Source organism: Leucoraja erinacea, chromosome 4, assembly GCF_028641065.1.
Source record: "Leucoraja erinacea ecotype New England chromosome 4, Leri_hhj_1, whole genome shotgun sequence".
Taxonomy (NCBI): domain Eukaryota; kingdom Metazoa; phylum Chordata; class Chondrichthyes; order Rajiformes; family Rajidae; genus Leucoraja; species Leucoraja erinaceus.
Genome location: NC_073380.1, coordinates 74307144 through 74379232, shown reverse-complemented (window position 1 = coordinate 74379232; position 72089 = coordinate 74307144). Strand labels below are relative to the sequence as shown.

The 72089-nt window shown below is 42.0% G+C and overlaps 1 protein-coding gene across 1 annotated transcript; it reads left to right on the top strand.

The window, feature by feature from the left end:
• The first annotated feature begins 38439 nt into the window (after positions 1–38439).
• Positions 38440–70216, top strand: LOC129696550 (CUB and sushi domain-containing protein 3-like). Its single transcript, XM_055634574.1, has 5 exons — positions 38440–38511; positions 47747–47860; positions 51215–51403; positions 68085–68231; positions 69516–70216. The coding sequence occupies exons 1-5, from the start codon at positions 38466–38468 to the stop codon at positions 69746–69748; spliced, it is 729 nt and encodes a 242-aa protein (XP_055490549.1). The 5' UTR covers positions 38440–38465; the 3' UTR covers positions 69749–70216.
• Positions 70217–72089: the final 1873 nt, after the last annotated feature.

Genomic DNA, 72089 nt, shown 5'->3' with positions numbered 1-72089 from the left:
CTCAGCACACAGCCCTGTGGAATGCCGGTGTTCAGGGTGAGGGTTGAAGAGGTGTGCTTGTCTAACCTCACAGACTGTTTACCCGAACATTTGAAAGATAATGGGTTATTTAGGGGAGTCAGCATGGCATTTTACATGACAGGCCATGCATTACCAACTTGATCAAGTTTATGCGGAGGTGACAAATGTGTTTGATGAGGGTAACGTAGTGGATGTTGTCTACATTATGTTTAGTATGGCATTTGATAAAATCCCTCATGGTAGGCTGATCCAGAAGATTTTGATACACAGGATTGAACATTGACTTGCTGGCATGGATTCAGAACTGGCTTACTGATAGAAAACAGTGTTGTTGTGGAAGGACGATATTCAATCTGAAGGTCCGTGACCTGTGGAGTACTGGGGACCTCTGTTGTATGTGATATATGTATATAAATGACTTTGATGAAAATTGAGAGAATCTTTTCCTAATGTCATTCTACTAGTTGCTACATGCACACAGCCTCTCTGTAAAGAATTGACAGTTTTGTTAAAGTATTTACCTGGGAGACCATTCCTCCTTCTTTACTCGCAGAGTTCTTGGCTAGAATTGTCTCTTCTACATTTCATATGAAGTCTGTATTTTCACATCACATGATTTTTTTTCATCTTCACCACCAATGTGTAATGTGCCTGTCTGAATTTTAATTCTGTCGAAAAGTAATGGCTGGAGTCAAATGATTCATTAAGAGATTCAAGGGTCAGCTAACACATATGCAACTTGTTTATTTCATAGAACAGTACAGTACAAGAACAGGGGCTTCAACCCACAATATCTGTGCCAAACTTGATGCCAAGACCAGCTGTTATCTGCCTTCACATAACGTATATTCCCCCATTCCCTGCATACCCATATGCCTGTCCAGAAGTCACTTAAATGTATTGTATCTGCCTCAATCACCATCCCCAGCAGCGCGTTCCAGGAAGTCTCTACGACCTCTGTAAAAAATAAACTTGCGCCGCACATGTCCTTTAAACTTTGCCCTCCGAGCATTTGATTTTCCCATTCCGGGAAAAAGGTTCTGACTGTCTACCCGATCTATGCCTCTCATAGTTTTATGGACTTCTATCCCGCAATCTCCAGCATTCCAGAAAAAAAACAATTCAGTTCTGTCCAGACTCCCCTGTAACTAATACCCCCAAATCCAGGCATCATTCCAGTAAACCTCCTCTGCACCCTTTCCAAAACTTTCACATCCTTCCTGAAAAATCTCATTCAAGTTAGTAAGACCATCATCTCTCCCCATGTATGTATTCATCATATGTATTCATCATATGTTTACATCACATTGTCTTACACATTTTTTTTAAAGCAATATGCTTGGGTGGCACGGAGGTACAGCGGTAGCGTTACTGCCTTACCTCACCAGGGACCTGGGTTCGATCCTGACTACTGGTGCTGTCTGCACAGTTTGTACGTTCTTCTTGTGACCTGCATGGGTTTTCTCCGAGATGTTCAGTTTCCTCCCACACTCTAAAGAGGTTAATTGGCGTAAAAGTAAAACAATTGTCCCTTGTATGTGTAGAATAGTGTTAATGTGTGGTGATCCTGAGTCCATGCGGACTCAGTGAATCGAAGGGCCTGTTTCCATGCTGTATCTCTAAATTAAACTGAACTAGACTAAACCAAATTAATCCAGGAAATAATTTGTAAAAATCAGTGATCCATGATCTCTCAGTGTTTATTCTGTTCTTCAAATGTAATAACGTCCTATTTAAAGCTGTTATTGAGCGCTCAGCTTTTTGGCTACTGAAACATGATCAATTATACATGAAATCACATAAATGATAGAATATCTCAATACTGTATCATGCTGCTTCAGTCTGTGGACATCTTTCATGTACTTCCTTCTCAGCACATCTACAGATGGTTATTCATCATGTGAGCTTTTTGATGTCCGGGCAAAGTGGTTCATGAGTCTCTTAAGCAGCATAAGATGATACTATTATAAGTGTACTGTCATTAGTTGGTATTTTTGTTTCATAAGAAACAATGACATTCATAGGACCTATATTTCAAAATAGCTCTTGCCTTTGTTTCACATAAATTACAAGGCATAGATCATCCCTCCTAAAATTTGAACAGTATGAGATATTGCGTGGTCACGGTGGCGCAGCGGTAGAGTTTCTGCCTTACAGCGAATACAGAGCTGGAGACCCGGGTTCGATCCTGACTACCGGGGGCTATCTGTACGGAGTTTGTATGTTCTCCCCGTGACCTGCGTGGGTTTTCTCCGAGATCTACGGTTTCCTCCCACACTCCAAAGACGTACATGTTTGTAGGTTAATTGGCTTGGTAAATGTAAAAATTGTCCCTAGTGGGTGTAGGATAGTGTTAATGTGCAGGGATCACTGGTCGGCGGGGACCCGGTGGGCCGAAGGACCTGTTTCCGCGCAGTATCTCTAAAATAAACTAAAATATAACCCTCAATCAAATGCCCTGTACGTGCAGTAAGGAAAAGTCTCAGATATGCTGGACATCATGTTCACCAGTGAATATGTTTAAGTACTGCTGAGGATACTCAGAATAACATATTGTGGTAATGATACATATATTTTTGAGGATGCAGTTTTGTCTCTTATTGAAGGAAATGTAAACCATGTTGCTATCTTTTTTGGGGAAAAGTGTTAAAACAGATCATTTAATTTGAAATTTGTATGGTTGAAATTCTGGTAGTAGTTTTAGTAAGGCAGTGCTCCACCTAAATCCAAGATCCAGGGGAGAAGGTTATTAATAGGCCTGTGGCACTTTGGCGATTTTTTAGGCAACTACAAGACTAGTTTGTCGCCACCTGTTTGCCGGTGGTCGCCGGGAGTAGTCTCCTCAGTCGCGCAAAAAGTCGTAGCGTCTTTCTGGTCGCCGCTAGATTTTCAACATGTTGAAAAATTTTCGGTGACAGTGGGCTTGACGCCAATGAGCGTAGCCTGACTTCTCCTGACGCAGGCGCTGTCGTACTTTATCGCCAGGATGACGTAGTTCGTCACCGGTTTTTCACTGACCTGCAAAGACTACGACTGTCGCCGGCAGTTGCCTAAAAAAATTGCTAGTGGGACTGGCTCATAATGAGGCCGGAGTTGAGACTCCTCATGTTGAGAGTTATATGTTGTCAAAACCCTCCCCCCCCCCAGATTTTAGAGTCCTCTGTAAGAAGACACACAGGCTGCTCTGGTTGAGGATGTCACTGATTCTCATGAAACCTATAGATACACATCTGCTCGGAGCTCCATATGTGAAGAGCAATTAGTAGCTGATTTCCCCATAATGTAGACTGTGATTACATGTGTGCCTGATGCTGCATTTAGCTGTATTTCTGGAGAAGCTCCAGCGAGTCCTCCTCCGGTTCTAAAATGTCCCCAAAAACTAATGTTTTTAGACAAAAAGAGATTAAAAACAAATATTCGGCTGCTGTCTCTTTGCCAAGAAAATATGCCGGTTGATATTTTAGTAAATACAGTAAAAATAGGCTGTACTTGTATTTTTAGAATAATGTTTCTTTAATTCTGGAGTAGTTCCAGATTGGTGAAACTTCAAGAAGGGAGGGAGAGAGAAAATGTTGACCTTTTTAACATCTGTCTGAACTGGGATAGCAGCACATTTTTTGCAGCTCAGTGTGGTGGTAAAATCATTTGACTGATTTTTCGTGGAGTAACTAGTCTTAGTCCTGGGTTTCCTGGAAACTACCCTAGCAGCTTGGATTGCATGTGGTCAATAACGCTACCAATCGGCTTTGGTAAGTTAAGATAAAAGTTATAATTTACTCGTGCTTTTGCTTTCTTCACCAACTTCAGCCCTTATTTTATGGAGTCTGCTTCTGTTCATCTGTGTAACATAGTGAATAGTTTTCTTAAAGCCCTGTCCCAGCGGTACGGGTGTCATGGTCACCAAGAGCTAGGCATGCAGGTGCAGCAGGCAGTAAAGAAAGCGAATGTTTGTTAGCTGATTCGGAACTCGTATAGGAAAGAGGTTTACAGTTGTACAGGGTCTTGGCCACTCGTTTGCGTACAAAATCTTCATAGAGTATCCGGTTCACCAGACTGATTATGTCAGGCTGTCTTTGAAGAAAGACTGGATAGAGGTTTACTCTCTAGTTTAGTTCTTGAGAGGGGGGATCTTATAGAAACTTACAAAATTCTTAAGGGGTTGGACAGGCTAGATGCAGGAAGATCCGACGTTGGGGAAATCCCAAGGGGTCACAGCTACGGATAAAAGGGGAAATCCTTTAAAACCGAGATTTTCCGTGCTTGGAACCACAGAGGGTTTGATTTATTTTTAGATGTGGCCCTTGTGGCTAACTCAGGGGGTAGAGAAGGCTACTTGAGAATGAACCATGGTCATGCACTCGAAGGGCCGAATGGCCTTTCCTGACATTATTTTCTATTTTCTGAGAAACGTCAGCTAGATACGAATTTTCCGTGCTTACCACATTGTCTTTTAAAAACTGCCCGGGCCTTAATTTACTAGAAGTCTTTTCTGCCCCACCTTATTTATGAAGATCTGATGTAAAATACATTTGGGCAGGTACAAGGATAGGAAAGGTTTAGAAGGATATTGTCCAAACATGGGCATGTTTGACTAGTGTAGATTGAGCATCTTGGTCGGTATGTGTAAGTTTGGTCGACAGACCTGTTTCCATGCTGTATGACTGTCATCAGGAATGGATATATGTTCTAACGTCCCTTTTATGAATTAAATTAATTCCCTATCATTTCATTTATGATCTGTAGGTGTGCACTTGCGATTTGTCAATTTTTCCACGGAGACAATCCATGACTACATGGAAGTGAAGAGCGGCTCTGCGATAACTGGAACAGTGATTGGTAGATTTAGTGGTCCTCAGGTTCCTGCGCCTCTGTTCAGTACAACCCATGAAACGACCATATACTTTCACAGTGATTACTCCCAAAACAAGCAAGGCTTTTGTAGCATGTATCAAGGTTAGTATTGGCAAATGGAAAAGATAAATATGTCACTGGAAATTTAATATATCATTTCTGTTCCAAGGAGGTTTGCTGTGCATAATGTGTACTTTGTGTCAATGCAGTTGGTATTACCTGTTGCCATTTGGAGAAGGAGATGGATCAAATTAGAAATAGACAATAGGTGCAGGAGTAGGCCATTCAGCCCTTCGAGCCAGCACTGCCATTTAATGTGATCATGGCTGATCATCCACAATCAGTACCCCGTTCCCGCCTTCCCCCCCATATCCCCTGACTCCGCTATCTTTAAGAGATCTATCTAACTCTATCTTGAAAGTATCCAGAGAACCGGCCTCCACCGCACTCTGAGGCTGAGAATTTCACAGGATAATGGATCAAAATGGTGTGGATAGTAAAATGAGAGAACATCCATCTGCTTTAGTCCGAAGTCTACAAATGATGTATGTAGGAAGGAACTGCAGATGCTGGTTTAAAAAGAAGATAGACACAAAATGCTGGAGAACTCAGTGGCACAGGCAGCATCTCTGGAGGGAAGGAATAGATGACGGGGTCTTGACCCGAAATGTCCCCTATGGACATGCATTTCTTAATATGAATCACTTAATAGATTTTTGCGGAAGCTTTCTATTTTGGTATTGTTTTCGATGGACACAAAATTAGTTGACAACCATTTAAAACAACGTAAAAACCTAAACAAAAATTAGGTTCAAAATAAATATGCACAGCATATCTGATCCAACACATGGACATTAAAAATGACGTGGACAGAGAAATATATTGAGTCAGCATGAGGATGATGAATTAAAATACAAAATTAAAATTACATGTCACTGAAGCTTTCTGATATCTAACACATTCCTTTCAGCTGAGTGCTCTGATTATGTTATCAGTACTGCAGTTTGATCTGTTTTTATTTTTAGTTTAGTTTAGAGATAAAGCACAGAAACAGACTCTTCAGCCCACCGAGTATGTGTCGGCAAGCGATCCCTGTAAACTAGCACTATCCTACACACATGGGACAATTTACATTTTCTCAAGGCAATTAGCCTACAAATCTGTATGTCGTAGGAATGTGAAAGGAAACCTGAACCCCCAGAGAAAACCCTTGCAGGTCACAGGGAGAACGTACAAATGCCGCACAGATAGCACCCATAGTCAGGATTGAATCTGGGTCTCTGGTGCTGTAATGCAGCAACTCTATTGCAGTGCCACTGAGCCACCCTTATATTTTAGATTGAAATACAAAAAAATGTAAATTAATGACATAAATGGGTGGAACAGTGGCGCAGAGGTAACTGCTGCTTTACAACGCTTGCAGAGACTCAGGTTCGATCCAGCCTACAGGTGCTGTCTGTGCAGAGTTTGTGCGTTCTCCCCATGACCGCGTGGGTTTTCTTAGAGATCTTCGGTTTCTTACCACACATCAAAGACGTTTAGAAAATGTGATTTATCCCAAATGTGTTTGTTGGATAGTTTTAATATACGGGGATCACTGGTCAGCACGGACTCGGTGTGCCGAAGGGCCTGTTTCCACGCTGTATCTCTAAACTAAATTGAATTAGACGACATTTCAAATCATTCTGTAAGATGGTTGTTGACTGTAATAATTGTGGAGCTGCAACGTCTGTGATAATCTATCTATCTATATACTTTTAAAACTGTGCACGTGTGTGTGTGCATGTGCGTGCGTGTGTGTGTGTGTGTCATTTTGTCTTTGAAACGTATCTCCTCGAAAACCAGACGCAAAAACGCGGAGATTTTTACAATTTCGGTAGGGATTTATCTTATGAGTTCATAAATGCACCCCTCTCTGAATTTGGTCAATTATTTCCCCAGATTTTGAATAAAGATGTTCACAAAACTCACTTTCTGAAAAATAACCGCCGCTTGCCCCGCAGCCACCTGACTTCACAATGCCCAACTGCCCCACCGAATCGAGGCCGAACTGCCTCCTGCCCCCCACCTCCCCCCCCCCCCCCCACTCCCCCCCCCGGCCTTTGTTGATTAATGCAGCTGCTGTCAACGCGCATGCGCAGTTTTAATACGAGTCACATTACACCCCGACCCCAGCACCCTCGCTTATTTAAAACGTGCAGCAGCCACCGAAAGTACGAGCGCCCCCTCCCTCCAGCCACAAACCGAACGCGCTGCCAGTCGTGCACTCACAAGTCCTTTGAAGAAAACCTTGCGAGCGGGCTAGTGAGCTTTGAAACAAATCTTGTGGAACCCCCCCTCCCCTCTATCTCTCTCTCTCTCCCCCTCTCTCTCTCCCCCTCCGCTCTCTCTCCATATCTCGCTCTCTCTCCTCCAACCTCTCTCTCCTCTCTCTCCACCCATCTCTCTCTCACAGGGGGCCAGTTAGTGTGGGGTATTAGTGTGTGTGACGCCGCATGCCGCCCCGCACCCCTTCGCCCCTCCCTCCTTCTAAAACTCTGATCTTGGATGTGTATGTATTTGTGTATTTGTGTGTGTGTTTGTTTGTCTGTGATTCACATCTCCTCGAAAACACGACACACTAACGGTAGAGATTTACCTCATGATTTCAACAATGGCCTCATCTGAAAATGTTATTGATTATTTCTTGAGTTTTTTAATTAAAATTGTTCACAAATCAGAAATATTTTATGAAGTTAACGAGCTGGTGACGTCACAATGCGGCCCGATGCACAGTTTTCAACACACAGCATGCTGGGCACTATTTTCCAGGAGGCACGAGTTGTCACCCCCAACACCCACCCCCCCCCCCCCCCCCCTCCCCGACTCGAAAGTAGACTTGCACTTGGCAGGCTGTCCACCCCCGCCCGCAGCCCATCCGCCCTCTCCCCCACCAGTGCTATGGATTGAAGCTGCTGAACACGTAGTAATTTGGTTGGGCTTCCGAGGCTCGCCGCCCGCTCGCAGTCGGCCCCCGCCCACTCAGTGTCTGCGCCACCTGCTCACCGAGTTCAAGTCCTCTCTCTCCCCCCTCTCTCCACCACCCCCTCCCCCCTTCCTCTCCCCTCCCCCATCAACTCCCCCCCGCTTTTACCCTCCTCCTAACCCCTCCTCCCCGCTTCCTCTCCCCCATTCCCCATCCTCTCCTCACAGTACTTGCCCCTATCCACCCTCCTCTCCTCCTCCTCCCTCTCTCCCCCCACTGCTGCACTACTGCTCCCTCCTCCCTCTTCCCCTCAACCCCCACTTCTCTTCCCTCCTCTTCCCCCTCCTTCTCCCCCTCCCCCCCCCTCCCCCTCTCTCCCTCCCCCTTCACCCCCATCTATCCCCCTCTCCCCCTCTCCCCCTCTCCCCTCTCATCCTCCTCTCAACTCCCTCCCACGCCCCTCCTCCCCCCTCCTCTCCCCCCTCTTCTCCCTCCCTTCCTCCTCCCTCCCCCCCCTCCTCCCCCTCCCTCCCCCCCCCCTCCCCCCCCTACCCTCCCCCCTTCCTATCCCCTCCTCCCTCCCCCTCCTCCCCTCCCCACCCCCCCCCCCCCCCCCTTCCTCTCCCCCCCCCCTCCTCCCCCTCCCCTCCCCCCTTCCCCCCCCTCTCTCCCCCCTTCCTCTCTCTCTCCCCCTCTCCTTCCCCCTCTCCCCCTCTCCTCCTCCTTGCCCCCTCTCCTCTCCCCTCCTCTCTCCTCCTCCCCCTCTCCTCTCCCCCCTCTCCTCTCCCCCCCTCTCCCAACCCCCCCCCCTCCCCCCCTCTCTCCACCCTCTCTCTTCTCTGCCCCTCTCTCTCTATCTCTGTCCCACTGTCTCTGCCCCCTCTCTCTCTGCCCCTCTCTCTCTATCTCTGTCCCACTGTCTCTGCCCCCTCTCTCTCTGCCCTCTCTCTCAACCCCCCTCCCTCTCTAGACGCACCTGCGAGGTGGGGGCTATAAGTCAGTGGATATGGCGAGGATGGGGTATAAGGAACCAATTAATAATATTAATATAATATCAACATGAGTGGTTAGTGTGTGTGTGACGCCGCAGGCACCCCCCCCCCCCCCCCCCCCCCCCCAACCCCCAACTTGTCAGTGGAATTGTTTCATAATCCAGCCTGATCTTCTGTTAAAAAAATAATATTTCTGAACGAAACTATCAGCTGAAGACTTGAAACTCCCTGGGAGACTGGGAGTCCCAGGTTTTTGCACAGCTGTTTGTAGTAAATGTCATGGCTGCACTCTACAGTTGGGCTGTCCTTGGAGTACACCAGGAAATAATAAACCTCCATGGAGCTCGCAGCAAATTCACTGGGAAACCTACAGACTGAAACGTGGTCATGTGTGATGCAGCGTGATGTTAATGAGCTTTCATATTTCAATGAAAAAGAATGGGTCTGAAGGAGTCACATAGCACAGAAACAAGCTCTTTGGCCCAACTCATGAAACCAAATTGTGTGGAATGTATAATTTACAGATACAACTTTATTATGCTAATTAAATTATTTTAAATATATTGTTATTTTAACTATGTATAGGAAGGAACTGCAGATACTGATTTGACCCAAAGATAGACCCAAAATGCTGGAGTAACTCAGCGGGCCAGGCAGCATCTCTGGAGAGAAGGAATGGGCTATGTTTTTGACCGAGACCCTTCTTCAAACTGAATCCAAATTCTTCAGTCTGAAGAAGGGTCTCGACCCACCCATTCTTTCTCTCCAGAGATGCTGCCTGCCCCGTTTAGTCACACCAGCAGTTTGGGTCAATATTTTGTTATTTTAACTGCCACCTAATATTTTGAATCTATGCAAACTTTTTTTTGAACATTTTTCAACGTTCTTCAGGGAATGTGTAATACATTCCAAATGGAAGAGTCACTGCTGATACCCCTGAGGGTGTGGTTTAGCCTGTAATTAAAGCAATTCTGTGGTAAGGCCCCAGTAAATGGATATGGCACTGAGCTAAATTGGGCCTTGGTGATCAGTTAGAAACCTCTTCCATGAATTTAAAAGTAACATTAGCAAAATTAAAAAGTAACATTAGCAAATTTGCAGATGACGCAAAGCTGGGTGGCAGTGTGAACTGTGAGGAGGTTGCTATGAGGATGCAGGGTGACTTGGACAGGTTGGGTGAGTGGGTAGATGCATGGCAGATGCAGTTTGATGTGGATAAATGTGAGGTTATCCACTTTGGTGGCAAAAACAGGAAGGCAGATTATTATCTGAATGGTGTCAAGTTGGGAAAAGGGGAAATACTACGGGATCTGGGGATACTTGTTCATCATTTACTGAAAGTAAGCATGCAAATACAGCAGGCAGTGAAGAAAGCTAATGGCATGTTGGCTCTCATAACAAGAGGAGTTGAGTATAGGAACAAAGGTGTCCTTCTGCAGTTGTACATGGTCCTGGTGAGACCATGCCTAGAGTATTGTGTGCAGTTTTGGCCTCTAAATTTGAGGAAGGACAATCTTGCTATTGAGGGAGTGCAGCGGAGGTTCACCAGGTTAATCCCTGGAATGGCAGGACTATCATATGTTGAGAGAATGGAGCAACTGGGCTTGTATACACTGGAAATTAGAAGGATGAGAGGGCATCGTGTTGAAACATATAAGATTATTAAGGGATCACACACGCTAGAGGCCGGAAACATGTTGCCAATAATGGGGTCTAGAGTTTAAGAATAAGGATAAGCCATATAGAATGCAGAGGATGAAAAACTTTTTCGCCCAGAGAGTTGTGAATCTGTGGAATTCTCTGCCTCAGAAGGCAGTGGAGACCAATTCTCTGGATGCTTTCAAGAGAGAGTTAGATAAAGCTCTCAAAGATAGTGGAATCAAGGGATGTGGGGAGAAGGCAGGAACGGGGTACTGATTGTGGATGATCAGCCATGATCACAGTGAATGGCAGTTCTGGCACGAAGGGCCGAATGGCCTACTCCTGCACCTATTGTCTATTGTCTAAAGACATTTTGCTTTAGGGGCAGTAAACCGAGTAAGGGTGGATTGAGCATGCAGGCAACTGGCAAATTTAAGTGACTTAGTGGTCAGCAGAACCTATCAAGCCAATAAATTTATTTCAGCTGAACAGAAAGCAAGATTATGAATATTGACTTCACTAATTTCAAGTAACCCTTGCATTCCCTCTCTCTCCATCTCTCCCCCACCAAAGTTGTACCAGCTTCAAAGCCTGTCTGTACTGGTTTTCACCGAGCCCACAGCTAACAATGGCCTGTATCACCATTACTTTTTGCATATCTTTCATTCATTTGTTCCATATCTCTCTACATCACCATCTAGATCTCTCATTTCCCTTTCTCCTGACTCTCAGTCTGTAAAATGGTCTCGACCCGAAACATCACCTATTCATTTTCTCCAGAGATGCTGTCTGACCCGATGAGTTACTCCAGCTTTTGTGTCTATCTTCAGAGATCGATGGTGTTGGAACAATTGGCATCAATATATGTTCATGCCATTCTTTATGCACTAGTTAGGCTAAAACCTCAACAGGTAATTTACAGTGAACTCTTTGAGGTATTTGAAATAAAATTGCTAAATTTGTGGAAACTGAATTGCTGCCTCTACACTTGTTATAAATAAATGTTTGCATGGAAAGGCTGTCACATAAAGGGGTAATGTGCCTTTTCAAATGTGTTGGCTGTCCAAAGGAGTGGATATGTTATTGTGATGGTGAATGATTAAATCCTCTGAGACAGAAAGCTGTTGCCAGGCAATGGGATGACTGATAATAAATCCTCTGGCAAGAAATTCTGTCAAGCGATAAAGAAAGAGTAGAATTAAGCTACTTTTCAATTAGCATGACAGAATAAATTCCTTTTCACTGAGCAGACAAAGAGAAAATTAATTGCTCAACCTGAATCTGAATGGGATGATGCATTGTAGCAATCACTTACTTTACCTCAATCTGAAACACTGTTCAGGATAAACTAACAAGAAGAAATGTTTTTGCTCTGATCTGCCAAAATCTGGACAGTTTTCTAAGGTTTATTGGGCTTTGATTCAAACTAAATCATTGAATTATTTACATGCTGCTACTACCAGTGGGGCTCATATTTATGCTTGTGTACAAATGTTTTGATGCAACTTGCACTGCCATCGACTTAGGGATTATGTGTGACTCTCTCCCAAGTTTACCAGCATGCTAAGCAGACAGATCATGAAGTTGATCAATGCACAGTGATAATTTGAAGCTGTTTCTGCCAAACTAGGCCTCAACAGCACAACTCACAGCAGCGGTCGAGTTTCTGTGACGGAGGCCCGGGTTTGACCCTGACTACGGGTGCAGTCTTTATGGAGTTTGCACGTTCTCCCCTTGACTGCTTGGGTTTACTCCAAAATCTTCAGTTTCCTCCCACACTCCAAAGATGTAGTTTGTAGATTAATTGCTTTCTGTAAATTATAAGTTGTCCTTAGTGTATAGGATAGTGTTAGTGTTTGGAATGATCACTGGTCGGCACGGACTCGGTGGACCGAATGGCCTGTTTCCGCACTCCATCATTAAAACAAACAAAAAAAAGCCAAGGGTTAGAGGAAGAAAGATTCAAATGCCCAATCATCTTTACCATCAAATGGTGCAATCAATTACTTGAATTTTGCTAATTAATTCGAAGGACAGTTAGCTGTGGAGAAGTTAGACACAAAAAGCTGGAGTAATTCATCAGGCCAAGCTGCATCTCTGGAGAAAAGAAATAGGTGACATTTCAGGTCAAGGCCCTTCTTTAGCCTGAGAGTCAGGGCATTGTTGTTTGTCTTTGAAGAATTTATTGCAGTTTCTGATCTCCAAGAAATGCTGTGAGTGTAAAAACACTTAGCACGCCAATAAAACACATTTGTTTGCTGACAGAACTTTAAAACGCCAATTAGGGCAAAAACACTTAGCAAGCCAACAAAACACATTTGTTTACTGAAAGCCCTTTAAAAAGCCAACTGGGCAAAAACACTTAGCAAGCCAACAAAACACATTTGCTGATAACCACATCCTGGGAACTCACCGCGGAGTAGACGTGCGTTCAGTGTTATTCGCAGCTCAGAGAGCCGTGACCCTCTCGCTTCCTCCATCTGGCAGAGACTGAGTGAGGTTTTAGAGTCCCTCCCCCTGCCGCTAGCGGGGGCAGCAGAGAGAATGATGATTTTTTTTAAAAAACATTAATATCCCTCTGCTTTTTCATCCATGGGAAAAATCATCCGGTCACAGGGGCCACAGTTTAAGAATAAAGGGAAAGCCATTTAGAACAGAGATGAGGAAACAATTTTTCACACAGAGAGTTGTGAGTCTGTGGAATTCTCTGCCTCAGAGGGCGGTGGAGGCCTGTTCTCTGGATACTTTCAAGAAAGAGCTAAATAGGGCTCATAAAGATAGTGGAGTCAGGGGATATGGGGAGAAGACAGGAATGGGGTACTGATTGGGAATGATCAGCCATGGTCACATTGAATGGCGGTGCGGGCTCGAAGGGCCGAATGGCCTATTGTCTATTGTCTAATTGCAGGCTTTCTGCTGGTGCAGATGGTCATATTTGTTTCTGTCAATGTGGAAGTCCTCACATTTTTCCCACCTCATATTCTAATTGTCATTTCCTTGTTCATTTGGGTAATTTTCACCTTTCCCCCCTGTGGTCCCTGCCTTTCGCACTGTCACATCAACAAGCCTTCCAATTGTGTTGGAAATATCACTGTGACAGCTTCAAATCTCTTTGAGCAATCTTACAGAGACCGATACTGGTGGTAATCAAAACTTACATGCGGAAGCCTGAACTTCCACTTGATAAATCAGCTCTTTAGCAGCTTTGCTGGTACTGCAGTGGAAGTTAGGACTCCATGATTCAGACTCCGCATGATGGTTGGATTTTCAGGTGGTAAAAATGAATTTTCTATGATACCTACACTGGAGTAATTGGATCCGAATACTGCACAAAGCAACGTGCAAGGTTAAACAGGAATACTGTAGTATTTCACACATATTTTCTGTATTCCTTCCAATACACCAAGAATTTCATTGTGGATTCCAATCAGTATCTTCACTGAAATCCTCTGTCATCATTGCAGTCCTCTGCGTTGGAATCCATATGCTTTATTCTGCGTATAGTTGGAATGTGGGCAACCTTTCCCTTGTCCTGATTGTAGGCCACGTGTCTCTGGTGACACAATTCAATGCAGATCCTGTCTCTAAATTGTTCACACGATTACACAAAGTTTCATTGTTTGAGCTGGTGACACAAGCTTCGTCGAGTAACAAGATGCCTTCGTCATTATGGTCTTACTGCTAGGCCGGCGATGTCTGTCTCATTGGCAGCTTCTGGAATGAGAGAAGCTCAACAAATGTGTTACTGTCAGGCACTGGAAGCAACAAAGATGTGCAACTCGCAAATCAGAAAAGATAGTGGGATTCCTTTCCTCCTTCTTCATCTCCTTAACGCCATGTTAGAAAATGTGTATGTCCTCTGCCCCTTATGTTCATTTGCGTGATTCAGCAATAACAAGCCTACGTGATTTAAATTATATTGCCAAATGCAATCATATTGCATCTCTTTTGTTGGAGATGCATGTGGATTCAATGATGGATGGCTAACTTGAGCTTAAACTAACAACACAGCGTGTTTGACTCAGTGGTAATAATGCAGTTGGTGCTGAGTGCTTGTTGACATCATATTTTTGAGGTTGCAGTACTATGTTAGTGGGTACAATGGCTGTGGGCTCATTGCACATCCTGTCCTTATACTTGCTTTCCAATGTTATCTGATTTATTCTGGTGGTTTTTCTTTTTCTCAAATATATTGAGCAGCTATGTTCAACTCCACGAACAGTCCAGCGACACAAGCCCAGAGATCATCTCTGAGATGACAATTGGGAAGTCATCTGCGGAAAGAAATATGATACAACAGTTCAGTCAGAAACAATGTGATTCTGAACTAAAGATAAAGTGTATGTTACATTTAATACATAAAAGGAAGGAATGAATAGTACAAAGGAATATTTTAAGAGTACCCCGGAAACCTAATATTACCTACCTTTACCTGCTGGGTTCACTGATATAGAACCTGGTAGACAAAAATGCTGGAGAAACTCAGCGGGTGCGGCAGCATCTATGGAGCGAAGGAAATAGGCAATGTTTCGGGCCGAACCTTTCTTCAGACTGATATAGAATTCAGATTCAGATTCAGATTCAATTTAATTGTCATTGTCAGTGTACAGTACAGAGACAACGAAATGCATTTAGCATCTCCCTTGAAGAGCGACATAGCAAACGATTTGAATTTAAAAAAAAAATAAGTGTCCGGGGGGGGGGGGGGGTGATTGGCAGTCACCGAGGTACGTTGTTTAGTAGAGTGATAGCCGCCGGAAAGAAGCTGTTCCTCGACCTGCTGGTTCGGCAACGGAGAGACCTGTAGCGCCTCCCGGATGGTAGGAGGGTAAACAGTCCATGGTTGGGGTGAGAGCAGTCCTTGGCGATGCTGAGCGCCCTCCGCAGACAGCGCTTGCTTTGGACAGACTCAATGGAGGGGAGCGTGGAACCGGTGATGCGTTGGGCAATTTTCACCACCCTCTGCAATGCCTTCCGGTCGGAGACAGAGCAGTTGCCATACCATACTGTGATGCAGTTGGTAAGGATGCTCTCGATGGTGCAACGGTAGAAGTTCACCAGGATCTGAGGAGACAGATGGACCTTCTTCAGTCTCCTCAGGAAGAAGAGACGCTGATGAGCCTTCTTGATCAGAGTAGAGGTATTGTGGGTCCAAGAGAGGTCATCGGAGATGTTGACTCCCAGGAACCTGAAGCTAGAAACACGTTCCACCTCCGTCCCGTTAATGTGGATGGGGGTATGCGTGCCGCCTCTGGACTTCCTGAAGTCTACAATGAGCTCCTTGGTCTTCTTGGAGTTAAGGGCCAGGTTGTTGTCAGCGCACCATGCTGCTAAGTGCTGGACCTCCTCCCTGTAGGCCAGCTCATCATTGTTGCTGATGAGGCCAATCACCGTTGTATCATCTGCATACTTGATGATGGTGTTAGTACCATGTACAGGTGTGCAGTCATAGGTGAAAGAGGGAGTAGAGGAGGGGGGGCTCAGCACACAGCCCTGAGGAACGCCGGTGTTCAGGGTTCAGGGTGTGGGGTTGAAGAGGTGTGCTTGTCTAACCTCACAGACTGGGGTCTGTTGGTTAGAAAGTCCAGTATCCAGTTGCAGAGGGAGGGGTCGATGCTCAGGTTACCGAGTTTGGTGATCAGTTTTGATGCAATAATGGTGTTGAATGCTGAGCTGTAATCGATGAACAGCATTCTTACATAAGTGTCTCTGTTGTCGAGGTGGGAGAGGGCGGAGTGAAGTGCCGTTGAGATGGCATCCTCCGTACTCCTGTTCTTGCGGTAGGCAAACTGATAGGGATCCAGTGTGGGGGGTAGGCAACTTTTGAGGTGTGCCAGGACCAGCCTCTCGAAGTACTTGGTGATGATGGGGGTAAGTGCAACTGGGCGGAAGTCGTTGAGGCTTGCCACAGTGGAGTGTTTTGGCACTGGCACGATGGAGGTGGCTTTAAGGCAAGTGGGGACAACTGCTTGGGCAAGTGACAGGTTGAAGATGTCAGTCCAGATGTCTGTCAGCTGCGCAGCACAGGCCCTGAGCATGCGCCCGGGGATGCCATCAGGGCCAGCAGCCTTACGTGCATTAGTCCTACTCAGTGCCACGTACACGTCGTAGGGGGTGAGTGTGAGGGGTTGGTGATCGGCAGATAGCACAGCCTTGATGGCTGTCTCTAGATTGTCCCTGTCGAAGCGGCCATAGAAGTGATTAAGCTCCTCAAGGAAGGAGGCGTCGCTGGATGTGGGGGTGATGTTGGAGGGTCCGTGATGGCCTGGATGCCTTGCCACATGCGTCGGGGGTCGGAGTTGTTGTTGAAGTGCTCCTCAATCCTGAGCTTATGGCAGTGCTTGGCCTTCCTGATGCCCCTCTTCAGGTTAGCCCTGGATGAACTGTAGGCTCGAGCATCGCCTGACCTGAAAGCGGTGTCCCGTGCTTTCAGCAGTAGCCTGACCTCGCTGTTCATCCATGGCTTCTGATTCGGGTATATGGTCACCTGTTTGAGGGAGGTGACACTATTGATGGTGGAGTTCATAAAGTCCAGAACAGAGGATGTGTAGGAATCAATGTCCGTGTGAGAGTCAAGGGTGGCCTGGGCTGCAAACGCCTTCCAGTCAGTGTTTCCAAAACACTGCTGAAGTGTGAAGTCCGCTTCCTCTGACCAGACTTTAACTGTCCTTACAGTTGGTTTAACCCGTCTGATGAGTGGGGAGTACTTAGGGAGCAGGAACAATGAGACGTGATCAGACTGACCAAGGTGGGGGAGGGGGATGGCTTTGTAAGCTTCAGCCATGTTGGTGTAGACTTTGTCCAGTGTCTTGTCTACTCTAGTGGGGAAGGATACATGTTGGTGGAATTTGGGGAGTACAGTCTTCAGGTTGGAGTGATTGAAGTCACCCGCAACAATGAAGGCTGCCTCGGGGTTGTGCGTCTGTTGTTTGCTAATGGCAGTATGCAGCTCTTTCATTGCAAGCTTGGCATTAGCATCAGGAGGGATATAGGCTGCAGTCACAACAGTGGAGGTGAACTCTCTGGGCAGATAGAACGGTCTGCATCTAACCAAGAGGAACTCAAGGTTAGCTGAGCAGTGACTCTCGATGATGGTGGAGTCCGTGCACCATGCTTTGTTTACATAAATGCACAGACCCCCCCCTCTGGTCTTACCAGAGTCTGATGTCCTGTCCGCTCGGAGTAAATGACGCCCCGATAGCTGGATGGCGCTGTCAGGAACGTCAGTGTTGAGCCAAGTTTCAGTGAAGATCAAGATGTTGCAGTCCTTGATCTGGTTGTGGGAGGTGATCCTTAGCCGGAGTTCATCCATTTTGTTTGCCAGTGAGCGCACGTTGGTGAGGAAAAGGCTAGGAATCGCTGCCCTGTGTGGGGCTAGCTCTAACCTGGCCTTTAACCCACCTCTGCGTCCCCGGCAGTGTTTTCGTACCCGTCGCCGTCTGTTGGTGCTAGAACCTGGCATTTCAGTGATAGAAATGCAGAACAGATCTGGTCAGAAAATGATGACCATGATAAAAATTGAAAACTACTCCAGCTTAAATAAGTCACTGTATCAAACCTATTTAAATGTTACAAGAGCAATTAAAGCTTTAATTTAACTTTTTGATTATTAAAGAGCATGGCGAGTCACCAAGCTAGGTTATTTAAAAGTCAATTTCCTACATTTAATATATATCTTTAAACATCCATGGTGATTTCATAAAAACATACACAGTGAGCCCCAAAAAAATAATATTGTTAATTCTCATTTGTGAATTACATCCCTATTTTTGTATTCTAGCCCACTTGAAGTAAATGCTAGCACTACATTTGCCTTCTTTACTACTGATTTGACTTGCAGATTAACTTTTTGGGGATCCTGCACCAGCACTCCCAAGTACCTTTGCACTGACTTCTAGTTTTTCTCCCCATTTAGAAAATAGTCTATGCCTTTATTCCTACTACCAAATTGCATGACTCCTCACTTTGATGCGCTGCATTCCATCTGCCACTTCTCTGCTCACTCTCCCAACCTGTCTAAATCCTTCTGCAGAGTCCATGCTTTCTCTACAATACCTGCCCCTCCACCTATTTTTTTTTATCATCTGCAAACTTGGCCACAAAGCCTTCTATCCTATCATCCGAATCATTAATATACAACGTGAAGAGTAGCGACCCCAGCACCAAGCCCTGCGGAACTCCGTTAGTCACTGGCAGCCAAATGGAAAAAATCAACCTTTATTGCCACTCTTTGCCTTCTGCCATCCAGCCAACCTGCTATCCATGCTGGTATCTGTCCTTTGACACCATGTGTCCTCACCTTCCTTAGCAGCTTCACATGTGGCACCTTATCAAAGGCTTTCTGAAAATCTAGGTAAACAACATCGAATGACTCTCCTTTTTGTCTGTCCAACTATTCACTTCTTCAAAGAATTCCAACAGGTTAGTCAGGCAAGGCCACCCCTCACAAAACCATGCTGACTTTGGCGTATTTTATCATGACTTTTTAAGTACTCCGTTACCTCATCCTTTATAATGGACTAAAATATTACCAACCACCAAAGTCAGACTAACCTACCTATATTTCTCACTATTCTGTTTTGCTCCCTTCTTATGCAGCGGGGTAATATTGGCAATTTTCCAATCGTCTGGAACCACTCCTGACTCAAGTGATTCTTGAAATATCACTATCAATGCCTCCACAATCTCCAAAGCCACCTCTTTCAGAATCCTAGGGTGCAGTCCATCTGGTCCAGGTGACCTATCCACCTTCAGCTCTTTCACTTTCCCAAGCACCTTCGCCCTAGTAACAGCCACTCCACTATCTTCCACCCCCTGACTCTCTTGAATTTCAGGCAAGTTGCTGGTGTCTTCCACTGTGAAGACTGATGCAAAAAGGTTATTCAGCTCCTCTGCCAATTCTTTATTCCCCATTATCACTTCTCCTGCATCATTTTTCAATGATCCAACGTCCACTCTATATAGGCCACACTATATGGACACACTGATCTGTTCTGTATTATTTATACCTGCAATATTCTGTTGTGCTGAAAGCAAAGCAAGAATTTCATTGTACTATCTGGGACACATGACAATAAACTCTCTTGAATCTTGAATCTTGAATCACTCTTGTGTCTTTCTTACTCTTTATCTAACTGAAACTCTTGCTATCCTCTTTTATATTATTAGCTAGATTACCTTTGTATTTCATCTTTTCCCCCCGTATTGTCTTTTTAGTTACCTTCTGTTGTTCTTTAAAAGCTTCCCAATCCTCTGGCTTCCCATCAATCTGTGCAATGTTATATATCTTCTCTTTCAGTTTTATACTGTCCTTGAGTTCTCTTGTCAGCCACTGTTGCCTCATTCTCCCCCAAGAAAATGTCTTCCTCTTTGGAATAAAAAGATCTTGCATCTTCTGAATTATTCCCAGAAATCCCTACCTTTGTTGTTCCACCATTATCCCTGTGCAGGAAAGAACTGCATATGCTGGTTTAAATCAAAGGTAGACACAAAATGCTGGAGTAACTCAGCGGGACAGGCAGCATCTCTGGATAGAAGGAATGGGTGACATTTCGTGTCTGAAGAAGTGTCTTGATCAGAAATGTCACCCATTCCTTCTCTCCAGAGATGATGCCAGAGATGATGCCTGAGTTACCCTAGCATTTGAAGTTATTCCTTCATTCCTGATAGGGTCCCTTTAATATCAAATATCATCAATATGATACCCTTTCAGACCAAAATACTAAACACTTCAAATACCAGTCAAATTTAGCCAGCTCATGCCTCTGCAGACCCCTTTGCTCAGCAGTAATACCAACACATCCGATTTCACCTTCTCTCTCTCAAATTGCAAGTTAAATCTTATCACATAGTGGTCGCTACCTCCTGGTGGTTCCTTTACCTTGAGTTCCCTTATCAAATCCGGTTCATTACACGATACTAAATCCAGAATTGCCTTTTCCCTGGTAGGTTCCACATAGAGCTGCTCTAAGAATCCATCTCGTGGGCACTCTACAAATTCCCTTTCTTTGGGTCCAGTACCAACCTGATTTTCTCAGTCTACCTACATATTGAAACCTCCTACATGCCAATTGTATCTCCTGACGAGCCTGTAAATAACTCCCATTAGGGTCTTTTTACCCTTACAATTCCTCAGCTCTACCCACAATGACTCTACATCTTCTGATCCTACATCACCCCTCACTAAGGATTGAATTCCATTCCTTACCAACAGAGCTACCCCATCCCCTATGCTCAACTGTCTGCCTTTCCGATAGGACTTATAGTCTTGAATATTCCGCTCCCAGCTTTGATACTCTTGCAGCCACATCCCTGTAATTCCCACAACATCATGCCTACCAATTGTTAGCTGTGCCACAAGCTCATCCACTGTATTTCTTATACTGTGCGCATTCAAATACAACACCTTTAATCGGTATTCACCCCTCCTCTCACACCGGTCCTGATTTTACCCGACCTTACTCTCTTATCCTTTCTTAAACATTCTGTCCTATTAACCATATAACCATATAACAATTATAGCATGGAAACAGGCCATCTCGGCCCTACAAGTCCGTGCCGAACAACTTTTTTCCCTTAGTCCCACCTGCCTGCACCCATACCATAACCCTCCATTCTCTTCTCATCCATATGCCTATCCAATTAAATTTTAAATGATACCAACGAACCTGCCGCCACACTTCCACTGGAAGCTCATTCCACACCGCTACCACTCTGAGTAAAGAAGTTCCCCCTCATGTTACCCCTAAACTTCTGTCCCTTAATTCTGAAGACTTCTGGAGACTTCTGTAACTCTTCCTGCACTATCTTTCCCTTTAACTCCTCCCTTACACTTCCAATTTGTCGACCCCCCCCCCCCCCCCCCCCCCCCACCCCACTATTAAGTTTAAAGCTGTATCTACGGCCGTGGTTGTACGGTTTGCCAGGAGTCTGGACCCAGTCGGGTTCAAGTGGAGTCCGTCCTGTCAGAACAGTTTCCCCCCTTCCACAATACTGGTGCCAATGTCCCACAAATTCAAACCCACATCTCCCACACCAGTCTTTGAGCCATGCTCAACTCTCTAGTCCTCTCAACCCCATGACAATTTGCACGCGGCTCAGGTAGAAATCCAGAAATTATTACCTTGTTGGTTCTGCTTTTCAATTTGGTGCCTCGCTGTTCAAATTCCCTCAGCAGAACCTCTTTCCTCATTCTACCTACGTCATTGGTACCCATATGGACCACGCCGACTGGATAGTTCCCCTCCCACATGAAGTTCCTCTGCAGGTCAGACGAGATGTCCTGAACCCGGGCACCAGGCAGGCAACACAGCCTTCAGGACCCGTGATCCTTGCGACAGAGAACAGTATCAATGCACTTAACTATATTATCCCCAATGACAACTACGTTTTTCTTCCCTGTCCCCTCTCAAATGGCCCCCAAACCACGGTGCCCTGGTCAGGTTCTCTTCCTTCCGACAGTCCCCTCTCTTGTCTGCACAAGGAGCAAGAATCTCTGACCTGCCCGACAATTATATCACAGTTTTTTTTTTTTTAAATCAAGCTTTGCTTTCTTATACACTAGGTTTAAAGCTTGATTGTACTGATCACCATCACTTTTCACAGCTCTACACTTTATATGACATGTTTGTAAAGAAAGATTGCAGTTGGAGCATTGTTGATGATGACAGATGAAGAAGGCAAAAGGAACTTGTCCCGACTAAAAATGATGATGATTAATGTAAGGTTGACTGTGTTGTGAGAGCACTCGGCCGAGATCTCAGTGGAAATTGAGATTTGTTGGAAGCTCAATGATTCATCTGTGTCTTTGCTGCTTTTGAAGCGCACAAAGTAAGCTTCTGAGTTGTTATATGGCTCATATTCTGAAACAACATTGACATGTCAAGACGCTTTATAATCATACAGTGCTATGTACTTGTGTTATCTATCAGAGCATTTGTCAACTTATTTTATATTGCCTATTTAGGAAAGATGTAAAAGCTTTGCAGATGCCGCAAATAAGGTTCACAAACATGATTCCAAGGACAAAAAAAATCAGCCACATATGTCTATGCTATTGGAAGTTATTCTTGAGACAGATAAGGTTTGCAGGGGATCTGGGCAGCGGTTGTGGTCAGGCTGGATGGAGAGAGGCTTTGTTGGGAACACCTGGAAGAAGGCATGCAAGAATAACAATAGAACCAAAACTAAAATGAAGCAATTTTGTGTTTGGAAGTGGTGAATGGCCTCCGACCATTCTCTAACCATTCTGTGAAGCTCTTCCAAACATGGCTTTTGTGATTGTTTAAGTGAAAAGGCCCTGTCCCACATAAGCAATTTTTTTGGCGACTTGTCAGCACCCGTCATAGTCGCAGCAGGTTGCCGAAAATTTTCAACGTTGAAAATCCAGCGGCGACCAGAAAAAGGTATGCCTTTTTGGGCGACTACTAACGACCATACAGGTCGCGGGGTGATGCCTGTATGGTCGTGAGTAGTCGCCCAAAGAGTCGTATCTTTTTCTGGTCGCCACTGGATTTTCAACATGTTGTGAACAACGTAAGCATTTACATAGCTCTCCTTAAAAACAATTGCTGCTTCTGAGCTTATCTTCTCCTTGACCCCCAGTTTCTGGGTTCATGACCCAAATCTTAGTTATTTTTCCTAGTCACTATGCTAATGTAGGAATATTAGAAATATTAGCTGAAGTAAGACTTTCACCCCCTTGTGATCTTTACCGCCATTCAATAAGACCTGATCATTTTTCTCATTGCCACTTTCCTGCATCCCCCCCTCCTCCATCTTTTGCTTAATATCTAAAACCATAAAGTCCTCCATGAACATATCTCCCCTACAGCTTCACTGCCTACTTTGACCTTGGAACATTTATTTCCTCTACAATGTCCATAAATACATGTTGTTTCAATGTCCTTGCCAATCACTCCCACAACTAAATGGTTTGAATCTCTCTCCCTCCCTCCCAAATTCTGTACTAAATCCATTTCTCATAATGATGAGAGAGAATGCAGGAAGAAGATAAAGAGATTGGTAACATTGTGTCACGACAATAACCTCTCCCTCAATGTCAGTAAGACAAAGGAGTTAATTGTTAACTTTAGGAAGTGAGGTGGTGTATTCATCCCAGAGTAGGTGGTCGAAGGCTTTACATTCTTAGGCATAAATATCACAAACAACTTGTCCTGAACCAACTGCATTGAAACTATGCGCAAGAAATCACATAACACCTCTATTTTCTCAGTAGACTGAGGAAGTTTGGCAAGCCTCCAGTGACTTACCAACTTCTACAGGTGTCCCATAGAAAACATCCTTTAGTGATGCAATGTGGTAAAGTCCCAATCTCCCAACGTCTTTGTGACTCTTGCACCTTTCTCTATAACTGTTATGCTCTAATACTTGGATGCGGCACCTCGGCGCAGTAGTGGAGTTGCCGCCACACGGCACCAGAGACCCGGGTTCGATCCTGACTACAGGTGCTGTCTGTATGGAGTTTGTACCTAATCCCTGTGATAGCCTGGGTTTTCTTGGAGTACTCCAGTTCCCTCCCATTCTCCAAAGATTTACAGGCTTGTAGGGTAATTGGTTTCTGTAAATTATAAATGGTCCTTACTGTGTAAGTAAGAACTGCAGATGCTGGCTTAAATCGAAGGCAGACAAAAAAATGCTGGAGTATTCTTCAGTCTGAAGAAGGGTCTCGACCCGAAACACCACCCATTCCTTCTCTCCAGAGATGTTGTCTGTCCCGCTGAGTTACTTCAGCATTTTGTGCCTAATTGTCCTTAGTGTGTAGGATAGTCATAAGGTCATGTGATAGGAGAGGAAAGAGGCCATTCGGCCCATCAGGTTTACTCCACTATTCAATCATGGATGATCTATCTCTCCTTCCTAACCCCATTCTCCTGCCTTCTCCCCATAACCTCTGACACCTGTACTAATCAAAAATCTATCTATCTCTGCCTTAAAAATATCTACTGATGGCCTCCACAGCCTTCTGTGTTAAAGAATTCCATAGATTCTCCTCCTCTCATTCCTAAAAGAACGTCCTTTAATTCTGAGGATATGACCTCTAGTCCTAGACTCTCCCATTAGTGGAAACATCCTCTCCACATCCACTCTATCTAAGCCTTTCACTGCTCTGTATGTTTCAATAAAACTCATTATTCTAAACTCCAGTGAGTACAGGCTTAGTGCAGACAAATGCTCATCATATGCTAACTTACTCATTCCTGGGATTCCAATGTTACAACCCCCTCTGGATCCTCTCCAGAGCCAGCACATCCTTCCTCAGATATGGTGCCCAAAATTGCTCACAATATTCAAAATACGGCCTTACCAGTGCCTTATAGAGTCTCAGCATTACATCCCTGTTTTTGAAAACAAGCCTTCTTGAAATAAATGCTAGCATTGAGTTTGCTTTCTTTACTACCGATTGGACTTGCAAATTATTTTTTTGGCCATCCTGCACCAGCACTCCCAAGTCCCTTTGCACCTCTGATTTCAGGATTCTCACCCCATTTCGAAAATAGTCTTCGCCTTTACTCCTACCGAAATGCATGACTCCACACTTTGCTATACGACATTCCATCTGCCACTTCACTGCCCACTCTCCCAACCTGTCCAAGTCCTTCTGTAGATTAACTGCTGTCTCTACACTACTGCCCCTCCACCTATTTTTGTATCATCCGCAAGCTTGACCACAAAGCCTTCAATCCCTTCGTCCAAATCATTAATATACAACGTGAAGAGTAGCGGCCCCTGCTCCGACCCCTGCAGAACTCCGCTAGTCACTGGCAGCCAACCAGAAAAATACACCTTTATTGCCACTCTTTGCCTTCTGCCTTCCAGCATTAGTGTTAATGTGTGGGGTGATCATTGGTCGGCATCGACTCGGTGTGTCGAAGGGCCTGTTTCCATGCTGCATCTCTAAAGTTTACTATAATCTGCACTTTTAATTTTTTTCTCTTTGCACCACCTGTTTTACTTGTGCATGGCTGGATTGTACTCGTGCAGTATGATTTGACTGGATAACATATAAGTTTCACAAGTTTATCTTGACACAAAAATAAACCAATAATGATACCTTTCCACTGCTTTCTAGACAGGTAGAAATATTGTATGAAGTTTCTATTGTCGTCAAGTTGATTTAGTGTGCGGCACTAACTTAGCAACTAATAAAATTGGCTAATTGATTTTGTGTTTGCATTGGTATCCAAAGTGGACCGTAGCTGAGCAAGGTTTAGTGCGTAACGTTGGCAAGTGGGGAATTTGTGTTGTGGATATCATTTTAACACTTATGGCTGAGATTTTCACAGATAGCCTGAGAAGAAAGGCTTGGTGAGCGTTGATTTCTCTCTTCCTCTCCTGCTGCTTCATTTCTGCCCCATTTCTGCCTTCTCCCCATATCCACTATCTTTAAGAGCTCTATCTAACTCTCTCTTGAAATCATCCAGATAATTGGCCTCCACAGCTTTCTGAGGCAGAGAATTCCACAGAATCACACTCTCCGGGGGGGGGGTGGGGGTGGTGGGGGGGGGGGGGGGGGGGGGGGGGGGGGGGGGGGGGGGTGGGGGGGGGGGGGGGGGAGATAATTTGTCTATCTCTGACTTAAATATATCCACTCCTTTAGCCTCTTCAGCCCTCTGTGGCAATGAGTTCCACAGATTAACTACCCTCTGAATAAAGAAGTTCCTCCTCACCTCCTTGCTAAATGAGCACCCTTTAATTCTGAGGCTATGACCTCTGGTTATAGACTCTCCCAACAATCAAGTATGGTAGCTTTGCTGCCTTACACTTTCACTCTTCCTCCCAATACTTAGGTCCTCATTCACTCAACACATTGGCCAAACTACCTTAACATTCAGAATTATCTGCTCATCCCGGAACCTTAAAGGTCTCTGGTTCCACATCTTCAATCTTCAATATGTGATAAGAGTAGAATTAGGCCATTCGGCCCATCAAGTTTACGCTGCCATTCAATCATGACTAATCTATCTCTCCCTCCTAACGCCATTCTCCTTCCTTCTCCCCATAACCTCTGACACCTGTACTAATCAAGAATCTATCTATCTCTGCCTTAGAAATATCCACTGACTTGGCCTCCACAGCCTTCTGTGGCAATGAATTCCACAGATTCACTACCCTCTGACTAAAGACATTTCTCCTCATCTCCTTCCTAAAAGTACGTCATAGCTCACTTCACTTTTCGGTGATTAATTTGTGATGATTGTGGAGAAATGGTTCTCTGGATTTATCGCTGATTTTACAATTTGTATTTACATCAAGCAAGGCAGTTCAGCCAGAACAAATACATATTCAATCTGACCTTCCTCTCTTGTCTGTGAAATTTAATAAAGTACTTTGTGACTATTATTAATACATAAGATCATATTGCAAAGTTTACAAAATGTTGAAAATAAAAGTCAAAGCCTGCTGGAAAAGGGTGATACAAGAGTGGAGATGATAATCTGTCTTCCGAGTGCCCTGAACGATTACTTGGATTGTGTATCAAATATGAGATGACTCCAAGCCACTGTAAGGCTAGATTGAAGAAATCCATCAGATGGCCGAAAAAATGTTGATATTGATTTTTAGCAGCACATTCGTGTCAGCTCTTTCCTTTCATTAAGATTTAACACACCTTTGAGTGGAACATTTCGCCATATCGGCACAAAAATGACCATGACCCACACAGGACAGGGTCATGGTTGTAATACTTATAGGAATACTGCTAAAAATTAATTCATGACGATGCACAAGGCCTATCAAATCTCCATTTGTCTATTGTAAATAAACTTGATGACATGTGGAGCATGCGTCATACCTGGTTTTGTTATTGGGAAACGTGACTAAATTTCTACATATTTTTTATTGAACCATATCATCAACCACAATTTACATGAATCTTTGAAATGTTTCCTCTTATTTCCTGCATTTGATTTGATCCACCTCATTGGAGACCTTTGAACCATCTGTAATCAGACCAATTTTATCTCTGCACTAAATGTTGTACACGTTATCCTCCATCTGTAGACTGCGTTTGTCTTGATTATAATCATGGCTATATACATTTTCTTGGACTGGATAGTGCATAAGCAAAATTATTTCACTGTACATCGATATGATGAAAATGAACTACATTAAAGATGTTCACATTAACATTAATGGAATCACTGGGTAACATAAAAAACATTTTCCTTCAATTCACATTTGAACATTCTGCTGAGTTCTGATTAAATTATTTGAACAAAACTAAACACCTTCAGTGGAATAATTGTTCTAATTCTGCGTGATTTTAAGAAGCCAAAAGTTTTTGTTTGATCAACTAACAAGAAAGGGTCTGAAGATGGGGCCCAACCCAATATCCCACTCATCCTTTTTCTCCAGAGATGCTGCCTATCATGCTGAGTTACTCCAGCACTTTGTGTCTATCTTCAGTATAAACCAGCAGCTGTGTTCGTTTCTACACACGAAAATGATAATTATTGATGTCAACCCAAACACACCATGAGGGAAAGTAGATTGTATTAGACTTCAACAATGAGAATATGTCAACAATAATTGTACGGAATAAATAAGACATTAGAAATATGGCTGGAAGTTAAAAGAAATGTCACTATGTTATCTGTTTATTGTACTTAAAACTTTCTCCACTTTTAAATATATATATATTTGTTGAACTACTGAAGTCTAATTTGAGATATTCATTTTTGCAGCATACCAACTTCAAAGTTGTCCTGACCCCCGTCCATTTCGAAATGGTTTTGTTATTGGATATGATTTATCAGTGGGACGAACCATATTGTTTGAATGTCTCCTTGGTTACACGTTAATTGGCGAGCCAGCACTCACTTGCCTTCATGGTATAAGTCGTAACTGGAATCATCCAATACCAAGATGTGAAGGTATGTAATACACAAATCTAAGCTCTAGGCTTTTGCGACAGGTGTGTGGTGTGTATATGTTTGTGTTGTTATTTTACTCTTATATACTTATATACTTCTCCACTTGATAACCCCAATGATATTTACTTGCATCTACAGGATTTTTTTTTTTTAAGTTAGTTAATATGTAGCTAGCTGTTGTTCGTATACAGAGTTATTTATTGTAAGTTGGTATATTTCATTAGATAGTTAGATAATTGGCTTTGGGCTTGGTTTTCTTATTTGAGCGCGTATCCTGGAGTTTATGCACAAGTACTTTGTGTTTTAATTGTAATTTTACTGTTACCCGTTATTGAGATTTACCACTGTTTCCTTGTTGAAGCAAAGCTACAATGAGCATGGTATCTGAGAGGTTAACTGTTGACACAGCTTTTCCAGTGCTTGTTTAGGCGAGCACTAACAACTATCAGTGCAAAAAAACAAGTCTTGTTAAAAAAGATCCTGGTTTCAAGCACACCTAAAGAAATAATCTTGACGTTATACCTGGTTCCCAATTATTTTCTAACATTGAGGCTGCATGTCAATCTTATTTTTGTCAGATTTTTTATTTAATGTCAACATGTTTCCGGAGATCACTATTCTCTTCCCAAAACTCATTAGTTTCCATGACCATCTTGGTAAATACACATGAGAAGTATTCATTTAAGGCCAAGCTCATCTTCCGTGGTTCCATACATAGACAATCTCATTGATCCTGAAGAGCATCTACTGTCACCCAGTCAACATTTTGCTGTTGGTCTACATAGAACTTTTATGGATTCCTCTTTAATTTATTATTAAAGGGTTAATTCATAACAGTCAACCAGTGTTTTTTCGTTGAAGCCACTTTTCTACTGTAATATTAAATATTTAAAAAAGATCAAAATACCACCTCAGCTTTTAAAAACCTTAAATATATAATAAAATTGCAAGTAGTTCAGTTTAGTTTATTGTCACGTTTACTGAGGTAAAGTGAAAAGCTTTTGTTATGTGCTAACCAGTCAGCAGACCCAACTAGTTGACGTGGGTGTTTTGTGTGTCTAAATCAGGTTTACTTTCCTTCGTGCCACATATTTTATGTACTTCTCTTGCATTTATTTCATACATACTGGTTTCCATGTTGTCATTACATTTGCCTTGGATCTCAATAGACAATAGGTGCACGAGTAGGCCATTCGGCCCTTCGAGCCAGCACCGCGATTCAATATGATCATGGCTGATCAAAAATACTTTGATAGGGGAAATCTGAAATTAACAAAAATGTTGGAAACAGTCAGCAGGTTAGGTAGCATCTGTAACAAGAGACATGTTCCAGATCATAGGCCCTTCATCAGAACTTGAAAAAGAGAAAGCAAGTTTGTTTTGAGTTGCAGAGTGTTGGGAATGAGAAAGGGAATATCTGTGAAAGGGAGAGGCCAGGGTTATCGTGGGGTTAGCTGTATGTCAATGGGTTAATGGAAATTGTTAGCAACGGACAGTACAGACAAAAAAATGTGAAATGCATCACTTTCAGACATATCCAGCAAGTCTTACTGGGCTAATGGCGAGAGAAGAACTGAGCCAATATCACCGATGGATGATTGCCAATGGAATTAAGAGTGGAAAGATAGATCAGCCATGGTTGAATGGCAGAGAAGACATGATGGGCTGAATGGCCTAATTCTGCTCCTATCACATGAAATGGATAGCCCTGGCATAGTCACAGATTAATACAGTGTGGAAACAGATCCTTCGGCCCAACTTGCCAACACCGGCCAACAATGTCCCAGCTACAAAGGTCCCACTTGCGTTTGGCCCATATCCCTCCAGACCTGTCTTATCCATGTCCCTGTCTAACTGCCTCTTAAATGATGGGATAGTCCCAGCCTCAACTAACTCCTCCGGTAGATTGTTCCATACAACTTGTGTGAAAAAGTTACCCCTCTTTTAAAAAGTTAAAAGATTCCTATTAAATCTTTTACCCTTCGCTTTGAACCTATGTCCTTTGGTCCTCGATTCTTTCTACTCTGGGCAAGAGACTCCATGTATCTACACAATCTATTCCTCTCATGATTTTGCACACCTCTATAAGATCCCCCCCTCATCGTCCTGCGCTCCATGGAATAGAGACCCAGCCTACTCAACCTCTCCCTATAACTCACAGCCTCTAGTTTTGGCACCATCCTCGTAAATCTTCTCTGAACCCTTTCAAGCTTGACATTATCTTTCCTCTAACATAGTGCCCAGAACGAAATACAATATTCTAAATGCAGTCTGACCAACATCTTATACAACTGCAACATGACCTCCCAACGTCTATACTCAATACTCTGATTGATGAAGGCCAAAGTGCCAAAAGCCTTTTTGACCACCTTACCTTGACCTTCAAGGAACCATGAACCTGTAGTCCTCGATCCCTCTGCTCTACAACACTACACAGAGTCCTACCATGTACTCTTTAGATCCTGCCCTTGTTTGACATCCCAAAATGCAACACCTCACACTTCTCTGTATTAAATTTCATCAACCATTCCTCAGTCCACCTGGCCAATCGATCCAGATCCTGCGTCAATCGTTCACAACCATCTTCACTATCTGCAAAACCACCCACTTTTGTATCATCAGCAAACGTGCTAATCTTGCCCTGTATGTTCTTATCCAAATCATTGATGTAGATGACAAACAGTAACGGGCGCAGCACCGAACCCTGAGGGACACCACTAATCACAGACCTCCAGTCCGAGAAGCAATCTTCCACCATTACCCCCTGCTTCCTTCCATGGAGCTAATTTGCTATTCATTCAGCTCTCTCTCCTTGGATCCCATGCGATCTAACCTTCCAGAGCAGCCTAACATGCAAAATCTTGTCGAATGCCTTACTGAGGTCCATGTGCACAACATCTACTGCTCTTCCCTCATCAACCTTCATGGTCACGTCTTCAAAAATATTAATCAGATTTGTGAGAGACGACCTCCACGTACAAAGCCATGCCGACTATCCCTAATCAAAACTAATAAAGAAAGCAACTTGTAGAATACTGTATTGAGTCCAGAAGATTGCAGTGTGCCAAGATGAAGATGGAATTTATTATTTATTTATCATCTATCTACTTTTTATTTATTTATTGTTTATTTGTTTATTATTCATTTATTATGCCCGTTAGGCTTGATTGTAACAGTGCAAGGGGGCATGGATAGAGCGAATAGTGGGAGTGCTACAGAGGTTCGATGTGGCTGGCAATAGGAATCTTATGGTCACAGCAGTGGACTAAACACAGATACTATCAGGGTTTCCCCAAGATAGAAGAGAGCATATTATGAACACCAACTGCAATGCAAGAGATTTCAAGAAGTACAATTGAAGTGCAACTTGATTGATTGATTGAAAGATTTGCCTTGAAAACAACCGCTTTAGCTCACCGAGTCCAAGCTGGCCATCGATCACCTGTTCCACACCAGTTCTATGTTATCCCACTTTCGTGTACACTCCCTGTACACGAGGGGCAATTTACAGAGGTCAATTCACCTATAAACCCGCACATCTTGGGATGTGGGAGGAAATCAGGTCATCCAGTGGAAACACACACATTTGACAGAGAGAACTTGCAAACTCCACACAGACCGCACCCAAGGTCAGGAATGAACCAGGGTCTTTGGCACTGTGAGGCAGCAGCTCTTCCAGTTGTGCAACTGTGCTGCCCCTACTTCACCTGGAAAAAATGTATGGATGCATGGCTAGTGGGATGGGAAGAGCTAAAAGTGCAGGTGTTACATCTTTTGTGGTGCATGGAAAAGTGGGGATGGAAGAATAGTGGACAGTCCCTTCAAAATGCTGCAAGGGTACAGGTGGATATGCTTCATGACAGAATCTTGTTGGAGCTAGCAAGAATTACAAAGAATGATCTGCTGAATTCAAATGCTAGTGGGATGATGGTGAGAACAGAGGAATTCTATCCTTGCTTTGTCTAGGAGGAAAGGTGACCGTGGTAGTTTCACTTTCACTTTCTTTGGTTAGTTTCCCTTGCAATCTGTACCAAAATCTCTTCCATTTACTCTCATGTCCATAAGCTTTCAATTGGAGCCCAAATAAGTCAAAAAATTGTTTCACAAACCAGGCATAACTTTAGACGCTTCTTTCAGATGCCCAATCTATGTTGTTTTGATAGACAAAATGCTATTAAACCAAGCATATGGTAATTTTAAGGTGTGACAAGTGTTTATTGTAATTACACCCCTGTCACTTAGGCATTGGTATTGAGAGGGAGAACATCTACAAAACATTTTTTTTAAATACCCAAGGGAAAAGCAATAGAAATAGAACCATCCCTATTTCATCAATCTGATCTTCCACATTTTTGTAGCTTTTAATGTTTGCTTTGAAATAAAAATGGGCGAGTAAATTCATTTCTAACAAATTGTTTTTGTTGCTTATCCAGCTCTTTGTGGAGGCAATATTACTGCACTAAATGGCACCATCTATTCTCCTGGGTATCCTGATGAGTACCCAAACTTTCAAGACTGCTTTTGGATTGTTAAAGTCCCTCCTGGCCATGGAATCTACATTAATTTTACCGTCTTGCAAACAGAACCTATATATGATTTCATTACAGTATGGTAAGCAGTAATTGTTCTCATGGTGATTTATTGAGGCTGTTGTAAAATTACAGTCATAAGTTACAACACTGTACCTCTGTCAGAAAGGTCATTATTTCTAAGATGGTCTACTGTGAGCGACGATGACCACACTCTCAATAGAGGATGACTCTTTCTCACGTATTTGTAAAATTTACAGTCCAGTTCTAAATATCTGTCTGATTGATATCATTGATTATAGTGAATAAACAAAACATTGTTGAAATCAAGTCGGGCAGCAACTGTGAAGAAATAAATAGGATTAATACTTCAGATAGATTATAACTTGGAAAAGGTTGGTGGTAAATCAAGTTTTAAGTTGCTGAGAGAACGACAAGGGAAGGAGAAGGAAAAAATAAAGGGAAAGTAAGGAAAAGGCAGGAAAGTTTAATTAACAAAATGGACCATGGTGACAAGGATGAAAGACCATGATAATGGGACAAGAAAAGGGAATAAAAAATAACCTGAAGATGTTAAGCAAATAATTGGCTGAAATTACTGCAGAAAAGTAGAGTGAATGCTGCAAATTAAAATTAAAATGACAAATTAGTTTATAATCATGATATGCCAGGTAGTAGTGCCATGTGAAGATAGAAATCATTAAGATGGAAGGTGAAGTAGATTGATCTCCAAACTAAACAAAGGAAAACTAAGAAAAGTATGAGTCAGTTGACTATGATAGATTGGGGGAACTTCATTGAAAGGCATATTGGTGGATTGACATTGCCTAACATTAAATAAACAAATGCAGGAGCTGCAGCAATTATACTGTATATTCCGTACGTGAGTAATAAGCACAAAAATATAAGTTAACCAACCATGGCTAATGAAAGAGGTTAAGGATAATATTTGAGTAAATGAGGAAATGGAAAGAGTTGCTCGAATAAGTAGCTGGCCCGTGGAATATCAGTTTATTCAACAAAGCTAGGATTGATGAATAAAGTAAAAACAGACCATGATAGCAATGTAACCTTTTTATCCCATTGTGCAAAATGATTCAATGATTTTTGTTTAAACAATACATTGTACCAGCCCTGACCAGCTTATTTTCATTCCTGCATAAGTCTCATATTCAGCTTAACATAAGACTGTGGCATAGCAATTTTATGGTAGAAAAGTAAGATTTCCTGAACTTTAAAAAAAAAAGTCAGGTGATACATAAGAATGAACAAAGTGTGAAGGATTTAGCTGGTACAAGTTGAAGAAATTAAATTATGATTTTCTGCAGAAGCTAATTTGAAAAAAAAAACCAAAGCAGATAAATAAGAAATGCTTCCTCTGTTTATGCATTATGGAGATATTTGATATTTCAAGACAGATATTCCAAATATTTCAACCAAATGTTCAGCAAGGGAGATGATAATAAATCAAAGGCTAGAACTGGTTCGAAATATCAAATGCTCAGAGTTGGTGTTGAGATTACAGGCGGACAAATAAAGTAAGTTAATCCACTCGAATGACTATTATCGTGGATTGAAGATGATAATTATTGCACAGGCACAAAAATTATACATGATTTGTTAATGAGTAAAATTATTGTGTAATTGGGAAAGATTAAAATTGAGTGATGATCACATGAAGACTGATGTGAGTGTCAGTTCATTATTTTCTTGGTGCTATATACTTCTATATCAGACTTTGAAGAAAGTACAATGAAATGGTCCTTTAAAAGAACGTTTGCACATACATTTCAATGAACAGATCTTGAACTAAATTAATGATGAGTGGATGTGTTGTGCATAAATGAATCTTAAAGTAGTAAAAAATACAAGACTGTGATTAGAGGGATATAGTCTGTGGCCTTGTAGTACTCATGTTTAATCCTCAAATAAAAAATGACAGAAATGAAATAAGGATCATCATGAGGAGCACATAGCATTTAATTTGAAATAATAACATGCTAAGTAGGATAAAATGTTTAAATTTTAATTGTGCTAACCTGCTTGGTAGACATTACTATTAATTTAACAAAAGCATTTAATATTTCAAATGAATAATTTCATGCCAAATTATATGACATTTACTAAAATTGTATATGTGACTTCAAGCCAATTATTTTTTTTGTGATGGTATATTGGCATCTCTGAAACATTTCTAAACTAGATTTTATTTTTTTTTAAATTTTTATTAACACAAAAATAATACTAAAGTTAAAAAATAAAATGTATGAATTAGATTAGCCAGCCAGGCCTTTAAAACCCCCCCAAAAAACAAGTTAAGTAGCTTATAGGACAATGATCCATCGTAGGCATAAACTGCAAGGAATGATATGCTATAAAATGAATGATCCATTATGGTTTTCTGAATGGTAAATGGTTCAGGAACTTTTGATTGGTATTATGTTTGGCACAGCCATGCTGATCATGGGGCCTGTTCCTGTGTTGTACTGTCCTATGTTTTTATTCCTTCCTAGTATCAGTGGAGAAGGTCAAGAGCTTCAAATTCCAATGTGTAAATATCACCAACAATTTGTCCCGGCCCCATCACATTGACTCTACGGCCAAGAAAGAACTCCGTCACCTCTACGTCCTTAAATGGCTTTGGAAATTAGGCACGTCTGCAATGACTCTTACCAGTTCCTACTGAAGCACCCTGAAAAGTATTCTATCCAGATGCATCACAGCTTCATATGACAACTGCTTTGCCAAAGACTGCAAGAGATTGCAAAGAGTTATGAATACAACCCAGTCCAGTACAAAAACAAGTCTCCTTCCCCCCTCCTTCCCCTACTCCAATCAGCTCCATCTATTCACATTTTCTTTCGTGTTCACGCGATAACAGTCCTGTGAATTAGCCTCCCTGGATGTTTATGATGTTAAAGGTGAATTGTTGCTGTTGTTTATGGTTTAAGTGCTGAGAAGCAGAAGTATTCCCCATGAAGTTAAATGGTACTGTTACATTACTTGTGTTTGAATCTGCTGCTGGTCCACAGCCTAAAAGGATGCTCACTCTCATATTTATCTTAATTAGGGATGGGCCAGAGCAAACTACTCCTCAAATTGGACAATTCAGTGGAAATACAGCTCTGGAATCTGTGTACAGCACATCAAATCAGATTCTCATCAAATTCCACAGTGATTTTACAACAGGCGGCTTCTTCATCCTCAGTTACCATGGTTGGTTTATGCTCAGCATTCAAACTTTTCTTTACTTAGATAGAATTCAATTATTGTTCTGCTTTATTTGGCTTCAAGTTACTTAATTTAAAGCATGATCTATGTGCATTCAGATGGAATGATGTTTAAAATGAAGTACAATTACTCTATGAAACTAAGGTCTTCCCCGAAGGAAACATGAGATTTAAAGAAAATAGAGTGGGAGACTTTTTGATACACTTCCTGCCCAATTCTTTGAATTTGCAGCAGTTGAATTTGTACTCCATTTCTATAATTTAGCACCAGTGCAGTCATGCAAAAACATTTCATAAAATTAGTACAACAAATGCTTGCTCCTGTGAAACATCATCAGGCAAAAAAAAGATAATCTGTCTGAAGCTGGATGGTTCCTCTTTAAATATGGGAGTTTTTATTTCAAAAATAAGGTCATAAAGTCATAAGTGATAGGAGCAGAATTAGGCCATTCAGCCCATCAGGTCTACTCTGCTATTCAATCATGATTGATCTATCTCTCCCTCCTAACCCCATTCTCCTGCCTTCTCCCCATACCCCTGTCACCCAAATAGTACTGGATTCTGATCTCCAATTCTTAGCTAGTATTTTAGCTAGAATTATGAGTGTGGCATATTGTTAGCTTTCCCACCACAGGTAGTAGATTTTTAGTTTTCCACCAGTCGATTTTTAGTTTCTTTGCAATCCAGGATGAGTAGGAGCAGGAAAGATGAAGTGATATGATCATTCTTGCAAGGAACAATGGAAAGCGACAATTTTGACACCTAACTGCTGCCCAATTCTTGCATCCATCTTCATCTTGGATGAGGACGTTTTACCTCTTTGTTGTAGACCATTTCTGTGGTACTGAAACTGCCTCAGAACACACCAAATTACTGGTCGGACACTTAATCCTGCCGAATTTGAGTAGGAGAATGCTCTAGCTTGTATAAATGAGGTCTATGATAAATTTTCCCATCTTCAACATAAGAGTTAGTGGCATGCCCTGCTTCCATCTATAACCAACCCGACTCTCCTGCCCTGATGAACTCTGATGGTTTATAAATGTCCTGATTTTGTGGTCTCAATGTGACAGTACTGCGCATTGAGAATACAAGGTACAGATTGAATGATTATCTGACCAATATTCCAAGTGAAAGCAAATCACAAAATGATCCTTTGTTAACACCAGCTCACATGACTTTCCTTCAATAAGCTCAAAGAATGAGATTAAACCATTCTTCAAACTACTATTGAACTACAAGTTTTGCATCTTACATTTACCACATTTGCAAGTTACATATTTGCATGTTCATAATTGTGAAGTGGAAATTAATGTTTAGTTGTTTGCACTAAGCATACTTCATTGAAGAATTCTGGATATGGTCTGCAATATATGGCTAAACGTGATAAAATATATTTGGCCCATCAAATAAGATTACATTTCCATCTCAAATAGTCAATAAGATATGATGCAAATGAACCTTGACCAAGAATAATTAATAGGATGGCACGATGGCGCAGCGGTAGAGTTGCTGCCTTACAGCACCAGAGACCCGGGTTCGATCCTGACTACGGGTGCTGTCTGTACGGAGTTTGTACGTTCTCCCCGTGGGTTTTCTATGAGATCTTCATTTTCCTCCCACACTTGAAAGACGTACAGGTGTGTAGTTTAATTGGTTGGGTATAATTGTCCTTAGTGTTAATGTACGGGGATCGCTGAACGGTGCAGACTGTGTGCCGAAAGGATGTTTCCACACTGTATCTCTAAACTAAACTAAACTAAAAACTAAAATTGAATGGCATAGCCAAGGAGTTTTTCACAGGAATCCCCATGTGATAAATCTGTAAATTACTGTATTCATGTATTACATGAATTCTAATTCAAGTTAGTCAAAGGCAAGGTCTCGTTATTGAATAACAACAATCAATTTTTGCTTAAAATATTGTTTGCTTTACAGCCACAGATCTATTTTACTAAATGACAACTGATAGTTCATCAAGAGAGTTTTATTGTCATATGTCATAGTGAACAATGACATTCTTACTTGCAGCAGCACAACAGAATATGTAAACATAGTACACTGTAAACAATATAATAACCAAGAAAGAAAGAAAAAATGTATGCAAATATACACATACAAATACACATATATATGTGTCTGAAGGTCTCGACCCGAAACATCACCCGTTCCATCTCTCCAGAAATGCTGCCTGGCCCGCTGAGTTACTCCAGCATTTTGTGTCTATCTTTGGTTTTAACCAGCATCTACAGTTCTTTCTTACATATATGAGTTGAATGTGGAATAATGATCCCTTGATTTTTACAGCATACCAACTGCGAATCTGCCAATCTCCACCACCAATGATCACGGGGCAGAATTTGACCGAAGATGATGAATTTGAAATAGGTATGTATGCGTGTGCTGCACTGGAGTAATGCCTCTGTGGCTTTGTTTTACCATCATTTTAAATTTCCTTTCAGCATTACCAAACATGAGTGAATTTGGATTAGTTCCACATTACGATACTTGACAAAGCTCACCCAGGATAATCTTGTAAAAATCCTCCTTCTTCTACCAATTTTGGTGATAAAAATAATAGGTTTAAAAGGTTAGATGTACCATTGACACATGTACCGAGGTACAGTGAACACTTTGTTTTGTATGCTATCTAATGAAATCAGATAATACACTACATAAATTATATCAAGCTGAACGCATGTACCAGGATAGAGTGAAGATACAGATACTGAGTGCACAATATAGTTCTCAGTATTGCAGCCTAACAGTTTAGAGTTTTAAAGTTTAGAGATACAACATGGATACAGGCCCTTCGATCCACCAGGTCCGCGCTGACCAGCAATCCCCATATATTAACACTATCCTGCATACACTTATAAAAGGACAGGACAGGCTAGATGCAGGAAAAATGTTTGGGTGGTGGTGTGAACTGTGGTGAGGATGTTAGGAATTTGCAGGGTGACCTGCAAATTGAGTGAGTGGGCAGATGCGTGGCAGATGCAGTATAATATAGATAAATATGGACAATTTTTACATTTACCAAGCCAATTCACTTACATACCTGTATGTATTTGGAGTGTGCGAGGGAACCGAAGATCTAACCTCCATACAGACAGCAGCCCTAGTCTGGATGGTACCCGGGTCTCCAGCGCTGCAAGTGCTGTAAGGCAGCAACTCTACCGCTGCACCACATTGCAACCCACAGTTGCAGAGATAAAGTCAAATGTTTGCAATACAGTAGAGAAAAATCAGACAGTCGAATAGTTCATGGAGTGATCATTCAGAAACATATTAACAGAGAGGGAGAAGCTTTTCCTCAGTCTGATGGTGTATGCTTTCGAGACAATAGACAATGGGTGCAGGAGTAGGCCATTCGGCCCTTCGAGCCAGCACCGCCATTCAATGTGATCATGGCTGATCATCCCCAATCAGTACCCCGTTCCTGCCTTCTCCCTATATCCCCTGACTCCACTGCTTTAAGAGCCCTTTCTAGCTTTCTCTTGAAAGTATCCAGAGAACCGGCCTCGACCGCCATCTGAGGCAGAGAATTCCACAGACTCACAACTCTCTGTGAGAAAAGTGTTTCCTCGTCTCCGTTCTAAATGGCTTACACCTTATTCTTAAACTGTGGCCCCTGGTTCTGGACTCCCCCAGACTCACTTCTGGTTTCCTGCCTCTAGTGTGTTCAAACCCTTAACAATCTTATATGTTTCAATAAGAATTCCTCTCATCCTTCTAAACTCCAGAGTGTACAAGCCCAGCCGCTCCATTCTCTCAGCATATGACAGTCCCGCCATCCTGGGAATTAACCTTGTAAACCTATGCTGCACTCCCTCAATAGCAAGAAAGTCCTTCCTCTAATTAGGGGACCAAAACTGTACACAATACTCCAGGTGTGTTCTCACTAAGGCTCTGTACAACTGCAGAAGGACCTCTTTGCTCCTATACTCAAATCCTCTTATTATAAAGGCCAACATGCTATTTGCTTTCTTCACTGCCTGCTGTACCTGCATGCATACTTTCATAGACTGATGAACAAGGACCCCCAGATCCCGTTGTACATCCCCTTTTCCCAAATTGATGCCATTTAGATAGTAATCTGTCTTCCTGTTTTTGCTACCAAAGTGGATAACATCACATTTATCCACATTAAACTTAATCTGCCATGCATCCGCCCACTCCCCCAACATGTCCAAGTCACCCTGCATTCTCATAGCATCCTCCTCACAGTTCACACTACCACCCAGCTTTGTGTCATCTGCAAATTTGCTAATGTTACTTTGAAACCCTTCATCCAAATCATTGATGTATATTGTAAATAGCTGTGGTCCCAGCACCGAGCCTTGCGGTACCCCACTAGTCACTGCCTGTCATTCTGAAAGGGACCCGTTAATCCCTACTCTTTGTTTGCCAACCAATTTTCTATCCATGTCAGCACTCTACCCCCAATACCATGTGCCCTAATTTTGCCCACTAATCTCTTATGTGGGACCTTAGCAAATGCTTTCTGAAAGTCCAGGTACTGGCTCATCCACTGACTCTCCCTTGTTCATTTTCGTCATTACATCCACAAAAAATTCCAGAAGATTAATCAAGCATGATTTCTCCTTCGTAAATCCATGCTGACTCGGACAGATCCTGTTACTGCTATTCAAATATGCGGCTATTGCATATTTTATAATTGACTCCACCATTTTCCCCACCACCGATGTCAAGCTAACTGGTCTATAATTCCCTGTTTTCTCTCCCGCTTTGCTTAAAAAGTGGGATAACATTAGCAAGCTTATGCATCTTCTGCCCAATGGGACCAGAGAGAATCAGGTGACCTATTGATGTACTTTGCTGTTTCTATGACTGCATGATTTCACTTCTGCAGTGTTGCACATTTCCAATGCTTCCACTTACCTTCCACTAAACATTTGTAACTTTGAGACTCAACCCTTCCTCCATTCTTCTGAATGGGTTTCCATTTTTATATCTTCCATAGTTTTGTACTGATCTAACATTCGACTGTTAATATTCTAACTTGTTCTCTGTTTCACACATCCATTGTGCCAGTTGACTGACTTTGATTCTTCATTGATCAATGTCTCCGTTTCATTATTCTCTTCATCGTTCAAATCCATCCCTGACATCGTCCCTCCTTATTTCTAATTGTCCACAGTCCTACAATCTCCAGAAGAACATGAATGCTGCAACTCTGGCAATGTGTATGTCACCCATTCACTTCAGCCAACCACCGGCGGTGATGTCTTCAGCCTTCTTAGCCCTTAGCTCTGGGTCACCCTTCCCAAACCCCTCTGCTTCATTACTTCTGTCTAATAGCTAGTTGTTTGACCAAATGTTCAGTTTTTCATTAAATTATCTCTCCCTTTGGTTAGATGTCCCTCTTTGTGAACAACTATCTTGGGATGCTTTCATTTGTGGTGTGTGTAAGTTGTTGATGGTAGGCAGAAAGCCAGATTTATATGGTCCACATTTCTTGCATCTCCTTCAAGTGTATTGTTTTATGTTAGAGTGAAGTTGTATGAGCATTGCAGCTTAAATTTGCTTTTTCCAAGCTCTACAAACTCGATAGGCATGGTATCATATGAAACTCAGATGTGATACTCGGTGTGCTCCATATCTGAACTGATCAGGATAGAAATAGCTATCAATAGTTTTGCCCATTCGTTCTCACTTGCATCATCAAACCTTAACTTAACTTTCCACTGCAACTGCCTTGTAAAATAGCCATGCACTGTGAGAAAATCCCTTCATTTTAAATAATCAGCATCAGGTCCTGTGTCTGCAAACATTCCTAATCCTACATCTGAAATGGTTTTTGCCGTTTGGGCAGGTGGTTTAGCTCCACTATTTTGGTATCCATATTTTTTTGAATGTGTATTACAAGCCAGCAGTGAGAAATTCTTCTGCTCTTGAGAATCCAATTTCTTCAAACTAATTTCCCGTGAATTAAGTTAGCAAACTTGAAGGTAATCTGAAATAGCAATTTATAGATTAAACCTGAAACCTACCTGTGACAGAAAAGTAAAATACATTTGACAAGTGATTTATGCTTCAAGTAATACGCTTATAAATCAATTGATAGCAAGAACAGTTATTTGCTTCCAACAGCCTATTAAAATGCAGGCAGTTTCCAAGATAATTGTGGAAGTAAATTATTCCACTGCTGAATATACAGCTTATTTATATATATATATATATATATATGTGTGTATATATATATATATATATATATGAAGTAGAGCTTTTGCAATTGCAAGTTTTCAGTAAACAAACTGACCAGGGAATACACTGAAGTATTTTCTCATTTGCCTAAACTAAGTTGAAATGAATTATCAAAAATAAATTCAAGTTTAATTATGTTGTCTGAACTGCAAGCAATTTCAGTATTCAAAATATTAGAAAACACATTTGCAGAGTTATAGTGTTGAACATTCTCTCCTTTAACAGATCATTATTTTAAGATTTGAGAGCATGTGAGTGAATTTTGAGAGCTTATGTGTATTTGATGAATTAGCACTGGTCGTGGCAAAGATATGATGTCTCCAATATCCTGCTGCACTATTAGTACTCTAATTCAATATATAACAAACATCATTCTACTGTGTACAGCAACACGATTGCAGGTTAAATTGTGATCACTTAAAAAATAATAATTTATTGAATTTCAACTTAATTATTTTTCTGAAGCGCTCCAAACCCAATTAAATTGTAACTTAAATTTGCCACCTGAATGCAACAGTTTTGAGATATCCATTTATTGGATCCCAGTCCAAGATATCACCTGAGTGTTGTATCTTAGGCCCAACCATCTACAGCAACTTTATTAATAACTCTCTATGCTTTATAAGATCAGAATGGGGATGATCACCAATGATTGTACAATGCTCAATTGTAATCATAATTCTAAATCATAATTCCTCAGCAAAAGCCTTCACGTGCACCAAGACTTGGACAGAATTCAAGCAGCGATTGATAAGTTGCAAACAACATTCATCATTGTGTGTAAAATCATGAGAGGAATAGATCAGAGTTTCTTGCCCAGAGTAGGTGAATCCAGGACCAGAGGACATAGGTTTAAGGTGAAGGGGAAAAGGTTTAATAGGAATCTGAGGGGTAACTTTTCACACATAGGGCAGGAGGTGAATGGAACAAGCTACCAGAGGAGGTAGTTGAGGCTGGGACTATCCCAACATTTAAGAAAAAGTTAGATAGGTACATGGATATAACAGGCTTAGAGGGATATGGACCAAAAACGGGCAGGTTGGACTAGTGCAGCTGGTGTGGGGAAGTTGGGCCGAAGGGCCTGTTTCCACACTGTATCAGTCTGTGACTATCCCACAAAAATACCAGGCATTGACCATGCATCCTTATTTTTCCACGCTATTACCATTCCTGAGCCCCTCACCTGGTGGTCACTATTGACAGGCTTATCCACCACATTAAAACCCACAAGAGCGGGTCACAGAGGCTAGACATCCCCAGGAGAGTGACTCAACATCTGAATCTCAAAGCATTTACACAAGCTGTCAGATACAAGTCAGGAAAATGATTGAATACTTTCCAATTTGCCCTGATGAGTGTCGATCCAACGGATCTCACAAAGCTTGACGCTATCCTGCATAAAGCAGCCACCTGATTGATAACTGATCTGACTTCCTAAAGATTTGTTTTCTCCACCAGCATCGGACAGTGGCTGCAGCATGTACCAGTTACAAATGGCAGTGTAGTAGGGCAGAGATTTCTGACAGCACTTCCAAAGCCGACAACATCAACAACCAAGAAGTGCAAGGACAGTAGGTTCATGGGAACAACATCAGCTTGCTCACCATACCAACTTGGAAATATATTTCTAGTCTTTCTTCATTATTCGGTTTAATAACTGAAGCCTCCTTGCCAAAAGCACAAATAAATACCATGACTAGCACTTCAAGTTGGCACAACACCACATTATTAAGGGTAAACAGGGAGGCATTAAATTTTGGCTTTACCAGTGATGGCCAGATCCCCCCAAGAAAAACAAAATAAATGGAGCCCATGTTTATCATGACCTTGTAAATTGCACCCAGAGACATTTCTTCAAAGTATGCGCTTCACAATCTGTTGCATTACAACTTGGGACAAAATCTGGACGAAGGGCAATTCTTTCCTTGAAAACTACAGCACAGATTGATTTGTAAATGCTTACAATGTCACTTTAGACCATCTCAGAAGACATTTGCCCCATTAGACAATCTGTGATTAATAGAAATAGAATAGAATGAACATTGATATTTTACAATTCCATTTAATAAAGAGATATCTGCAGGAAAGGAGATTAAACTTATAACAGGTGACATGGCTCCCACGTGTGCAGATTCACACCTATTTCACATCTGGTTTCACATTTCAACGCAATGGCCTGCATGAAGAATAAGGATTTTCTGTGTAGTCAATTATTGTCCAGGTGGTGTAAACCTCAGAAATTGTCATTATACGTATCAACAGCTGTTATCCAGTCGAGCTACTAACCCCACAACCCAAATAATTTAAAGGAGGAGAAATAATGAACAGATGTCTCTTAGGCCTCCCCTGTGCCACCAGCGATCCCACTGAGAAAGGTCCTAATGACACAAAAGCACTTCAGCATCTGTTTGCTGTTCTTTGGCTGTCACCTGGTCGCTAAAGAAGTATGCTACTTGCATGTTGAGTACCAAGAAAGCATGTATGCAAAAATGACAGTGGTTGGCTCCAGAGCTTTGTTTGCTATCTTGCTGGGAGTGCGGGACCTCCATTATTATTGTGCCAGGAAATATATGCAGCACTGAGAAGTGCATTAACTCTTGCCTTGTGTGGCTCCGCTTTGTATTCTCTCATGTGTAGCCAGGCACAGCCACATGTCAACTTTTTAAAAATTGGTTCACTTCTATTCTCATTATTTGTCCATGATATACTGAAAAGTGAGATAAGTAATCTCCTTTAAAACATTGCATATTTATGTGCAATATCAATATCTTTAAAAAAAAATACCGTTTATGTCATTGCCGTTTGCCATTTATGGTCACCTCTGTCCTTAGGAAAGACGAGACTTACATTTCTTGTTGATCCCAGAATTTAAGTTTCATTCTGTCTACCTTGTGCAGTTTTGCTTGTTTTTCAAATATGACTTTCTGCTGACATTGATTTCCTTTTGCATTAATTCAATTTTCGATCTAGACATCTGTATGGTAATTCTTACCTAATCTAAGTGTTTAGAATCATATCAAGAATTTAAAATGAAACAAATCTGGGATAGGACCTGAGTTGCCTTTGACTTTGTCTGCTTGACGTTTTAACAGATGTGAGATGTGGGGCAGATGATTAATTTGATTGTAGAAGGTAGGATGGTCACTTGAGTGTTATATGGCGACTTCCTGCCTTCCTTACAACAATGAGTTTACGTTCGACTTCGGCAGTTTTTGTAATTCCTTATCTCCAAACCTAGCAGCTTGAAATATGCGAAATAGTTTAAATATAGTTTATTGTGTTTAAAATATTGTCTGTGATTAGGAGGAGCAGGAGAGCTTTTTTCTAGCTTCATCAAATTAACTCTGCAAACAAATATTGGCTTCCAACAACCACCCCTCCCCACTTTGCCCCGAACATGAATAGTTTGCTCCACAACAATCACTAGTCAGCTTCTCCATCAACAACAACTTTCACTGACCCATCAAGTACACAATGGGGGATAAATCCTCTGGACGGACCAAGTGTATCAATGGGCTTCATGGAATCAAATTGCTTGGGAACTGGCAGCGATATTTATATAATCTTTAGCTACAAGTTTCCAGACGACTGGATCGTGGTTATAATTGTGCCTTTATTTAAGAAGGGCTGCAGGGATAGGCTAGGAATGTACATGTTGGTGAGCCTAACATCAGTGGTGGGAAGAGACAGAGGATTCTGAGAGACAGGATCTACTTGCATTTGGAAAGACATGGACTGATCAGGGATAGTCAGCATTGTTTATATGTGGGAAATCGTGTCTTATGAATTTGAATTACATTTTTTTGAAGAGTGAAAATTGATGATGTAATTGTTACCTATATGGACTTCAGCAAAGCCTTTGACAGATTATGCACAGTAGGCTGGTCCACGTGGTTGGATCACATGAGATCCATGATACAAAATGGATGGTGTCTGAGGGAAGCAGTGGACTCTTGTTTTTCAGATTGGAGGACCATGAATAGTGGTGTGCCGTGGGGATCAGTGCTGGGCCATGTCATCTGTATTAATGATTTGGATGTGAATGCAGTTTGCTTGGTCAGTAATTTTATGGGTAATATCAATTTTTGGTGGCTTATTGGACAGTGAAATTATCCATGATTACACAGTATCTAGATCAACCGGGAAATTGGGCCAAGGAATGGCAGATTAAATTTAAATTAGACAAGTGTGAAGTGTTGCATTTGTAAGGTAAACTAGGCAAAGGTGTACACAGGGCCCTGGAGATCGTTATAGAGCAGAGAGACCAAAGGTGTAAAAGTAAATAGTTCCCTGAAATGACGATGAGGACGGCATTGGGCACACTTTCCTTAATCAGTTACAGTATTAACTACAGGCGTTGGTATATTATGTTACAACTGTACAAAGGATTAGTGAGATTGCACTTGGAGTATTGTGTGCCGTACTGATCACCTCACCCCAGGATGTCATTAAGCTGAAAAGGGTGCAGAAAAGATTCAAAAGGGCATTCCCAGGAGCATAGGGGGCTAAGGAGTAACTTACAGAGGTGTATAAAATCATTAGGGCAAAGATAAGATGGATGGTCATAGTCCTTTTCCCAGTATTGGGGAATCTAAACCTAGGGGTCATAGGGTTAAAGTAAAGGGGGGAGAGTGATTTAAAGGGCACTTGAGGGGCGACTTTCCCATACAGAGCATGGTGGGTATATGCAACAAGTTACCAGAGGAAGTGCTAAGAAACAGAAGCAATTACAATGTTTAAACATATTTGGGCAGATACATGGATATTAATGATTTAGATATGAGCCAAACACTGGCAAATGAGACTATGTCAGGTAGGTAACTTGTCGACAGAGGTGAATTGACCAAAGGGCTGTTTCTATCCTCTGTAACTCTCTGACCATCTGACCTTTCAATTGTTTATGACCTGCTCCCTCCTTTTTACAGTTGAAATGTGAAGGTAGAATCAGACCTCCATATCTGCCATTGGGTCTAATTTCCTCATAGAGCAACATTGACACAGTCTGGGCCTACTACCTATCCCTGTAATCCATGATCCCCTCCCCATTTTCCTGAGTTCCTCTCCACCATCCTCCACTTTGCTCCTCATGACATCGTCCTCTCTTATCTGACGGTTGTTTCTGGCTTTCACCTTTGAAATGAAATCTCCATTATGTCAATTGGGTTTTCTGCAGCTGCCAGAAATTTCTATTGGAGCTCTACATTTAAGCACTGTGGGATTTTTGGAAAATCTATTCTTCTGGCATTACAGATAGAATAGTGGGCACCCTAATATCAGGCCTTGCCTCCAGGATGTAGGTTAAGGCCAACATTGAAATTTCTGCCTTGTAGAGTTTGAATTGCATGTTTAGTATAAAAATGGTAATATCATTGTCTTTCTAATTGCCCGACAGGAGACCTCATAAGATTCCATTGTTTGCCAGGATTCACACTAATTGGAAATGAGATTCTTACCTGTCGACTGGGGGAACGTTTACAAATGGATGCTGCGCCTCCCTCTTGTGAAGGTTGGTATTTTACATTTCTGCATGCAAATGTCTTCCTTTTACTGCTATCCCTAAACCACCCATTACTACAAAAAGTAAATTGGTAATTTTGATTGCACATCTCAGAAGAACATTGAAACAAATTTAGGGTTTCAACAAGGAATCATTATTATTGCCATTTACTTGTTGGAATTAGACAATAGACAATAGGTGCAGGAGTAGGCCATTCGGCCCTTCGAGCCAGCATCACCATTCAATGTGATCATGGCTGATCATCCACAATCAGTACCCCGTTCCTGCCTTCTCCCCATATCCCCTGACTCCGCTATCTTTAAGAGCCCGATCTAACTCTCTCTTGAAAGCATCCAGAAAACCGGCCTCTACCGCCTTCAGAGGTAGAGAATTCCACAGACACACAACTCTCTCTGTGAAAAAGTATTTTCTCATCTCCGTTCTAAATGGCTTACCCCTTATTCTTAAACTGTGGCCCCTGGTTCTGGACTCCCCCAACATCGGGAACATGTTTCCTGCCTCTAGCGTGTCCAAGCCCTTAACAATCCTATATGTTTCACTGAGATACCCTCTCATCCTTCTAAACTCCAGAGTGTACAAGCCCAACTGCTCCATTCTCTCAGCATATGACAGTCCTGCCATCCCGGGAATTAACCTTGTAAACCTACGCTGCACTCCCGCATTAGCAAGAATGTCCTTCCTCAAATTTGGAGACCAAAACTGCATGCAATACTCCAGGTGTGGTCTCACTAAGGCCCTGTACAACTTCAGAAGGACCTCTTTGCTCCTATACTCCACTCCTCATGTTATGAAGGCCAACCTGCCATTCACTTTCTTCACAGCCTGCTGTACCTGCATGCTTACTTTCAGTGACTCATGAACACCGACACCCAGATCCCGTTGTATTCCCCCTATTGAGCTCCTGAAATCAACTGGTGAGAATGTGTGGCAAATAACCTAGCCGTACAAGTAACCAAACAGCTACCAGAAGAAAGAAAATGGCTTCAGGTTCCTTAGACTTAAGCAGGGGCCATAATGCTGGCATAGTGATAACTTGGAGATTCTCAGGGGCATCAGTGGCACTCAATTCCAATGTAATTCTCAGCATGGCTGAATAATTTATTCCGATTATACTCTTCATTCAGATACTTATGGGCTATGGTTGGGGATGTGGGTTTGTGGCCAGGTTGGAAGATAGAGGACGTATTCTCAATGTATAAGCTGTGAAGCACAAAATAGCTGGTATTTAAAACGCAGCCTCCAGGTACAATGTGTTTTTTTCCCCATTCATTTGGCTAGTGGTCATGCTGAGACGTTCTTTGCTTTGTATCAGAAATTCATACAGTGAGATCAAATGAGGAAACATTTTTCTCTGTTTATTATTGTACGGTTTTGATGTTGTAAAGCAGTATTACTTCAAGGACAATTCAAGGGTTTTCTCACTGCAGACACAATTCAAATGTTTTTTTGTTTCTTGTGACCATTAAGTATTCATGGAAATTCTTCAAAACCTGCAACAAACAGTGAACAGACCCTTTTGGACGTTACAGAAAAGCATAAATTATATTTTGAGCTCACACATCCTTCATTTCTACAATAATATGAATGTAAGAATATATTAATCATGGGCATTGTGTGATAATAATTTGATCAATCACACAATATGTAATTTAAACTACATTTTAATCTGCAAGCGATCTATTTTAATCAACTCTCCTGTCTGTTTCCCAATAAGTATCTTGTGTATATCTTTCAACCAAAACAAATGAAAGCCGTTTCATAATGGCCAGACATTCATGCCTGAATTCTGAGAGAAAATAATGGTGCTTCTTCACATAATTGTTGACATTTTGCTAAGTAAATAAATTACTGCAATTTTGGGCTTTTGCAATTGAAGTGAATCCCAAGGTTGTGGTCAGATGGTTAGAATATTTTGGTTGACTATGTTACAGCATTGGAGTCCTCATGGAGACTAGCATAGTGTATGAATTTGTGATGACATTCTCTAGTCATAGTCATATATCACAGAAACCAGCCATGCTGACCAAGATGCCACATTTGTCTGCATTTGAACCATATCCTTATGAACCATAGCTGGACACATAATGCTGGGGTAACTCAGCAGGACAGGCAGCATCTCTGGAGAGAAGGAATGAGTGACATTCAGGTTAAGACCCTTCTTCAACCTTTCCTCTGCACATATCTTTTGAAAATTATTTTAGTTTTGTTATTGTACCTGCCTTCAACTATTTCTTCTGGCATCTTGTTGCATCAATCCACTACCCTCTATGAAAAGGTTGCCCTCAGGTTCCAGCTACGGCTTTTTCCTCTCACCTTAAACATATGCCCTCTAGTTTTTGATTCCACTATCTCAAGGAAAAGACCGTGCATTCACTCTATCTATATCCCTCATGATTTTGTATGCTACTGTATAATATCAATCTCGGCCTCGTGCACTTCAAAGAATAAAGTCCTGGCCTGTCCAAGCTCTCCCAATAGCACATGCCCTTGAGTCCTGGCAACTTCATAAATTCCCTCTGCACTTTTTCCAGCTTAATGGCATCTTTCCTGTGGCAGAGTGATCAAAACTGAATACAACACTCCTAAGTGCAGTCTCACCATTTTATACAACTGCTTCTGGCAGGGGATAAACCAAAAACAAAATCTGTGGCGAGTGTATTTTTGTTTAACAACTGTAGCTGCCTGCCTTGTGAGTGCATTGTGACGTCATTCAGATTTTTTTCCCCAAAAATTGGTGAGTTTTCAGGCTGTTTTTAAAATTTCAACAATTAATAACTTTTGAAATATAGGTGGAAATGCGACGGGAAGATGTTTATGGGCACCATGGGGAAAATGTGAGGATATGTGAAAATGGGAAGGCTGTGGCCCAGCATATGGAAGAAGATAGGAATTAACAATTGACACAGAGACACATCATGGGCATTATCCGAAGACTTTTAATTATATAGATAGATAAGGTCATAAGTGATTGGAGCAGAATTAAGCCACTAGGCACATCAAGTCTACTCTGCCATTCAATCATGTACTTTTCTCCATCGTTCCCTTAAATTCCTCATCAAGAAATTGATTAATTTGAATGTACGAAATAATGCTTTAAATTTCCCCACACACCATTCACTTTTCAGCTTGTGCTGACCCTATAAATGAAATGTTCAATCAAAATCAATAGTTTTATTACACTAAATCTTTTAAACTAGTGCATTGACAATGCAATAATTTTATCCTCAAAAAAAATGTACAGTTCAGATTCTCATTTGTATTATTCACAAGGGTAAGGATATTGAAAAGGAGTCCTCATTACTACTTTACAGTAATTACTTCATATTTCTACTTTATTTTCAGTGCTATGTCCTGTCAATGAAGTGAGAACAGATTCCACAGGTGTTATACTGAGCCCTGGATACCCCGACAGCTACCCGAACTTCCAGACATGTGCTTGGAGCATTATTGTGGAAAAGGGTTACAACATTACTTTGTTCTTTGAGTTCTTCCAGACGGAGAAAGAATTTGATGAGCTGGAGGTTTTTGATGGTAACTTTAAATTGTCTTAATACATTCAAGATTCTTTACCATTACTTAATGTTGTGTTCCCTTTTCACATCGAAAATCAGTGAAGTATTTGTGCCTGTCATAGAATAATGACCAGAATCAAGATTTACGTTAACTTTTAGCATTAAGTATTTTACAACATTCTATCCCTGAATATTTCTCTGTGACAGTCTACTGGTCAATTAATATGTGCTTGGATATCAGAAAATTGCTCCAAATTATGAAATGTCCTCAAAATGGCTTTTACTAATAGAAAATATTGCATTCAGCAGATCTAGTGATAAAATAATATTATTATCTCAGCTTGATGATGTTTAGTTAGTATTCCATTATTTAATCTTGTTTGTGGTGAAACACATTTGTGCATTCCAATTAATTGATATTAAATTCTCAGAAATGATTAACTGCATTTTCTGAGAGTATATACAGAAATGTAATTAAATGCTCTTTTCAGGATAGTCAGGACAAAAGTGGAATGAGGAACCATAAATAATGAATCATCAGTCGATTCAACCGAGGATAGGTAGAATTCAAGAAAGTTACACTTGCAATTCAAAATAACGCCGTCAGACATAACTTTGAACTTTGTAGGATGTTTAGGGAAGTTAATTGCAAATTATTTGTACACCTCACACACAGAAGCAATTTTGATGTAGCACTAATTTAAATTTGGATTTGTTTAAATGTTTTAAATTAAAATTACAGGAGTTCTTACGCATGGGGTAAAAGGTTTAGGGCAGGGGTGAGAATGGGAAAAACAATCAACAGCTGGAAACTACAGGATGGCGCTCATATTTTCCCGGCCACATTTTAACCAAAATTGGTTGTCATCTAAACCCTCAAATCATCGGACTGAATCATGCTGAGAATTGTGTAGGAAGGAACTGCGGATGCTGGTTTAAACTGAAGATAGACACAAAAAGGTGCAGCATCTCTGGAGGGAAGGAATGGGTGACGATTCGGGTCAAGATGGTCTGAAGAAGGGTCTCGACGAGGAAAGGTCACCCATTCCATCTCTTCATAGATACTGCCTGTCCCGTTGAGTTACTCCAACTTTTTGTGTCTCTTCATGCTGAAAATTAACCGGCAGTCTGCAGGAAACCATTGGCTAGCATCAGCATGCTGTGGATATCCACCATAAAAATGACATCATATTATGAACTAGTTAATTTATCAAGACATGTTTGTATAGCCTAGCAGCATATAAAAATCTCTGGCTTTAAGTTAAACGGCTGGATTTTGCCTGTTTTGTCTTTATTAGAAATTTGTAACTATTATTAATTAATTTATGTTTAATGTGTTTTAATGCATTCACCATTTTACATATATTTGAATAATCTTTCAAAATTACTTACATCAATTTCAACTGATTTAAAATGTCTCTGATTATTAGAGACACTTAAGAACAATGATATTGGTATTCATCGTAGTAGCTATTGGAGGCCATCAGTAAGGCAGTGGAGCAGGATCCCAGGTACACCATCAAAAAGCCAGGTCACCATACACAGCCTTATCTGCTTGGACATTAGTTACAAAATTAAGGTTTTGTTGTGTGTAGGAAGGATCTGCGAGTGCTGGTTTAAACCGAAGACAGACACAAAATGCTGGAGAAACTCAGCAGGACAGGCAGCATCTCTGGAGAGAAAGAATGGGTGTCGTTTTGGGTCGAGACCCTTCTTCAGACTGAGAGTCAAGGTTTTGTGGTTATTGCCATTGCAACAGCTTAGTGCAGCTATAGAATTAGCATGCAGATAAGCACAGTTTGCGGGTTACTTTTCAATGTGTGCCAGTACAAAAGTCCAAATGGCATGAGACTTGAAATCCAGTCTTTAATATCATTTCCATGAATATCTTCTACATTCTATTGCTAACCTATGATAAAACATTCTGAGCTTAGTCGTGAAATATTTTTCTGTCAGTAGCCAAACATTGAAAGAATAGAATGAGGTGTTAATATTTGAACTTAATGTTGTTCACTTTCTGTCTGACCAACAGATGGGAATTTGTGCTTGAATTACCTAAACTCATATATATGTTTAGGAAGGAACTGCAGATGCAGGTTTAAACCAAAGATAGACACAAAATGCTGGAGTAACTCAGTAGGACAGGTAGTATCTCTGGAGAGAAGGAATGGCCATCGTTTCGTCTGAAGAAGGGGGTCGACCCAATCCGTCACCCACTCCTTCTCACCAGAGATGCTACCAGGCCCGCTGAGTTACTTTAACATTTCTGTTTCTACTAATACTCATTTGCATATTCACACACTAATTTTCTTATGAACCGTCATACGATTGGTGTGGCAAAACCTAATTATTTTCTCTCTCGTTTTATTACAAAGAAAATGACTTTTGATGTATTTAAAAATATTAACCTGGTACACCTGTATAAAATCTAATAATAGTTTTATCACAAAAAAATAAGCAGATTCCTGTAAGTAAACATACTTAAATGTTAGTTTAAATTAAGTCATTTATATCTTCTTTAGAAACTTAGGAAAGAATGGAATCTTTAGCTTTACCTCCAGGTTTTCCAAATGACAGCAGCCCATCATTGGACTTAGGCTTGCTTACCAATGATAAAAATACATAAAACAGCTCCTAGCCTAAAAGGTCCTGTGAAATCAAGGTCAGGAGCTCATAGTCAACTATTTTGTGTTTCCAAATACTTGAGATCAATGTTCAGAATTATAATTTAAAATGTCAACATTCATTACATTCTTTAAGCAAGCTTTTGACAAAGTCCCTCATTCTAGGTTAATCCAGAAGATTTAGATGCATTAGGGACCATGGTATTTTGGTCATTTGGATTCAGAATAGGCTTACTCACAGAATTTACTCACAGAGGATGGAAGGGTGTCACTCTGACTGGAAGGAATGGATGGCATTTCGGGTTGGGATCCTTCTTCAGTGAAGAAGGGTCTCAACCCGAAATGCCACCAATTCATTTTCTCCAGAGATGCTGCCTGAGTTACTACAGCATTTTGTGTCTTGGTTCTTGGTTTCTTGGTCCTCCGAAATATTTCAAATTGGAATTTAAACTGGAGGTGGTGGATGGAGGACTTAAGCCAGAAAGGGTTTTTGGGAAGAAAGAGCTACCTTAAATTTAGTTGCATCTGGTTGGGTAACTATGGTAGGGTGAAGATTATTCCATGCTTTAATTGAGCGGGGGAAGAACGAATTGCTGTACACATCTGTCTTGGTAGCTGGAATCTCACATTGGATTGAATGCCTTCGTCTGCTCCTAATTGGTTTGGGTTTGGTGTAGGTCTTGTAATCTATGTTTGGTTTAAATCAGCATCTGCAGTTCCTTCCTTCACTTAACATAAATGTAGATGAATCAGTTAGTAAGTTTGCAAAGAACACAAAATTAACAGAGTTTTGGTCAGTGAAGAAGGCTGTCAAATAATACTGACAAATAACTCTATACAGTATGGATAATTTACAAATATGGGTGGAACTTAATCCAGCAAGTGTGAGGTGCTGCAGTTTGGAAGGGCAAATGGAAGGGGAATGTATACAGTTCATAGCTTGATCCTGAACAGCACATATTCAGATGGATCTTGGGTAGCAAACCATAACTCATTGAAAGTAGCAGCAGAAATAGATAACATTGTAAAGAAGGCTTACAATATGCTTGTCTTCATTGATTGGGCCATTGAGTCAGGAAGTCATGTTGCAGCTTTATAATACTCTGTTCATAAAATTATGAGAGGCATGGATAGGAGAGATGGTTACTTGTTTCCTAATGTGGAATTGTCAAATACTAGAGGGCACAAAGATGAGAGGAAGAAAGTCGTAAGGAATTGTGTGGGGAAAGTTTTTTACACAGTGGAAGGTATCTGGAATGTGCAGGCAGGAGCAGATACAATAGTGAGGTTTAAGAGGCTATTCGAATGGACATGTATATGCAGGGAATGAAGGGATATGAATCACTACAGGCAGGAAAGAATTGCTTAATTTGGCGTCAATTCAGCACAGACATTGGGGGCTGAAGGGCCTCTTCCTGATCTATACTGTTTTACGTCCTATGTTGAAAGTCACCTTGGTCTTTGTACAAAAAAACATTTCATTGATTGTAAAGTGCTTTTGGATGTTCTGAGGTCCAGAAAGGTTCTGTAAAGATGGATGTATCTATTTCTTCAATGTATTTCACAGATAACTCATTAAGATTTGGATACACTTATTTGACAATAGCAGGACTACATTAAACAATTCCGTTCGCACTTGTCCATTTGCCAGAAAGTAGGAAGCCAAAATTTACCCCATTGTAGTGAAGAAGGAATATTACACTTTAAAATGAGTAGTTATCACCGGAGCACCAAGAGCTCTGTTTTTCTTCATTTACCTTTAGTTTATTTTACTTTAGTTTAATTTAGAGATAAAGCGTGGAAACTGGCCCTTTGGCCCACCGAGTCTGCGCCGACCAGCGATCCCCGCATATTAACACTATCCTACACACACGGGGAGAACGTACATACTCCGTACGGACAACTGGAACGGGTTCGATCCCGTAACCTGGATCGAACCCGGGTCTCCGGCGCTGCAAGCTCTGTAAGGCAGCAACTCTACCGCTGTGCCACCGTGACCTTTTTGGATCAAAGTCATAATTTGAAAACCTCTAGGTTTCTCCCTCCACAGAGGAAGAGTACAACTTACTTTTTGTTAATCGTTTGTTCTTTTCATGTCATATATTTCCCCCTTGTTTTATGTCTGGAATCCTATTTTCTTATTACCCCAATTTCAGTGTGGCCATTTCTATTTGGTCTTTAATTTCAAATGGGTAATGTTTGAACAAATTAGTTATTTTGCTTTTTGCAAAGTTAACGGTTATGTTGCATTCTGCAATGAGCATTTAGTAATTATAGAGAAATGAAAATTTAGCATTTTCTATCCTGTGAGGCGATGAGAAACCTTTCCCCATTTAGACAAGACACAGCAGATATTAAATTGAATTGTAATCTTGAGTTAGATATGAATAGAACCTATTGCTTATTTATAATTAAATAAAAACAAATCACACAAGCCATTTCACACCTTAACCTTCCTGTTGGTAATTTGAAATGCATTGAATGAACCAATATTATATCCCCAGAAATACCAAGGGAGGCGAGGATCTAGTGGGAGGGAGGAACTGAAGGGAATCCACATTAGTCAGGAAATGGTGTTGGGTAAACTGTTGGGACTGAAGGCAGATAAATCCCCAGGCCCAGATGGTCTGCATCTCAGAATACTCAAGGAGGTGGCCCTAAAAATTCTGGATGCATTGATGATCATTTTCCAATGTTCTCTCGACTCTGGATCTGTTCCTGTGGACTGGAGGGTAGATAATGTAACTCCACTTTTTAAGAAAGGAAGGAGAGACAAAACTGGGAATTAGTATTGGGGAAGATGCTTGAGTCAATTATTAAAGATATAATAGCAGCGCATTTGGAAAGTGACAGGATTGGTCAAAGCCAGCATGGATTTATGAAGGGGGATTTATGCTCGACTAATCTGGATTTTTTTGAGGATGTAACAAGTTGAATGGATAAGGGAGAGCTAGTGGATGTGGTGTATCTGGACTTTCAAAAAGCCTTTGGCAAGGTCCCACACAAGAGATTAGCGCACAAAGTTAGTGCACATGGTATTGGCGGTAGGATATTGACATGGATAGAGAACTGGTTGGCAGACAGGAAAAAATGAGTAGGTATTAACAGGTCCTTTTCAGAATGGCAGGCAGTGACTAGTGGGGTGCCGCAAGATTCAGTGCTGGGACCCCAGTTATTTACAATATATATAAATGATTTAGATGAGGGAATTAAATGTGACATCTCCAAGTTTGTGGATGACACAAAGCTGGGTGGGTGGCAGTGTGAGCTGCGATGAGGATGCAATGAGGCTGCAGGATGACTTGGCCAGGTTGAGTGAGTGGGCAGAAGCATGGCAGATGCAGTATAATGTGTATAAATGTGAGGTTATCTACTTTGGTGACAACAAAATGAAGGCATATTATTATCTTAATGGTGTCAGATTCTGAAAAGGGGTGGGCAATGAGACCTGGATGTGCTTGTACATCAGTCACTGAAAGTAAGCATGCAGGCACAGCAGGCAGTGAAGAAAGCTAATGGCATGTTGGCCTTCATTGCGAGAGGATTTGAGTTTAGGAACAACGAGGTCCTACTGCAAATGTAGGCCCTGGTGAGACTGCACCTGGAGTATTGTGTGCAATTTTGGTCACCTAATTTGAGGAAGGACATTATTTCTATTGAGGGAGTGCAGAGTAGGTTCACCAGATGAATTCCCGAGATGGCAGGACTGACATATGATGCAAGAATGGGTCAATTGGGCATGTATTCACTGGAATTTAGGATGAGAGGGAATATTATAGAAACATATAAAATTCTTCAAGGATTGGACAGACTAGGTATAGGAAAAATGTTCCCGCTGTTGGGGGGGAGTCCAGAACCAGGGGTCACAGTTTAAAAATAAGAGGTAGGTCATTTAGGACTCAGAAGAGGAAAAACGTTTTCACCCAGAGAGTTGTGAACCTGTGGAATTCTCTGCCTCAGAAGGCAGTGGAGGCCAATTCACTGGATGTTTTCAAGAGAGAGTTAGATTTCGCTCGCTAGAAAAAGCAGATTTAGCTCTCTAGAAAAAGCAGGATGGGGTACTGATATTAGATGATCAGCCATGATCATATTTAATGGCGGTGCTGGCTAGAAGGGCCAAATTGCCTACTGCACCTATTTTTCTATGTTTCTATATTTATAATTTTTTTAGAAAAAGCATATTATGTACATAATTCACAAAGCTCTTGATTTCACGTAGATTCTGATGGCAATGAGCTAGGAGTTTGCTCCAATAACAAACCTATATAGTCAACTGAAATTATTGCTCTTTTTAAAAATTGACAGCTATGCCACAGTAATGGGCCTGTCCCACTTAGGCAATGTTTTCAGCTACTACCGGTGACTGTCATAGTCGTAGCAGGTCGCCGAAATACCAGCGACTGAACTAATGGTAGGCGATTTTTTAGGCGACTGCCAGCGAATACGACATTGAAATTCACCGAAGTCAGTACCAGCGACAACCTACGTCACCTGGCGACAACCTACGACATCCTAACGACAGCCGACGACATCCTGGCGGCTGCCTACATTAACCTGGCGACAACCTACGACAGCGCCTACATTAAGCTACGCTCATTTGGTGTCAAACCCAAGGTCGCCACTGTCGGTGAAACATTTTCAACATATTAAAGAAATTTAGGCAACCAGAAAGACGCTAGGACTCTTCGTGCGACTGAGGAGACTACTCACGACCATACAGGTGACACAACGGTGACCACCGGCACCCATGTGGCGACCGCATAGTCTCCTGTAGCCGCTTAAAAAGTTGTCTAAGTGGGACAAGCCCATAAGAAAATCATTCTTAATCTACAACTTTGAAATTGCTAAATCTAACCAAGTTCCAAATATGAAAGGATCAAATGTAAAGGAGATTCTTTTCAGATAACAGTGGGATGACACAAGCATATGCATACGCACAAATGCTTTTTAAGTAATGTGCAGGCCAATGTGTTTAAGAATCTTATTACTGACCTTCTGTGATCAACAAGTTGGAATCCACAATACTATGTAACCAGAGATACATTTTGAAACACAGTCTGCATGCATTGGTGTGTTGGTTCAGTGGAGCATTTAATCTAAAGCAGAGCTGTAATGGAAACTGGACAGGAGTGTAACAGCGGTTTTCACTTTTCCTTTATAATTAATTTTCATCCATTTCCTAATCTTGCAAGCACCACTACCAGTGTTCACCCAAGCGTCAAAAGGCCATGATTGGGCAGTTGAGTAGTTCAGCTTCTGTGAAGAAAAAAAGCACAATTTTGTTTCAGATCAAAGACGTTTTATCTGGTCTGCAATTTAAAAATAATGAGAAATCTAAAACAGGATATGATATAAGAATGGGTAAATGCATCAGAAATATTCACTCTTGCTCAGATGAAAAGTGACTGAATTCATTTATTTAATTGTCATTCATAGAAACATAGAAAATAGGTGCAGGAAGAGGCCATTGGGCCCATCGAGCCAGCACCGCCCTTCATTGTGATCATGGCTGATCGGCCCCAATCAATAACCCGTGCCTGCCTTCTCTCCATATCCCTTGATCTCACTAGCCCCTAGAGCTTTATCAAACGCTCTCATAAATCCATCCAGTGATTTGGCCTCCACTGCCCTCTGTGGCAGGGAATTCCATAAATTCACAACTCTCTGAGTGAAAACGTTTTTTTCTCACCTCAGTCTTAAATGGCCTCACTTTTATTCTAAGACTGTGGCCCCTGGTTCTGGACTCGCCCAACATTGGGACCATTTTTCCTGTATCTAGCTTGTCCAGTCCTTTTATAATTTTATATGTTTCTATAAGATCCCCCCGCCCCCTCATCCTTCTAAACTCCAGTGAATACAAGCCTAGTCTTTTGAGTCTTTCCTCATATGACAGTCCCGCCATCCCAGGGATCAATCTCGTGAACCTACGCTGCACTGCCTCAATCACAAGGATGTCCTTCCTCAAATTAGGAGACCAAAACTGTACACAATACTCCAGATGTGGTGTTACCAGAGCCCTATACAACTGCAGAAGAATCTCTTTACTCCTATACTGAAATCCTCTTGTTATGAAGACCAACATTCCATTAGCTTTCTTCATTGCCTGCTGTACCTGCACGCCAACTTTCAGTGACTGGTGTACAAGGATGCCCAGGTCTTGCTGCACCTCCCCCTTACCTAACCTAACCCCGTTTGAGATAATAATCTGCCCCCTTGTTTTTGCCACCAAAGTGGATAACCTCACATTTATCTATATTATACTGCATCTGCCACGCATCTGCCCACTCACTCAACCTGTCCAGGTCACCCTGCAACCTCCTAACATCCTCTTCACAGCTCACTCTGCCACCCAGCTTTGTGTCATCCGCAAACGTGCTAGTGTTGCTCCTAATTCCCTCTTCCAAGTCATTAATATGTATGGTAAACAGTTGCGGGCCTAACACCGAGCCTTTTGGCACTCCACTCGCCACTGCCTGCCATTCTGAAAAGACCCGTTCACTCCTACTCTTTGCTTCCTGTCTGCCAACCAATTTTCTATCCACGTCAACACCCTATCCCCAATACCAAGTTTGAACAAAGTTTTGTTACCATGCAAAGCAAAAAAATGCAACAAAGCACACAATTAACACAATTTAACACAAACATCCATCACAATGACTCTCCTCCAGGCAACTCCTCATTGTGATAGAAAGTATCTTCCTTGCTCTTCCTTGCTACTTCTCCCGTGGTCAGGGAATCAAACTGCTTCGTCGAGGCGAATGAGAATATGAATACATATTTATAACTTTTCATTCTTTTATTTCAGTATCCCGCCGGTTTTACCATGGTAATCCTTTGTTGTTGACATTGAGTCAACTGATATTTTTATGCCAGGGATTGGTTTACCAGATCTATTGATCTGTCTCTTCCCTCTTTTACCAGTTGTTTGTCTCATCCTTTTTTTTCCGCACCTGCGGAGTGTATTTTGTTCAAAGTATAACGGGGGAAATGTATCTTTTTTTCAGCAGTGGTAATTACATGGGACAATACCCATTGGCTTTTGCATGTTTCTCTGCACATCTGGCTTATTTGAAATCTGTGGGATTTAATGTATGAAGATGAGTCCCTGATGAGTTCAATGCGTTTTACGCACGCTTTGATAGGGAGAACACCGATGTGCCTTCCCGAGCCCCCATTGCTGTGATGGTATTTCAGTCTCAGTCAGAGGCCGACGTCAGGAAGTCCTTCAGAGGGGTGAACCCTCGAAAAGCGCCTGGACCTGATGGTATACCTGGTTGCGTTCTAAAAACCTGTGCGGACCAACTGGCTGGAGTTTTTACGGACATTTTCAACCTCTCACATCTGAGCTCCGCGGTTCCCACCTGCTTCAAAAGGGCATCAATTATTCCAGTGCCCAAGAAGAGCAAGGTGACGTGCCTCAATGACTATCGACCAGTGGCACTAACGCCTGTGGTGATGAAGTGCTTTGAGAGGTGGATCATGGTGCAAATCAACTCCTACCTCGACAAAAACCTGCACCCACTGCAGTTCGCTTACCGCCACAACAGATCAACGGTGGATGCGATCTCGCTGGCCCTCCACTCCGCTCTGGACCACTTGGACAACAGAAACTCATATGTCAGGCTGTTATTCATTGATTACAGCTCGGCATTTAACACAATCATTCCCTCCAAGCTGGTTACCTAACTCGCAGAACTGGGTCTCTGCGCATCCCTCTGCAATTGGATCCTCGACTTCCTCATTTACAGACCATAGTCTGTTCGTATTGGTGGAAATGTGTCAGTCTTGATAACAATCAGCACGGGAGCACCTCAAGGCTGCGTGCTCAGCCCCCTGCTGTACTCACTCTATAACCACGACAGCGTAGCAGGTCATAGTGTGAAATCCATCATCAAGTTCGCTGACGACACCACTGTTGTGGGATGTATCACTGATGGGGATGAGTCAGAGTATAGAAGAGAGATCGAGCGAAAGTCCATATGGTGCCAGCACAATAACCTGGCCCTCAACACCAGCAAAACCAAGGAACTGATTGTGGACTTTGGAAGGAGTAGGATGGGGACCCACAGTCCCATTTATATCAATGGGTCAATGGTTGAAAGGGTCAAGAGCTTCAAATTCCTGGGCGTGCTCATCTCTGAAGGTCTTTCCTGGTCCGAGAACACTGATGCTATTATTAAGAAAGCACACCAGCACCTCTACTTCCTGAGAAGACTACGGAGAGTCGATTTGTCAAAGAGAACACTCTCTAACTTCTACAGGTGCACAGTAGAGAGCATGCTACATGCATTGTGGCTTGGTTCAGCAACTTGAATGCCCTGGAGAGGAAAAGACTACAAAAAGTAGTAAACACTGCCCAGTCCATCATCGGCTCTGACCTCCCTTCCATCGAGGGGATCTATCGCAGTCGCTGCCTCAAAAAGGCTGGCAGTATCATCAAGGACATACACCATCCTGGCCACACACACATCTCCCTGCTACCTTCAGGTAGAAGGTACAGGAGCCGGAAGACTGCAACAACCAGGTTCACGAATAGCTACTTCCCCACAGCCATCAGGCTATTAAACTTGGCTCAGTCAAAACTCTGAACATTAATAGCCCATTATCTGTTATTTGCACTTCATCAGTTTATTCATGTGTGTATATATTTATATAATGGTATATGGCCACATTGATCTGTTTTGTAGTCAATGCCTATGTTCTGTTGTGCTGAAGCAAAGCAAGAATTTAATTGTCCTATCAGGGCCACATGACAATAAACTATCTTGAATCTTGAGTATAATGTGCGTACCAACACATGATAATTCTTCATCCATTCAACATTCATGATCAAAGGCAGTTTAGTGGGAATTAATACAATAGGAACTAGATTGCATTTTTTTTTCACCCAGATGGTGGGGAGACCGCCTTTCTGGGCCCCTTTTTTTTTTCACCCAGATGGTGGAGGTTATATGGAACAAACTGCCAGAGGAGGTACTTGATGCAGGTACTATTACAGTATTTAAAATACATTTGGACGGGTTCATGGTTAGAAAAGATTGAGAGGGATATTGTCCATACATGGGCAAGTGGGGCCTGCAGTGGACCCACCTTCAATCTTCTAAGGAAGTAGAGGTGTTGATGAGCTTTCTTTGTGATTGCATCGATGTGCTGGGCTCATGGCGGATCTTTGGAGATCTACCCGCTATTTGTTCAAAAACATCGGTGGTATCGTCAGCAAATTTAAAGATGATGTTGGAGTTGTATCTGGCTACACTGTCATAGGTATAGAGTGAGTAGAGCTGGGGTATGAGCACACAGCATTGAGGTGCTCCTGTGTTGATGGATATTGGGGAGGAAGTGTTCTTGCTCATTTGTACTGATTGTTGTGCGCTGATGAGGAAATTGTGGATCCAATCACAGGGTGATGAGCAGAGACTCTGTTCACTGAGTTTGATGATGTTTAGAGGCAATGATGGTGTTGAACGCTGAGCTGTAGTCAATGAACAACAGCTTATAATGCAACCATATTGACTTTTGTGCTCACTAAGTACAAAAACAAGAGACAAATAACTCTAAATGACCATCCATTGCTTGTGCTGTTATCTGTAAACTGCATGTGAACAGAAAAGTGTATACTAGAATACTTATTATGAGCAATTCTAGGCACCATATCTGAGGGAGGAAGTGCAGGCGCTGGAGAGGGTCCAGAGGAGGTTTACAAGAACGATCCCAAGAATGAGTGGGTTAGCATATGATGAGCATTTGATGGCACAGGGCCTGTACTCGCTGGAGTTTAGCAGGATGAGGGGGATCGCTATGAAACTTACCGAATAGTAAAAGGCTTGGCTAGAGTGGATGTGGAGAGGATTATTTTTTCCACCAGTGGAAGTGTCTGGGACCAGAGATTATAGCTTCAGAGTTAGAGGACATTCCTTTCGGAAGAAAATGAATAGGTATTTCTTTAGTCAGAGGGTGGTAAATCTGTGGAATTCTTTCCCACAAAAGGTTGTGGAGGCTGCCAATGAATATTTTTTATGACAGAGATAGTTATATTCCTGATTAGTACGGGTATCAGGGTTATGGGGAGAAGGTGGGAGAATGGGGCTAGCAGGGAGAGATCGATCAGCCATGATTGAATGGCAGAGTAGACTTGATGGGCTGAATGGCCTAATTCTGGTCCTATCACTTATGAACTTGCATTTCAAAGGTGATTTTAACTTTTAATTCACAGACCAAAAAAAAACTGTTGTAATCCGGTAGTGTTCTCAGATTCTAGTTTGTACTAAAAGATCTGGGAGATCAGAGAATCTTTCCTTACCTGGATGGAGATCAGAGAACCTTTCCTTACAGATGGATGGCCACCCTTTGATAATTTCAGAGTTATTTATTTTTTTAATTATGCATCTGGAGAAAGCTGTGCCACATTCTGGACTGCTGAATTATTTAACGGGACTTCATTCTTTTATCCTAAGGAATGGAATAACCCAGGACATTAAAAAAAATCCCAGATGGCATTGAACAAAATTTAGTTGTATCAAAGCCACAGTGACATAAATAGAGTGAGTTGCTATAGGCAGAAAAATAATGTAATTTAAATGCTAATTGCAAACAAATATACGTTGGAAGCAAGGATATCATGTTTGCTGAATATATAACCAAATAGATGGACTGTGGATCAGTGAATAATATTGACCCTGTTGAAAACACAAATTGCATTGTGCATTTAATTTTAAGAACCACTTCAAACACAAAATAGTATTGGTCATAAAACTCATTATAAGTTATTTCAGATTACAGAAATAAAAGTCTCACATTTAATAAAAACAACCAAGCCTCCATTAAGAAAAATAACTTGGTTTTCTCTAAACCAATTTCCTATCAAGGTTATGTGGACATTTCATAAATGGCAATTTCCATGATTTTTTTTTGTCCCAAGTCTTCCCACTCCATCTCTCCCACTCAAACAATAACAAACTGATTTTTAGAACTGAGAGTAAATCCAATTAAGATCTATTTTCACCAGCAATACTCATAAGAACAACAGAGGGGACACGTCTCCTCCGTGTTTTGAGAGGTGGGGGACATCCCTCCCCTAGTTTTTGTAATCCAGATTTTAAAATCCGTTGAAATCTCCGCTTATCACGGGACTGATGATCGAGGGCGCCAATTGGAGGAGAGAGACATCGATCAGCAGGCAATGGGGGCGGGACATGATAGAGCGCGATGATTGCGGGAGGGAGGAGTGGGGGGGGGAGGGTGGGGTGGGGGACTAATGATAGAGCGTGGTGATTGGAGGAGGGAGACATGGCACAGACCTGCACTTCATCCTCAGCCAAGATTGATCCCGGCTGGGTCTCCGGCGCTGTCCTGTCCCCTCCCGAGTACCCCCCCACCCCAGAGAGGTTGGCAGCAAAGAGAAGCAGTGCTGGTGTCCCGTCAGTCCAGACAGGGCTGTAGTTAACCCGGTGAGACAGGCAGAGTTGAGCTGCATTTAGTGCTGGATTGAGCCTCCGAAGCCTCGAGCGTGCATGGCCGCCAAAAAATTGTGTTTCCCGTCCCCTCCATGTTTTGATAGCGAGTTCCGCTCTTGTGTGTAGGAATGGGAAGTAGATTAAAGGGTCTCTCCCTCCCCCACCTATGTCGGTAACTACTCATTTTCACCCCACCAACAGTTTACAGTGGTACTCAAAATTTCTGGAGAAACTCAGCGGGTGCAGCAGCATCTATGGAGCGAAGGAAATAGGCGATGTTTCGGGCCAAAACCCTCTTCAGACTGATGGGGGGTGGGGGGGGGGAGAAGGAAGGAAAAGGGGAGGAGGAGGAGCCCGAGGGCGGGCGGAAGGGAGGGTGGGAGGAGACAGCCAGAGGGTTAAGGAAGGGGAGGAGACAGCAAGGGCTAGCAAAATTGGGAGAATTCAATGTTAATGCCATCCGGACGCAAGGTCCCCAGGCGGAATATGAGGTTCTGTTCCTCCAATTTCCGCTGTTGCTCAATCTGGCAATGGAGGAGACCCAGGACAGAGAGATGGCACCTGTTTCATTTAACAGTTATTTTCTTGCATATGTTTCATTCATTGTTCTTTATCTCGCCACATCACCATCTATATCGCTCGTTTCCCTTATCACTAACCAGTCTGAAGAAGGGTCTTGACACGAAATGTCACCCATTCCTTCTCTCCTGAGATGCTGCCTGTCCCGCTGAGTTACCCTAGCTTTTTGTGTCTGCTGATTACAATAGACACTGGGTGCAGGAGTAGGCCCTTCGAGCCAGCACCACCATTCATTGTGATCATGGCTGATCATCCACAATCAGTACCCTGTTCCTGCCTTCTCCCCTTGACTCAACTATCTTTAAGAGATCTATCTTACTCTCTCTTGAAAGCATCCAGATAATTGGTCTCCACTGCCTTCTGAGGCAGAGAATTCCACAGATTCACAACTCTCTGGGTGAAAACATTTTTCCTCTTCTCTGTTCTAAATGGCCTACCCCTTATTCTTAAACTGTGGCCCCTGGTTCTGGACTACCCCAACATTGGGAACATGTTTCCTGCCTGTCCAATCCCTTAATAATCTTACAAGTTTCAATAAGATCCCCTCTCATCCTTCTAAATTCCAGTATACAAGCCCAGTCGCTCCATTCTATCAGGTTCTCTAGATTCACTCAAAGGATACACAAAACATCAGTCTGAAGAATGGTCTCGACCTGATATGAAATTTCTTCCTTTTCTGCAGAGATGCTGCCTGTCCCGCTAAGTTACTGCAGCATTTTATGTCTATCTTTGGTTTGAGGGAGTGCAGCGTAGGTTCACCAGGTTAATTCCCGGGATGGCGGGATTGTCATATGTTGATAGAATGGAGTGGCTGAGCTTGTTTACTCTGGAATTTAGGATGAGAAGGAATCTTATTGAAACATATAAGATTATTGAAGGACACGCTAGAGGCAGGAAACATGTTCCTGATGTTGGGGGAGTCCAAAACCAGGGGCCACGGTTTAAGAATAAGGGGTAAGCCATTTAGAACGGAGATGAGGAAAAACCTTTTCACTCACAGAGTTGTGAGTCTGTGGAATTCTCTGCCTCAGAAGGCAGTGGAAACTGGTTCTCTGGATGCTTTCAAGAGAAAGTTAGATAGAGCTCTTAAAGATAGCAGAGTCAGGGAATATGGTGAGAAGGCAGGAACGGTGTACTGAATATGGATGATCAGCCATAATCACGTTGAATGACGGTGCAGGCTCGAAGGGCCGAATGGCCTACTCCTGCACCTATTGTCTATTGTCTAAACCAGCATCTGCACTTCCTTCCTACACAAAGCATCAATGTCCTCTCTCCAGGTTTACAACTGGCAAAGTTGGGAGAGTACTTTGTCTGCTGCCAAAAGCATTTTGGTGGGAGGTCTTTCTTGCTACACTGTTGGAGGATCAGTCGCTGCTTTGACCACACTGCTGGGTTCAGAAATAATTTGGGCCATGATATTGGCCTTCCATGATCAGACAAAAGTGACATCAGCACGCCAGGCCAGATGGCTCAATACATTTGGAAAAGGTTTTATAAAATGGTTTTATAAAAGGATCTCTGCTTCAATAAAATCTTAATAAAAAAATACTCATGGGACAGTAAAGAGGTCCTTTGTGACTAAAATATCCAGGACCAGACTAGTAAAAACTACTCATGGACTTGATTAAATTAATGTCTCATTCACATATATTTGCTGTTAGTTAATTTGTGGCAATATGTAAAATTAAAATATTTAGTGTTATTATTCCAGTGCGAAGGTTATCAAAAGTTTTTGAATGTTCATCTGATTAATTTGTGATTAATAATATTGCAGCTCTTCAGTTATTAATAACACAGCAATTGTTCCAAGCTGTACGATCTAAAGTAGATGTTTGATGTGTAAACCTATTGATCACAGCATATTATTAAACATTTGATCTGCCATTTCACATTGTAATTGCATTTTACTTTCATTAGTATTTGAAATCCCATCACGTTGATTTTAGATTGTATTATGAATCTAAATTATTTTTCATTAAACTATATTATCGCTTTTACTCGTAGATTCAGGTTGGCATACTAATTGTCTATTTCTACCAAGGTCCAAACAGCCATAGTCCATTGCTGAATTCCTTCAGTGGAGACTACTCTGCCCCTTTCAATGTCACTAGTAGCGGCCACCAACTTTTCCTCCGCTGGTCTGCTGATCACGGTACCAACAAAAAAGGCTTCCGCATCCGATATGTTGGTAAGTAGCTGATTTCACCTAATACTGTCTTCCTTTATAATTCCCCTAAGTCATAATTAAAGCAAGCTGGAATGCAATAAAACGCATCCAATACAGCTCTTTGAGTGCACAACAGTAAATCTGCAACTTCTAAAAACCCTCTTGGTGTACCTCAAGGTTCAATCTCGGGACCGCTATTATTCAGTCTGTACATTAATGATCTACCAAGTAGCTGTACATCAAATGTAACTTGCCAGATGTATGCTGACGATGCAGTTGTGTATGTACATGCCAAAAACAAGCATCAAGCTGCACAAGACCTATCAGCTGCTATGATTAATGTGTCAAACTGGTTGCAGTTTTCTGATCTACATCTTAATGTGTCAAAGACTGTCTGTATGTTTTTCTCCAAAAAGGCAAGTACTGATGGAGATCCTGATGTGTTTGTACATGGAACAAAACTTAAAATTGTACATGAGTTTAAATATTTAGGAATCGTGATCGATTCACAGCTCTGTTTCAAACAACAGGTGAAAAGAACAGTAAATTTAATTAACTATTGATTCAGCCAAACTATATTTTAATGCAATGATTGTGCCATACATGACTTACTGTATAACAACTTGGTCACTGGCATGTAAGTCCACACTAAAGCCTGTTGAAATTGCTTATAAACAAGCCCTAAAAACTCTTGACAAAAAGCCCAGGATGTACCATCACTGCAGCATCCTGAAGAAATTTGATCTGCTGAGCTGGGAAAACGTAATAAAATATTCGGACTTGATTTTGGTTTACAAAATCTTCCGTGGACTAGCCCCACCTCCGTTAAAGAACTTCATAAAGAAAAACACAAATAGGTCGACAAGAGCAGCCTCCAGGGGTGATTGTATAGTCCCGTTTAGGAAAATTGTCTTTGGGCAGTCAGTATTTTCATATCGAGCGTTGCAGACCTGGAACGCGATACCATGCATCATACGGGATCTGCCAACCCTTACCTCATTTACCAAACATCTAAAAACATGGTTACTGCAAAATCAAAACTGCAATCATAATCTACCTTAAAATTATCCTATGGTACTCTTTTAATGTTACTTTTTTACTTTATTGTTTGTTGTTTTGTTTTTGACTTCTGTTTTGTCTCTTCTCTTATTGATTGAATGTGTTGTGATGCGTTTACCTTGTTTACCAGAGGGACTAAAGATGGAAATTAGCTACTGGCTACAATCTTGCGTATTACATGTAAGTGTTTATTAATATGCACTGTCCCCTAAATAAATAAATTACAATTACAATTTCTCTTACCAGCCTTTTACTGCAGCACTCCAGAGTCACCGCCCCATGGTATCATACTCAGCCAAACAGGAGGGCAACTCAACAATATTGTTCGATGGGCATGTGAACCAGGCTACAGACTTATTGGGAACAGCACTGCCACATGCAGGAAAGCACCATATGGATTTTACTCTTGGAATGTGGCCGTTCCTGCTTGTCAAGGTAAACATATTCAATTCATGATTTCTGGTTGTTACACTTATTAAAATAGGGCAAGAACATCTAGTGTTGTCATTTCCTCCAACTCACAATCTCTAGTTCTCACAAAAAAGCTGGAGAAACTCAGCGGGTGTAGCAGCATCTATGGAGCGAAGGAAATAGGCAACGTTTCGGGCCAAAACCCTTCTTCAGACTGATGGCGGGGAGAAGAAAGGAAAAAGGAGGAGGAGCCCGAGGGCTGAGGGATGGGAGGAGACAGCCCGAGGGCTGAGGAAGGGGAGGAGACAGCAAGGGCTAACAAAATTGGGAGAATTCAATGTTCATGCCCGCAGGATGCAGACTCCCCAAGTGGAATATGAGGTGCTGTTCCTCCAATTTCCGGTGTTGCTCGCTCTGGCCATGGAGCAGACCCAGGACAGAGAGGTCGGATGGGGAATGGGAGGGGGAGTTGAAGTGTTGAGCCACTGGGAGGTCAGGTTGGTTATTGCGGACCGAGCGGAGGTGTTCGGCGAAGCGATCGTCCAGCCTCCGCTTGGTCTCACTGATGTAGATCAGCTGACATCTAGGTTGGAGGAGATGCAGGTGAACCTCTGTCGCACCTGGAACGACTGCTTGGGTCCTTGAATGGAGTCGAGGGGGGAGGTAAAGGGACAAGTGTTGCGTCTCTTGCGGTTGCAACGAAAAGTGCCTGGGGGGGGGCGGAGGGGTGGTATGGGAGTGAAGGGAAGAATTGACAAGGGAGTTACAGAGGGAGCTGTCTTTGTGGAGGGCAGACATGGGGGGAGATGGGAAGATGTGGCGAGTGGTGGGGTCACTTTGGAGGTGGCGAAACTGATGGAGGATTATTTGTTGTATGTGATGGCTGGTGGGGTGAAAGGTGAGGACTGGAGGGACTCTGCCCTTGTTGCCAGTGGGGGGATGGGGAGAGAGAGCAGTGTTGCGGGGTGTGGCAGAGACCCTGGTGCGAGCCTCATCTATGGTGGTGGAGGGGAACCCCCGTTCCCTGAAGAATGAGGACATTTCAGTAGCCTTGGTGCGGAACGCCTCATCCTGGGAGTAGATGCGGCATAGACAAAGGAATTGGGAGTTGGGGTTGGAGTCCTTACAGGAAGCAGGGTGGGAAGAAGTGTAGTCCAGATAACCATGGGAGTCAGTAGGTTTATAGTGGATGTCGGTCAGAGGTCTATCACCTACGATGGAGATAGTGAGGTCAAGGAAAGGTAGGGAAGTGTCGGAAATGGTCCAGGTGTATTTGAGTGCTGGATGGAAGTTTGTGGTGAAGTGGATGAAGTCAGTCAGTTGTGTGTGGGTGCAGGAGGTGGCACCAAAACAGTCGTTGCTTAATATAACCATATCAATTATTCTCGAATGAATGACATTCACGATGGCTTGTTTTAAATTATAATTTGTTTAGCTATTCATACCACAGTATTTTTTTACCTGTTGCTTTCAATATGATTCTGATCTCACTGTAAAATATCCAGTAGATTTTAATTTAAATGAGCATATCAAGATTCAAGATTCAAGACAGTTTATTGTCATGTGTCCCTGTTGGACAATGAAATTCTTGCTTTGCTTCAGCATAACAGAACATAGTTGGCATGACTACAAAACAGATCAGTGTGTCCATATACCATTATATAAATATATACACACATGAATAAATACACTGATAAAATGCAAATAACAGATAATGGGCTATTAATGTTCAGAGTTTTGTCCGAGCCAAGTTTAATATCCTGATGGCTGTGGGGAAGTAGCTATTCCTGAACCTGGTCGTTGCAGTCTTCAGGCTCCTGTACCTTCTACCTGAAAGTAGCAGGGAGATGAGTGTGTGGCCAGGATGGTGTGGGTCCTTGATGACACTGCCAGCCTTTTTGAGGCAGCGACTGCGATAGATCCCCTCGATGGAAGGGAGGTCAGAGTCGATGATGGACTGGGCTGTGTTTACTACTTTTTGTAGTCTTTTCCTCTCCAGGGTGCTCAAGTTGCCGAACCAAGCCATGATGCAACCGGTCAGCATGTTCTCTACTGTGCAATTGTAGAAGTTAGAGAGAGTCCTCCTTGACAAACCGACTCTCCGTAATCTTCTCAGGAAGTAGAGGCATTGATGTGCTTTCTTAATAATTGCATCAATGTTCTCGGACCAGGAAAGATCTTCAGAGATGTGCACACCCCGGAATTTGAAGCTCTTGACTCTTTCAACCATTGATATAAACGGGACTGTGGGTCCCCATCCTACTCCTTCCAAATTCCACAATCAGTTCCTTTGTTTTGCTGGTGTTGAAGGCCAGGTTATTGTCCTGGCACCATATGGACAGTCGCTCAATCTCTCTTCTATACTCTGACTCATCCCCATCAGTGATAGGTACCACAACAGTGGTGGCG

Bases quoted from the DNA above. Each gene is read 5' to 3' on its own strand.
- LOC129696550 (XM_055634574.1), top strand. From the start codon at position 38,466: ATGATCACGGGGCAGAATTTGACCGAAGATGATGAATTTGAAATAG. The intron at 51,404-68,084 runs GTAACTTTAAAT...ATTTCTACCAAG, and splicing joins TGAGCTGGAGGTTTTTGATG to GTCCAAACAGCCATAGTCCA. The intron at 68,232-69,515 runs GTAAGTAGCTGA...TTCTCTTACCAG, and splicing joins CTTCCGCATCCGATATGTTG to CCTTTTACTGCAGCACTCCA.